This window comes from Oncorhynchus tshawytscha, linkage group LG01 (genome assembly GCF_018296145.1).
Source record: "Oncorhynchus tshawytscha isolate Ot180627B linkage group LG01, Otsh_v2.0, whole genome shotgun sequence".
Taxonomy (NCBI): Eukaryota; Metazoa; Chordata; class Actinopteri; order Salmoniformes; family Salmonidae; genus Oncorhynchus; species Oncorhynchus tshawytscha.
In genome coordinates this window covers 30,173,250-30,234,197 of record NC_056429.1, presented here as the reverse complement: position 1 = coordinate 30,234,197, position 60,948 = coordinate 30,173,250, and the positions used below count along the sequence as shown (strand labels likewise).

The 60,948-nt window shown below is 43.1% G+C and overlaps 1 protein-coding gene across 2 annotated transcripts; it reads right to left on the bottom strand.

The window, feature by feature from the left end:
- Positions 1 to 18,840: 18,840 nt before the first annotated feature.
- Positions 18,841 to 55,619, bottom strand: LOC112249117 (KIT proto-oncogene, receptor tyrosine kinase). 2 transcript variants are annotated; one of them, XM_024418778.2, is made up of 21 exons: positions 55,408 to 55,619; positions 45,246 to 45,500; positions 43,391 to 43,675; positions 43,165 to 43,304; positions 42,483 to 42,678; positions 42,081 to 42,267; positions 40,822 to 40,937; positions 39,999 to 40,113; positions 33,956 to 34,140; positions 30,417 to 30,523; positions 30,089 to 30,215; positions 29,412 to 29,516; positions 27,623 to 27,733; positions 27,117 to 27,264; positions 26,687 to 26,784; positions 26,380 to 26,510; positions 25,627 to 25,749; positions 23,080 to 23,191; positions 22,868 to 22,967; positions 22,338 to 22,443; positions 18,841 to 21,600 (listed from the first exon to the last, which is right to left on the bottom strand). In XM_024418778.2, exons 1-21 carry the CDS (start codon positions 55,460 to 55,462, stop codon positions 21,397 to 21,399), a joined length of 3,006 nt encoding a protein of 1,001 aa, XP_024274546.2. In that variant the 5' UTR covers positions 55,463 to 55,619; the 3' UTR covers positions 18,841 to 21,396. The 2 variants fall into 2 exon arrangements, with proteins under 2 accessions (XP_024274546.2, XP_024274554.2); XM_024418786.2 differs by having other exon boundaries at positions 42,483 to 42,651.
- Positions 55,620 to 60,948: the final 5,329 nt, after the last annotated feature.

The following is a 60,948-nucleotide window of genomic DNA, read 5'->3' as shown; positions in this document are numbered from 1 at the left end:
ACTGACAATGATGAGACAGCCTATAGGGGGGAGGTCAGTGACCTGGCCATGTGGTGCCAGGATATCAACCTCTCCCTCAATGTGATCAAGACAGAAAATATGATTGTGGACTACAGGAAAAGGAGGACCGAGCACGCCCCCATTCTCAATGACGGGGCTGTAGTGGAGCAGGTTGAGAGCTTCAAGTACTTGGTGTCCACATCACCAATAAACTAACATGGTCCAAACACACCAAGACAGTCGTGAAGAGGGCACAACAAAACCTATTCCCCCTCAGGAGACTGAAAAGATTTGGCATGGGTCCTCAGATCCTCAAAAGGTTTTACAGCTACAACATCGAGAGCATCCTGACGGGTTGCATCACCTGGTAAGGCAACTGCTCAGCCTCCGACCGCAAGGCACTACAGAGGGTAGTGCGTACGGCCCAGTACATCACTGGGGCCAAGCTTCCTGCCATTCAGGACCTCTATACTAGGCAGAGCACGCATTTGAATATGAAGTACATGTACAAAAAGAAAGCATGTGATGAAAAAAACCTTTCCACCTTCACCCCAGTCTCAGTGTAATCCCCATCCATTTATTTATCTTTACTGATTTACTGTTGTTCTGGGTCATCCCAGACTGGGACTGTGTGTACCCTGTTCCCTCCCTATGTATGTGTGTGTACGCACAGGGGGCTGGGAGCAGGAGGGAGGTGTCTGGTGTACCACAGGAAAATTGCAGTGTACCTTAAATAAATCATGCTTACTGTACTCCCCCGCCCCCTGTCTCTTGGTGCCCACCTTGCCCATCTCTTTCCTTTAACCCCACTGCGGTTTTTATATCTTCGAGCTTCTGGCTGGCAGGCTGTGGTGTCACCCCCAGGTCACACCCAGCCTGCTGCCCGTAGCCACACAGTCCCCCCACACACAGAGGCACATGTTTCCTGAGCAGCTGGGTGAATGTGGGAAGTGGTGGTGACCCACAAACGCTCCCATATGCGACACTTACCTCCTCTCCACTACTCACCGTTAAACTGATCAAATTCAAGAATGATCAACAAAAATCTAAATTTAAAAAATATATATAGTAAAGAATCAGAATGTACAGTGCAGCAAATTCTCTTTACTTGTTGTCACCAGTCACCTGTTGATTTAAGTGGAGTACAGACATAGATTTTTCACATTGGAGAGCGCATGATGTACCTTGCCCCAGGCAATTAAAAGCTGGATAGGGAATAGGTCCCTATAGTGGGGATCTATAACTGGTCCCTATACCTGCCTGTTTAAGTATGGGAGTTTAAGATAATGAGCTATTGTCAAATCTGTCATTGTGATGCTAATCTTTTCCTATTGAATGTGATGTATTCAGATAAGCATCAGCATGGTGATGCTCATCTTTTCCCATTGACTGCAGTGTATTGACATAAGCATAATGTGTTGTCATGCCTAACTTTTTGCAAAATTGTCATAGGATGTTTCTCGATATCATGTTAGCAGTTGTCACAAAGTGCTTATACAGATACCAGTGTTGTAGTACTCGGTCTACAGTCGGCTTTTGAGACGACATATTGAGTGTCTCGGTCTTGTCTCGGTGTCTGATTCATTTGTACTAGGTCTTGAATCGGACAGCAAGGATTCAATTTCTTCCTGAGACCAACGGAGTAAAACTCTCATAATTATCAGCTTCCATTCAGTCAGCGCATAAAACCGTTTCGCCAGGCCAAATATATACACTCCACTCCTTTCTTGAAACAATATCTTAACAGCCTTATCTATTATAGGCATTTGCGCAGTGGCGAACCTATAGGCCTTCAATGTGTGACAGGTTCATGATTCTGAAAGGAAATAAAATGTAATACCAGCTCACTAATGTAGGAGTGCACTTTTTGTAAAACACTAAGGGCCAATGGTGTATTGGAGGGTATACGCAGTTATAACCCATATACTGATTTTTTGCCCTGTGGGCATTACTTATCCTCACTTCTTAATCCCTACTAATGCGTATCAAAGTAGTGTAGTTGAGGTACACGACTTATCAATTATGTAGTACAATAGAGAAATCATGCTCAAAGTAGCCTAGAAAATCGCAAAGCACGTGTAATATATTCTCATGCGTACTGTATACATAGTGTAGTTTCAGCTGAATATCATCTGCAGGCAGGCAGCAAGAGTGTGCAGCTCTCAACTGGCTTTGGCATGAAGCAGCTCACAGAAGAAAGACATCGGTAGCCGTTAGGGTAGGAAAGACGTTTCAACTTATGATATCTACCAGTAAATGCTAACTACTAAGGAAACAATGGGTATGCAAACCAGGTAATGATAAAGTTTAGCCTGAAGTGTTGGTTAGTAGGCTATTTGTGATGTGCAATTGTCATCGTGTGCTGTTTGCATCAGTGGCGTAGACATGGATGGGCCTGGGTGGACAGAGGCCCACCCACTGAGGAGCCAGGCCCTGACAGGCCCACCCAATAAGATTGATGTGGTTTAAACATTGTTGTGGACTCAGACCATCAAAATCTTTAAATTTTTATAACAAAATATTTTTAAAAGGTGTGAATTTGAGAGTGAACATCTGAAAAATCTGTAGGAAAACGGATAAAAAACAGGATTTTTTTCACACAGGGTGTCTTTCCTTCGCTAGGTGGGCCGTTTGGGAGCTTTCTGGCAAAATTTGAGAATTTACACTTTTCCAGGCACCACTACACAGGGCCGATGGAAAGACACGAGTCACACAAAGCACGATGTTGAAGGATAAGCAGTCCATAAACTAGGTCCCAATCATAACAATACAAAAACACAACCATCAAGAATTTCCCAATTGAAATGTACAACTATTACTTCCCATTGCAAAAAAACATTTCACCTTTAGCACAAAAAGTAACCGGCGACCTAAAGTCTAAAGTGGAACTGAGTGTTTTAACTCATTTGCATATATGAAACAGACAATCATAATATCAGTAAAAAATATCAAATTCCCAGTTTATGCTACATAACCAACTTTATTTGGTTATAAAAAATAGGTTTGATTTGATTCAACGTTTCATGACGTACACTAAGGCATTGTTGGCAGAATAGATGAATGCAGTTCAATGCATGATTAATATAATTCACCAAATACATTTCTTGGTAGTCCCAAAAATATTGCTACTGTATAAGGTTGTAAATCACAGTTGGTCTGGTACTTTGTTTGCTGCCTCCATTAGGGATGCACCATTTCAGTTTCAATGACTCAATATTCGGGACAAAAACAGACGAATGTAACTAAGGCTGGGAATGTCAATACAATCAAACTAGCAAAGGCAATGACCACAAGTCAGTCATGTGGCTAATAGGCTAATAAGCTAAAAACACAGAGCCTAACTTTAGCTAGATAGCTAGCTGCTAGGAGGATGTCATGTCATGCCATTGGAGGAGTGACTGACTGACTGACTCTTTCCATCATATTGTTTTTCAGTGGCTATACACAGCTAGAGATTCAGGTGTCATTTTTTTTAGCTAGCATGAACTTGAACGACTGTTATACAGTTAGCATATCTCTTGCAATCGCAAATTCACTCTGGCTATCTACTCTGATATCAGAGCACTCTGAGTATGCCAGTGCGCAGAACAGCTGATGGATTTACGGATGTGCAAACGTAGGCAAAAAAAGTAATTGTTAGTCAAGAACGCTCTAAATGACATGTAAACAGCTTAACCAGCTCTGGTTCGGCAAGTGAAATGGTCAGAGTGAGGTGTTCTCTCATTTGTGTCTGGAAGTAGCTAGCTAGCAAGCTAGCCAACTTTAGCCAGTTAGCTTGAGTGCTTGGTTGGGACAAGAATGCATTGGCAAGCAAGCTGCAGAAGGACGAGGAGGCTACAATTCCCAATCTTTATCAGTGCAATTTTGACAGCCAACTAGCTGAAAAGGTTTGACTTTAGCTAATTTTGTTCTGGCTAGCATTAGTTATTGATCTTGTTGTTGTTGATGTGCATAAGTGAGGGAGTGAGGGAATCTTTTCATGGTTGCTTGATCAATAGGACTGTAATGTTCCCAACTGGTGTTTACTTATTTGTAGAAATCCATTCAGATGTATTTTGTGGCATGTGGCAAATGCGTTCTAATGATCTAAAGTCGCGCTGTTGCAACTGCCTGTAAACACACAGTCCAGTTCAAAGTGAATGATGGCAGGCCCGTGTGGCAAATGGCTTGTTTGTCTAAAGATCTACTGTAGCTCTGATTGGCTATAACACACCGGTCTGCAGTGGTGTAAAGTACTTAAGTAAAAATACGTAAGTAATTTTTGGGGGTATCTTTACTTTACTATTCATATTTTTGACAACTTTTACTCCACTACATTCCTAAAGAAAATAATGTACTTTTTACTCCATACATTTTCCCTAGTCCAATTCACCCACATCAAGAGAACGTCCCTGGTCATCCCTACTGCCATATCTGTCACTAAACACAAAATGCTTCCTTTGTAAATTATGTCTGAGTGTTGGAGTTTGCCCCTGGCTATCTGTAACTTTAAAAAAACAAGAAAATTGTCCCGTGAAATGATTTATTCTTTTACTTTTGATACTTAAGTATATTTTAGCAATTACATTTACTTTTGCATATTTAAAACCAAATACTTTTAGAGTTTTACTCAAGTAGAATTTTACTGGCTGACTTTCACTTTTACTTGAGTAATTTTCTATTAGGTATCTTTACTTTTCCTCAAGTATGACAATTGGGTACTTTTTTCACCACTGGCGGTCTGTGTAGACTCCGGTCCTGAAGAAGACAGGTGTTTTTTTTCTGTTTTATTTACTGCGATGTCTATTAATTGTCCAAACACACCGCCTCATTCCCACTCTACATTGCTATAGAATTTTCACATATGCCTTAGTATACGTAATTCCCAAACATTCTAAGAATTGATGAAAACATGAAAATGACCATATCTAAATTCTGTTGCTTGTCAGATTGTTGTTGTAAGTATCATATCAAAGTATCAAAGCAAAGCTTTCTTAGTGTCCAACAAGCTTTCTCTGCCGTTAACCTTGTTCTGAACACCTCCAAAACAGAGGTCATGTGGTTTGCTAAGAAGAATGCCCCTCTCCCCACAAGGAGGGTTTAGAGCTTGAAGTAGTCACCTCATACAAGTACTTGGGAGTATGGCTAGACGGTACACTGTCCTTCTCTCAGTACATATCAAAGCTGCAGGCTAAAGTTAAATCTAGACTTGGTTTCCTTTATTGTAATCTCTCCTCTTTCACCGCAGCTGCCAAACTAACCCTGATTCAGATGACCATCCTACCCATGCTAGATGACGGAGACATAATTTATAGATCGGCAGATAATGGTGCTCTCTAGCGGCTAGATGCTCTTTATCATTTGTCCATCAGATTTGCCACCAATGTTCCTCATAGGACACATTACTGCACTCTATACTCCTCTGTAAACCGGTCATCTCTGTATACCTGTAGCAAGACGCACTGGTTGATGCTTATTCATAAAACCATCTTACGCCTCACTCCCCCCTATCTGAGATATCTACTGCAGCCCTCATTCTCCACATACAACACCCATTCTGCCAGTCACATCCCTGTGTCTCTCCTCTTTCCAGTTCGATGCAGCTAGCGACTGGAATGAGCAAACACTCAAACTGGACAGTTTTATCTCAATCTCTTCATTCAAAGACTCAATCATGGACACTCTTACTGACAGATGTGGCTGCTTTGCGTGATGTATTGTTGGCTCTACCTTCTTGCCCTTTGTGCTGTTGTCTGTGCCCAATACCGCTTGTACCATGTTTTGTGCTGCTACCATGTTGTGTTGCTACCATGCTGTGATGTCATGTGTTGCTGGCTTGCTATGTTGTTGTCTCAGGTCTTATGTTATTTTTAATCCCCCGTCCCCGCAGAAGGCCTTTTGGTAGGCCGTCATCGTAAATAAGAATTTGTTCTTAGCTGACTTGCATCGTTAAATAAAGGTTAAATAAAAAAACATTAAAAAAGTATTCTTCCTGGGGTATAATATATATGAACAGATTTTAATAAGATTTCATGTTGCTAAAATGCTGTCAGTTCCTCTTGAAATGCAAGAAAATGTATTTTCAAATAGATAACAAAAGCAAGCGCGCAGCAATAACAACCACAGTTCCACTCACCAGATGATCATTTGAAACTTCACTTCTTGTTGAAAGTTATTCTTGAAAAGGGATAACCTAACAAATTAGCAACAAAATCCTCTTTGATAACACTTGCTGCAGCCGCTGCAAACTAGCCGACAACAATAACTATTGCTCGCTATTGCGCAGTGACCTGTTGGCCTTCAAGAAGGCAGAAGTTTCCATAGTATTTGTAAAAAACGGTCCCGCTCACTAAGTCAACAGGTTGATTCCACTGTCACTCCAAAATGTTGCCCTAATACAGTTGAATGGCAGATGCCTTTAGCGTCTGATGGCCTACTCAATGACTGACTTAGCTAGCCATATTTATCTCCACAGAGACCAGCAAAGAAGAATCCTGATTGGATCTTTTTTTCTCTTCAGTGTTAACCCTCCCTTTCCAACAAAAACTGAAGAGATTAAATCAGAACATAATTGAAAATAATAATGAAATCCTCTGAAGGCATAGAAGGCCCAGTGTTCAGCACTGTATTTGGGTTAGTAATAATTTGTAGAGTGGCTCTATTTTCCATCAGCATGTGTTTTCTCACCATTCTAAATGTCTAAAGAATCCATATGTTGTTCTGAAATATGACCACAGATATACTGGATATTTTGAATTCTTATTATTTGACAAAATTACAACCATGGCCTTGAATTGGACTCACATTATTCTGGTCTCGGTCTTTACTCTGTCTTGGACCCCTTGCTTTCCCCCCTCCGTGCTTGGTTTTGACTCTGTCTTGGACCCCTTGCTTTCCCCCCTCCGTGCTTGGTTTTGACTCTGACTTGATTTGCCCCGATCTTTTGTTTTGAATCGGTCTCGCTTTAGGTGGTCTCTAACGCAACACTGACAGATACCAGCCTAAAACTCCAAAGAGCAAGCAAAGCATATGTAGAAGCATAGTGGCTAGGAACAACTCCCTAGAAAGGCAGGAACCTAAGAAGAAACCTAGAGAAAACTGCAGGTCCGGGACATGGTAGCACGTCTGATGAACAGGTCTAGGTTCCATAGCCGCAGGCAGAATAGCAAAAGCTGGATCAGCAGCACGACTGGTTGGACTGGGGACAGGGTTCCATAGCTACAGGCAGAGCAGCAGAAACTGGATCACACAGGACACCAGATAAGACAGGAGAATAACACAAGATAGGAGAGAGTGAGAGTGAGTGAGAGAGAGAGAGAGAGAGAGAGAGAGAGAGAGAGAGAGAGCGAGACATGTCTGTCTGTCTGTGAGTTTATGTCTGAGTTTATATGTCTGTGCGTTTATCCATCTGTGTGTTAGTCTTTCCCCAATTTATTCATTCCAGCTTTATCACCATCTTTTCCCATTGACAGCAATACTGCTGTGATGGTAATATTTTCCTATTGAATACAATGTATTGACATAAGCATCAATTTGGTGACGGTCATCTTTTCCCATTGAATGCAATGTATTGTCCTAAGATTCAATGCTGTGATGAGCATCTTTGTATTGACGTAAGTGTCAATTTGTTAATGCTCATCTTTTCCCATTTACTGCAATGTATTGACATCATGTGTTGTGAAGCCTCACTTTTTGCACAGGATAATATTTTCCTGCAGAGGTAGAAGCACAGGAGGAAGGAAACATGAGATGAGCGTCACAGCGGTTGGCGCATAAGAGAGACCATTGTGTCCAAGGGACGTCATAAATGCTTTTGGGTCGATTCACTTCAAATTGAATATGTTGGGTCATGATTGTCCCTGGTCACAATGCATGTATGTCAAATTTGGGAAGATTCAACCTTTTTAACCCTTTGAAACCGAAGTACGTCACTTCCTGCAATGGAAGGATGCTGAAATTCAATGTACGGCCTCCCGGGGACAGTCTTTAACAGTTGCCCTGTTTCTAGTTTTTTTGTTAAGAAATTACCATTCTACAGAGGATGGAAGACAGTCATTTTGTATAACTGCAAGGAGAGAATGAAGGACCATGTTGAGGATGAATTGTCACAGGAAGCTGAACCTCAAAACAGGGCTTCCCTATAAGGTCACAATGGGTTGTGTGAAGGACAGTTAGCTAGCGCATTCGCAGCCTACGGGGGTGTTATGTGAGGGCTGTAGGTAATGCTTTTCTAAAGAAAAAATGCCTTGTCCTCTGTGGGACCAAGTGTTCACGGTGAAGAGCTAATTTCACATGGTCAGGTGTAGGCTTGCGTTCATCTGGAGCATCTGTTGAATGATCCCATATCTGGGGGAGAAAGAGAGAGAGAGAGAGAGAAGAGGGTGTCATGTCCGTGAAGCCTTCTCTAGGCTTCCATTGTGTGACATGAGCGCCAACCCTGTGATGCACATTTTTTCACATTTGAATGCAATGTATTGACATAAGCGTCAACCACTATGACGCTCATCTTTTCACAGTGAATGCAGTGTACTGACATAAGCGTCAAGCATTGTGATGCTTATCTTTTCCCATTGAATGCAATGTATTGACATAAGCATACATTTGGTGACTGTCATCTGTTTCCCATTGACTGCAATGCATTGACATAAGAGCCAACCCTGTGATGCTCATGTTTTCACATTGAATGCAGTGTATTGACATAAGCATCAACCACTGTGATACAAATCTTTTCTCATTGAATGCAATGTATTGACATAAGCATCATATGTTGTAAAGCATAACTTTTTGCAAAATCATCACAGTATGATTTTTCATGCTGATATTAAGCTGCAACTGCTGATGTAAAAAGGGCTTTATAAAATAAATGTGATTGATTGATTGAAATTTGATTGTGCTCTCCTAGCACATTCCTGGACACGAGCGCAGAACCCTGGGAGTCTAACTATCGACTCTTGTGCTGTCATACAACCAAACAGAAACAGTTAATCAGTCCCTCCAGGATTCCACGATTCTGCGATGGCATAATTCAATGCAAAATAAACCAATCAGCGCATATTATGTGAGAACTCGCAATGTTGACCAATCCCCGCACTTTTAGCAAATAAAGGGGTCCAATCGAAAGCGAGTTTGTAATTTTGACCAATTACTGCACTGTTACTGTGGAAAATGGCCCAATCCAACCACACGTCAACAAAGTTTTTTCCCCCTGGCCTGTCAGCGTATTCACGTGTGAAGATGATGGGTGATTATTGATGGCTGACAGGCAGTTAAATGAATGGAAATTAATCTCATTTGCTAACAAAAACAACAGCTAAAGACCGTGTGAAACAATTTCCAAATGTTTTTGGAAACAAGAGAAAGTCGACAATAAACAGTAACTTCGAATCAGCAAAGCATATGAGAATGTCAGAACAGTTCCCACAGCAGTGGCAGATCACCATGACTGATGTGGTAGCAGGGAAGATTGGGGCAAGCGCTGAAAGAATCATGGTGAGTGGTGTTTTACTCCCCTAACCTTGGCTTTAGTAGGGTGGTCGGCACTCTGCTCTCCCCAGTCTAAACTTGGCTTTAGTAGGGTGGTCGGCACTCTGCTCTCCCCAGTCTAACCTTGGCTTTAGTAGGGTGGTCGGCACTCTGCTCTCCCCAGTCTAACCTTGGCTTTAGTAGGGTGGTCGGCACTCTGCTCTCCCCAGTCTAACCTTGGCTTTAGTAGGGTGGTCGGCACTCTGCTCTAACCCCAGTCTAACCTTGGCTTTAGTAGGGTGGTCGGCACTCTGCTCTCCCCAGTCTAACCTTGGCTTTAGTAGGGTGGTCGGCACTCTGCTCTCCCCAGTCTAACCTTGGCTTTAGTAGGGTGGTCGGCACTCTGCTCTCCCCAGTCTGTCTATGGAGAGTGCTGCTCAAAGCACTGAGTGTAATTGGTCAGCTTTGCCATTTTAAACTCTCTGTAAAACTTCATACGGATCACGAAAGCACAATATTTCTGGATTTAAAAAAAGGTAATACTGTTTCAAAAGTACATATCAACCACAATACACTTTAAAAAAAATGTTTTCTGTTCTTTATCTCCCTTTCGACCCTTTCAGAAAACAATCTCAAACTCAAGTATTTTGAAGACAATTTATGCAAAATAAATATTGATCCTCAAATGGAAAGCGATCGATCAGCTTTGAATCTATTTGGGTTTTTTTTAGAGAGAGAGTATGTGAGTGGGAATGGGAGGTGCATCTTGTCTTGATAGCATGCCCCAAGCCTGATGGAGAGGAGAGGTGTGTGTGAGTGAATGTGTGAGTGGATTATGACAGAGCTGTTTGGTCAGAAAAATAAACCAAATTGAAGTCTTTAGATGTTTCTAATTGTATTTGTATAACGTATTCTGCTTAAAATCGTCCTAAAACTGAGCACATATTACTTTTTATTGCTTTATATGAAATTAACGTGAAAAAAACACATTGCAATATGTATCGCAGAATTTCAGAACAGCTGCCGCAAAATCACAAAAGATTTTTGGAGAAAATCACGTTAAAAAAAGCGACATCCTGGAGGGACTGGTTAATGATAGACATAGGCGGCAGTTAGCCTAGTGGTTAAGAGTAACCAAAAGGTTGCTGGTTTGAATTCCAGAGCTGACTAGGTGAAATATCTGTTGATGTGCCCTTGAGCTAGGCACTTAACCCTAGTTGTTGTAGATAAGAGTGTCTGCTAAATGCCTGGAATGTAGACTCTGAAAAGACAAGGAGGCATCCAAACAACACAGGATACAGAGTGAACACACTCCACCTGTCATTCCCATGGGAAGGGGTGAGATTTAACCCCTTTGAAGGGAGCATGAAAAATCACTCACTGATTTATCTCAAGTTATTTTAGTTCTGACGTGTCATTTCCCCAGCTGTCTCTCGACATACCAAGAGCCTCAGCCTTCTCTTGCTGCCCAGCTGAATTATTTGATGGTTTCTCATCCATTAGAACCAACTCTTCCCTACATGTATCTATCTTTCTCCTGGGCTGTTTTTATCTCTCTCTCTCTCTCTCTCTCTCTCAACAACATCTCCCCGTCCCCATCCTCCTCCCCGTCTTTTGAGGCCAAACTGCCACAGTCACCACAATGCTACAGGACGGTGAAACACTCATTAAAATATAACCACAATATGTTACACAACGGGGTTTAGCAATAGCAGCTATCAAACTCTGTCAGACTAGCACTGGAGTTTTAACTAAAGGAGCATAATACAAAAACATATACTGTACAACATAAATAAATATAAAGCCCCACAGTTGCACATCAGAACTTAAAATCTGCACATCAGTCACTATATGCAGATACGTTTTTTGGAAAAGTACATACAAACACCCACCCCCAAATACAAACATGCAAGTATTAACACATGGCACCTGGGAAAAAGAATAAACTCCACTGCTGGCAATTTCAAAATGCTTTTATTTGAACCTTTATTTCACTAGGTAAGTCAGTTAAGAACAAATTATTATTTACAATGACAGCCTACACTGGCCAAACCCTAAAGATGCTGGGCCAATTGTGCGCCGCCCTTTAGGACTCCCGATCACGGCCGGTTGTCATACAGCCTGAGATCAAACCAGGGTCTGTAGTGATGCCTCTAGCACTGTGATACAGTGCCTTAGACTGCTGCGCCACTCGGAAGCCCTGCTTGGAGGTGTTGATGGTTTGAAATATCTGAGTTTGAGGATAGATTCTGAATGACCTTTTGGAAAGCATATTGATTATATTATAAAATAATTAACTATAAGCTTGGGTTTTACTGTATCCATTAGAAAGATCTTAGTAACCCAACTGCTGCTTCCTATCCTAGACTATGGTGATGTCATCTATCCAAACACAAGTAAGACCTTACTTTGTGAATCAGATGTCTTTGCAGATTAATTATTGGATGCAATCAAAAGACACATCATTGCACAATGTATGAATCACTAAATTGGTTGTCACTCCCCAACAGAAGACAACTGCAATGGTACCAATTTCCCTATATATTATGGAACACATAACTTTACAAGACTCACACTACTCCTTTCGACAACAGCAGCAGAAATTACACAATTCCAAGGATACATCATGAGGTTGAAGTAAGATCTTTCATATACAAAGGCCCAACTGACCTGAATAACAGTCTAACGGTTAAGAGTGTTGGGCCAATAACCACAAGGTTGCTGGTTTGAATCTCTGAGCCGGCAAGGTGGAATAATCTGCCGTTCTACCCTTAAATAAGGCTGTTAAACCCCCAACAATTGCTCCACAGGCACCAATGATCTGGATGTCAATTAAGGCAGACCACCGCACTTGCGTTAAATGTGAAAGATGCATTTTGGTTGAATGCGTTAATTTGTGCAAATGACTAAGTATCTCAATTTACCTATAGAAATCAGGGCATTAATTCACACAGGGAATTTAAGAAAGTTGTTTTTCAAATGTTAAGAACAAACTGTTTGTGTGGGGTTTTTTTGTTGGCCAAAAGCCAGGGAAAATGCAGAGCGCCAAATTCAAATAAATTACTATGAAATTAAATTTTCATTAAATCACACATGTAAGATACCAAATTAAAGCTACATGTGTTGTGAATCCAGCCAACATGTCAGATTTCAAAAAGGCTTTTCGGCGAAAGCAAAAGATGCTATTATCTGAGGATAGCACCTCCATAAACAAAAGAGAGAAAGCATATTTCAACCCTGCAGGCACGACACAAAACGCAGAAATAAAAATATAATTCATGCCTTACCTTTGACGAGCTTCTTTTGTTGGCACTCCAATATGTCCCATAAACATCACAAATGGTCCTTTTGTTCGATTAATTCCGTCGATATATATCGAAAATGTCCTTTTATTTGGCTCGTTTGACCCAGAAAAACACCGGTTCCAACTTGAGCAACGTGACTACAAAATATCTCAAATGTTACCTGTAAACTTTGCCAAAACATTTCAAACTACTTTTGTAATACAACTTTAGGTCTTTTTTTACGTAAATAATCGATAAAATTGAAGACAGGATGATCTGTGTTCAATACAGGAAGAAAACAAACTGAAGCATGCTTTCTGGTCATGCGCCTCTATCTAACAGTACACGTCAAGTGACCCTCGTTCAAGATGGCCGTACTTCTTCATTACACAAAGGAATAACCTCAACCAATTTCTAAAGACTGTTGACATCCAGTGGAAGCGATAGGAACTGCAAGAAGGTCCCTTAGAAATCTGGATTCCCAATGAAAACTCATTGAAAAGAGAGTGACCTAAAAAACAAATCTGAATGTTTTTTCCTCTGGGTTTTGCCTGCTAAGTAAGTTCTGTTATACTCACAGACATGATTCAAACAGTTTTAGAAATTTCAGAGTGTTTTCTATCCAAATCTACTAATATAATATGCATATCTTATCTTCTGGGGATGAGTAGCAGGCAGTTGAATATGGGCATGCATTTCATCCGGACGTGAAAATACTGCCCCCTGTCACCAAGAAGTTCATTGAAATGCATTCCAGGTGACTACCTCATGAAGCTGGTTGAGAGAATGCCAAGAGTGTGCAAAGCTGTCATCAAGGCAAAGGGTGGCTATTTGGAGAATCGCAAAGATAAAATATATTTAGATTTGTTTAACACTTTTTTGGTTATTACATGACTCCATATATTAGTTTTGATGTCTTCACTATAATTCTACAATGTCAAAAATAGAAAAAATAAAGAAAAACCCTTGAATGAGTAGGTGTTCTAAAACTTTCGACCAGTAGTGTATGTATATATTCTAGGTACTTTTATTAGTTGTATAAGGAGTTGTAGCAGTTGTTTTTATTAGTTTTAGGCCTATTAGGAGAAAATTGTTTTTAGGGATTTTAATGTAATTTTCTATAATATAATACAAATCATTATGTCATTGTTATTATTATTAGACAATAGTTGCCATATTATTATTATTTGTTTTTTTTATTTCACCTTTAATTAACCAGGTAGGCCAGTTGAGACAAGTTCTCATTTACAACTGCGACCTGGCCAAGAAAAAGCAAAGCAGTGCGACAAAAAACAACAACAAAGTTACACATGGGATAAACAAAAGTATAGTCAATAACAATAAAGAAAATCTATATACAGTGTGTGCAAATGGAATAAGGCGGTATTGGCAATAAATAGGCCATAGTAGCGAAGTAATTACAATTGAGCAAATTAACACTGGAGTGATAGATGTGCAGATGATGATGTGCAAGTAGAAATACTGGTGTGCAAAAGAGCAAAAAAAGTAAATGAAAACAATATGAGGATGAGGTAGGTAGTTGGGTGGGCTATTTACAGATGGGCTGTGTACAGCTGCAGTGATTGGTGAGCTGCTCAGTTACCTCCACCAGCCAAACTCCAACCAGTACCACAACCCTCTCCTTCATTGCCTGGTCCCAGTGGTATTCGACTCGCACCCCCGAGGGAGTACGATGGGACGGCGGCCGGGTGCCAGGGGTTCTTACTCCAGATGGAGTTATACCTGGCAACTGTTCACCCGGCTCCTTCGGGAGGTCGGAGCGTGAACGCCCTCGTCTCCTGCCTCTCAGGCAAAGGCCTGGAGTGGGCCAACGCGGTATGGAACGATCCAGACTCGGCGAGGGACCACTACCCAGAGTTCAGGTGAACGGGTGAACAGCTGTTCCATCTAAGGCAGGAGAAGAGGAGAGCACAGGACTTCGCCCTAGAGTTCCGGACCTTGGCCGCTAGCGCGGGATGGAAGGTCTAAATAGAGGTCTAAATTCCATCACGGTGGGGTACAGTTACCCGCTACTTCTCATTGCCACAGCAATTGAGTCATTTCACGGGGCACGCTTTTTCACATAACTGGATCTCAGGAGCACGTATAACTTGATGCGTATCCGGGAGGGAGATGAGTGGAGGACAGCGTTTAGTACCACATCCGGCCATTATGAGTGCCTCATCATGCCGTATGGGTTGAAGAATGCTCCAGCAGTCTTCCAATCTTTTGTAGATGAGATTCTCAGGTACCTGCACGGGCAGGGTGTGGTGGTTTATATCGATGACATTCTGGTCAATTCCGCTACCGAGCTTGTGTCTCTGGTGCGCAAGGTACTTAGGCGACTGTTGGAGCATGACCTGTACGTCAAGGCTGAGAAATGCTTGTTCTTCAAACATGCCGTCTCCTTCCTTGGGTATCGCATTTCCACATCAGGGTTGGTGATGGAGTGTGATCGCATTGCAGCCGTGCGTAATTGGCCGACTCCAACCACGGTAAAGGAGGTGCAGCGGTTTTTAGGGTCTGCCAACTACTACCGGAGGGATATCCAGGGTTTTCGGCAGGTGGCTGCTCCCATTACGTCACTGCTGAAGGGGGGGCCGGTGCGTCTGGGGTGGTCGGCTGAGGCGGACAGAGCTTTTGGTCGCCTGAAGGCTCTGTTTACCTCGGCTCCCGTGCTGGTGCATCCTGATCCCTCTTTGGCATTCATAGTGACGATCTGCCTTCGTCACAGGGCAACAACACGATCCTGGTCGTTGTGGTTCGGTTTTCTAAGTCCTGTTTGCCCGGTCTCCCTATGGCCCTACAGACTGCAGAGGCCCTGTTTACTCACGTCTTCCGGCACTACGGGGTGCCTGAGGACATCGGGGTCCCCAGATCGGGTTCCCCAGTTCACGTCCAGGGTGTGGAAGGCGTTCATGGAACGTTTGGGGATCTCAGTCAGCCTTACCTCAGGTTTTCACTCCGAGAGTAATGGGCAGGTGGAGAGAATGAACCAGGATGTGGGTAGGTTTCTGCGGTCGTATTGCCAGGACCGGCCAGGGGAGTGGGCGAAGTATATCCCATGGGCAGAGATGGCCCAAACCTGTTTCCCTTCCAGTGCGTGTTGGGTTATCAGCCGGTCCTGGTACCATGGTATCAGAGCCAGACCGAGGCTCCTGTGGTGGACGATTGGGTGAGGCGCTCGAGGGAGACCTGGGAGGCCGCCCATGGGTACCTTAAACGGGCCGAAGGGCGGCAGAAGGCAAGCGCTGACCGCCACCGCAGCGAGGCCCCGGTGTTCGGAACCGGGGGACCGGTATGGCTCTCGATCCGAAACCTGCCCCTCCACCTGCCCTACCGGAAGCTGGGTCCGCGGTTTGTGGGGCCGTTTAAAGTCCTGAGGAGAGTAAACGAGGTGTGTTATAGGTTACAGCCTCCCCCTTATAACCGTATTAACCCCTCGTTTCATGTGTCTCTCCTCAGGCCGGTGGTGGCCGGTCCGCTTCAAAAAGCTGAGGTGCAGGAGGTCCCTCCGCCCCCCCCCTGGACATTGAGGGGGCGCCAGCGTATGCAGTTCGGTCCATACTGGACTCGAGGCATCGGGTGAGGGACCTTCAGTACCTGGGAGGGGTACGGTCAGGAGGAGAGATGCTGGGTGCCGGTGGAGGACATATTGGACCCATCTATGCTGAGGGAGTTTCACCGCCTCCATCCGGATCGCCCTGCGCCTTGGCCTCCCCGTGTCGTCCTCGAGGCCGGCTCTGCGGGAGCCGCGCTTTGGGGGAGGGGGGTGGTACTGTCAGGGCTTCCACCAAAGGTAGTTCCTCTCCCCAATCGGGCGGTGCCGGCCTACTAGCCATCACCGATCCTTTTCTCCTTTTCTGCTTGCTTTGTCTTTGGTTCTTTCACACCTGGTTTCATTTGCCTTAATTTCTGTGTGTATATATTTACCCTGTTGCCTGCCTAGGTTTGTGAGGGATTGCTTTATTTTGTGATGTAGCTCGGTGAGGTTGTGCCTAATTTTTTTGGTTTCAACCATTCATAAGAGTGTGTTATTTAGGAGCTTTGTTTCTTCCTCCTTGCGTGAATAACGGGTGTCTCTGTTGTCGAGGGCGTTTGACTTTTGGATTGTGCCATACCTGTGTTTGGTGGACTTGCCTATTAAAAGTACGCATCTCAGACATCTCTGCTCTCCTGCACCTGACTCCTTCACATACCTCCTAACGCATTGTCACAGCAGCGGTCTAAGGCACTTCATCTCAGACATCTCTGCTCTCCTGCGCCTGACTCCTTCACCTACCTCCTAACGCAACATTGTCACAAATGTGCACCTAGATTAGGCTGATAGAGATCCTCATTATTTCTATATAGCCTACACTTTCTCATTCTGAAGTTCTAACGTGAGTGGGATGGGTGTGGTTTCTGCCAAAACAACAGCTATGCGGTGCCGTCTATCGCCGGTTAAGCCTTGATCTTATTGAATCTAGGCCTAAGTTTACATTTTTGGGGGGAGGCACACTTGAAATTAAGAGGTTGCACATCAAGAGATTTCATACTGCAAAATGTCAAATAAATAATCACTCACACGCACGCACACACACTTTGTGTATTATTGACATACTGTACACTGAGTATCCAAAACATGAAAAACACCTGCTCTTTCCATGACATAGACTCACCAGGTGAAAGCTATGATCCCTTATTGATGTCACTATGTTAAATCCACATTAATCAGTGTAGATGAAGGGGAGGTGACAGGTTAAATAAATACTTTTAAGCCTTGAGACAATTGAGTCATGGATTGTGTATATGTGCAGATTTAAGTGCCTTTGAACGGGGTATGGTAGTAGGTGCCAGGTGCGTCGGTTTGTGTCAAGAACTGCAACGCTGCTGGATTTTTCACACTCAACAGTTTCCCATGTGTTTCAATAATGGTCCACCACCCAAAGGACATCCAGCCAACTTGATACAACTGTGAGAAACATTGGAGTCAACATGGGCCAGCATGCCTGTGGAATGCTTTCAACACCTTGTAGAGTCCATGACCCGACGAATTGAGGATGTTCTGAGGGCAAAAAGGGGGGGAGGGGTGCAACTCAATATTTGGAAGCTTTTCCTAATGTTTGGTATACTCAGTGTAGTGTGTCACATATTGGCACTCTGCCCTTGTAATCCAATCATGCTAGAGAAAAAGCAATGGAACTGCCATGACACAATTGGATGTTTGTTTTTCCATCTTGGTCAGAAGTATCATTTACCAGAGGCTGTTAGAAAACACATGAGACTATTGTGCTGGAATGAGGGCCTGATCAGAATTCTACCCTCACTGAGAGAGAAGGATAGACGATGGACAGAGAAAAAAGAGTGGTGCAGCACACTGAGCCTAATTAGACTGTATTGTGACAGCAATACATATCAAAATCCCAACTGGGCCATGTAGAAATCCATACCAGACCCACAGTACAGTAGCTCAAGGGTGAGTAGCGTTTGCTGTCAAAGGCCAGTCTCTCAATGATCTACAAAACATGTGAGGAAATATTACAGAGAAGATTCTTCCCTCTCTCTCAGCTGTTTTTTAAAAACTTTAAGCGACCACTCAGTCTCACAAACGTGTTCATTCAACCACTCAGTTTCAATGGTGGGATTTCCTGTCCCTCTTATCAGATATATGCCAGAACAATGGACTCAGCCCACGCAGTGACACGCACAAAGCCCCTCCGTCTGTCCGTACACCGGCCTGGCCTGCTGGACAAACCAGTCCTCGCGGTGTTCCCCTAAAGCCAGATGTCCTCTGCTGGACTCAAGCCAAAGACCCTGACCATTCTGGAGCAGGAAACATGATTTTAAAAACAGATACAGTCCTAGAATGACTGTACACTAGCATGGGAAGGAGCTCGTCAGTGAGGTGCCCCGAGGCATCACCTGCTCATAGGCTCGACACAGATGGCTGACAATATGTCCCTCAGATCTATGAGGGACAATTCAATATGTGACATGTTAAATAAAATGACTCCACCACAATATCAAACTGGATCAAAAAAGAAGACAGCAATGCCACCCAAAACAACTAACCTGCACACATATAAAATAATGGCATGAAAAAAGAAAAATACAAATCTAATACAAATCACAATTAACAAAACAATTTTATGCATTTATTTTATTTATATTACAGTAACAAGAGACAGCAACCCATTGCAAATGTGCACAACAAACATTGCCTCTAGTAAAATAAATATACAACTAAATGCACAAAATAAACGTTGTATAGGGAAATATACAAATGTTCTAACATTTCTAAAACAACCGTCATATTGTATCAGCCGTCATATTGTATCAGCCGTTATAGAGTAACATTTTTAGGGATAATCAGACAATATTTTGATTGTGCTTTTTAACAGCGTGATGAATGACACAGATATAACCATGTAACCTCAGTGTTATTACTGTGTAATTACCTATTTTTATGTTTCCTATTCTACGTGGCATAAGGGAAAGAACAGAGTATTGATGTAAGTTATTGCCCCACAGTTCTACTTGTCCTTTCTTGTAATTAGCCAAATTAGACAATATTTGCCATTTCCATGAAAGTACAAGGCATTCCTGTTTTCGGGTTGAAAACCAACTTGATTTGTAAGGCAAAGCTGTCCATAAGCGTTTAAAAAGAAATAAATGTTTTGGCTTGCTTGTTGAAGACAGAATGCAATGGTTAGTGCCAAGCCAAAGGGAAAATGACACTACACAAGGAATAATACATTCTACAGCAAAGCCCAAACAAAGACTATGTACAGTACAGGAACAGTACGTTTACAGTAGTTACCACATCTACAGAAAAACAAGCAGCTTATCTCCAAAGAAGAAGATGTACAGTAAATATTATGTGGGTGTACGTATCTGTGTATCTATTTCTGGTAAGACATTTTTCATATTACAGCATATCAGAGTTGTGCATTAAATGTACCATATCAATAGAAAATAAAAATAAAACATGAAGACAGCATCCACATTACTTACATTGTATTCACACACATATTTACAAATATCCAGCTTTGGGAAGGACCGGGTTAAACAGTTTGTTGGGTAAATTTCATACATTTAATTCAGTGGCACCTACAAATAGCACACATGCAGACACACACAAACACACACACACACCCTTTCAGTCATTCAGACAGCATTTTCCAGGTGCTCTTCACAACAATATCTCAGTGTGGGAAGAGGGAAGTCCTAGTGATGGGAGTCTGGAGTGATACAGAGCCCTGGTTGAGAGATGTTGGAAGTAGCACTTCCGTCAGAGGAAGCAGCTGGACACAAAGAGTAGAGGGATGGCTGAGAAATCAGCTACTGACTGCTGGGACAGGAGCACTGACGCTACTATCCACAGGACTGTTGGGAGCTATAAGACATGTCACCACCTGGTCAGACTAAACACATCTAACATCTAACTTTCAAATGGGCTTTTTCTCAGAACAGTTAGCTTAATGGTTGTCGGTCTGTACTGCAAGCTCCACATTGGCATTTGAAACAAGCATCACTGGCTTTACCTCAAAACAGAAAGCCTTTTTTGACAATCTGTATGAGTAGAAAAGATCAAATGGCTAATACCTTGAAGAGTGATTGCCTGTTTCCTTGTACAGTATGCTCATTATAACCATGCACTGTTTCAGCCTCCCTCCGTCTTTGGAGACAGTACTAAGTAAACACCCCGGTGATACAGCAGTACCTGTCTGATGACAAATGTAAACAAGGGTCACACATACGCTACAGGACAGAAGAGGTGCCGACACCAGAAGCATATTTACATATTTACAAGGAATCTCCAGCAGGCAACCTCTCAGGCGGAATCTAAGCTGATGCTACCTCTCACATCATACACTTATTACTAGTCATACCCAAGGTCAATATGTACATATATACACAGGGACATCAACTAAAAGCGGGAGTCATAGTACCATACTTAAAACATCTCAATCTAATCAAGTGATAAGACTTAGCCCACTGAATGTCATTTAAACCATTGGCCCTAGAAATGTCTGACAAAATGTGGAATAATACTGACATTAATTCTTAAAGGGTGGAAGGTGGAGCAGACAAAAGGTGAAAGCTTCATTACATGATGTCTACATCTGGAATGGTGTTCAAATTTAAGTGCCTCCACCTCAAATAATAATTGTGCTCCAACCATTGAAAACGCTATATGATTTAGTTTGAGATAAAAACATAATTCAAAACAACAACAAAAACATAGTCATTCAGTTTAACATTGACAACAGAAATGTGAAGCAAACATAAACACTTTATGAAACATATTTAGAAACGGTGAAAGCAACATTGAGAAAAGTCCACAGAAAATAGCACTGCTCCGGAGCTATAAAATACACTGTCCATTTCTAACAGCACAAACGTGATACACAGTAGCTCAATGGCCTGGAGAGTAAAGACAGTGTGACTATATCCAAGCTTGTGAGAGACAGGACCAGATACTATGGAGACAGTGGGTGACAGGTCTCGTCCATGCACTAAAGGCGCCAGGAGCAGAGGTTTCGAGAGGACCTCGTCCTTCTTCAAGCCTCTGTCTGAAGGGGGAAGCTAATAGCTAGACACAGTATATGGTTGGGATAGGTGTCGTGGGGTGTTTGGGCTGCACTAAACAGGCACTTTATGGGGCAGCCATCGTGGGGGCGTGGCCTTACACCCGGTGGACCCTGAGCCTGGTGCCCATCTCCTCCAGGAAGACGTCGTCGCTGGCGCTGGCCAATAGAGGCTGAGTGGAGGCGTTGCCGCTGCCCACCGAGTTGAGACGCAGGACGTTGGCGTTCTGTGTCCCCTGGTCCACACTGGTACCCTGGGGCCCTATTGTAACCGGAAACTTGGAGCTGAAATTCAGATAGATCTACACAGAGAAGAGAAACAGAGCGAAAGAGTGTTGGAGAGGTGTTTTCATTGCAGTTCTACGTACTGCGTAAGCAACATGCAGCATGGTGAGGAAAGGAGATGACAGTGTAGCCCTCTGGTCTGAAGGTGTGAAGGGGAAGGCGTGAAAAGAGAAGACCTGCTCTGTGTTCAGAGCTCAATGGCATGTTTCAGAAGTGAGAGATGAGCCGAGTTCATGAGGAGACTGTTAGTTTGACCTCACACCCCTGTCACTCGCACCAGAGAGGACATGACACAGTGAAAGAGGTGATTATGGCATGAGTGATCGATCAATCATATTAATCTCCTCCTCTAGCCTTCGTGTCACGTTCAATGGGTACTGAGTGTGAGTGTGAGTGTGTGCGTGCATTAATGGAGGGTTGACACATTTCTGTGTGTCAACTGCTATACAGATGAAGGGCTGACTAGTCTGGTGGTATCCTTAACATGTGGCCCTTGGTGGTTGCAGTGGAAGAGTACACAGTCATGTTCTGTATGCTACTAAAACAAGAGGGCAGGTAATATTTTATTGAATTTGTATAGTAGTTCGCTACTATTAAATACAGCAAAATCTCAAGGTGCTTCTACGTCTAGTATGGTGACCTTTTGGTACTTAAAAAAAATAATCTCAGAATATAGAAATGACTGCTGGTGAATAACTTAAATCCATAGTCTATCAACATGTGTACACAAGCAGGTTAGATGAGAGTGACCTACGTGTTTGGTGGTGTCTGACAGCTGTTTTTCGATCCTCTCCACCACCTTGCTGAAGGAGGGTCTCTTAAAGGGGTCCGCTTCCCAGCACGACCTCATTATCTCATACCTGAAACCACAGCAGTCACATGTTCAGGGGCGGGAGGTAGCCTAGTGGTTAGAGCGTTGGGCCGGTAACCGAAAGGTTGCTAGATCGAATCCCCGATCTGACAAGGTAAAAACCTGTCTTTCTGCTCCTGAACAAGGAAACCACTGTTCCTAGGCCGTCATTGAAAATAAGAATTTGTTCTTAAATGACTTGCCTAGTTAAATAAAATAATACAAATATTTGCACACACTTTTCTTTCTCTAAGTGTTAATGTTTTTAGTTTTAATATGAACTTTTATGGTGAAGACAAATTCATAAAATCTGCCATCTGCTCAAATCCCACATATTCACACCCATGCATAGTACACCCACGCATACACTTCTCCTACTCCCTGATTCTTTCTCAAGATACTTAGACACGCACACCACACACACACACACTCACATTTCACTCGGTGCAAACTCTGGTGCATCCATTCTATATCCTTCCTTAATCATTTTGTAGAACTTTGAGTCCACAGGTATCCCAGGATATGGACTGCTTCCTATAGGCCAAATAGGAAATAAGACAATAAAAATCAATGAAAACACACACACACACACACACACACACACACACACACACACACACACAGAGAATAATGTGTATGTAAGTACCGAGTGAGAAGATTTCACAGAGCAAGATGCCATAGGACCACACGTCACTCTCAAATGTGTACACACACTCAAAGATGCTCTCCGGAGACATCCACTTGACTGGGAGACGAGCCTGCGTGGAACACAAACCATCACAACCAGTCAAATATGTCAGATGCAATCCATCTATTCAGCAAATTCATCAAAGCAAATCTATTGAAGTAGTCCATCATCTCCATCACTTCAGCTGTGGAGGCTTGAGAACCGGCGAGGGGAAATGGTTAATGCAGATTCTGCTGATCTGGAATTTCAAACCAATGTTCAGCATTGCTTGTTTTTGTGTTAGTATGAGAGGAGATGTATTTCCTAGGTTAAAACTCCCATAAGGTGTTGAATGTTTGAGACATTTGTATCTGGTGACCCCATACCAGTGACAGAGTGCGCATTAAAATGTCACATTCACCAAATATACAGATGGGACCAACATTGACATCCTTGATAAGTTGAGCAAGAATGCCTGTATAAAATACATTCAAATACTGAGCTAAATTGTATGCACCATTTTGGGGGGAAATTATATTATGTTATACAATTAACAAGTCATATTTTAATTTTTCAATACCTCACCTTGCGAGGGTAACGTCACCGAGCCTTTTTCTAAAATGTTTCATGAGATTGGAGAACACATTGGGAGGGATCTTAGACCATTCCTCAATACAGAATCTTTCCAGATCCTTGATATCCTTCGTCTGCTCGTATGGACTAAACTCTTCAATTCAAAACACAGGTTTTTATTGTGTTTCAAATCCAGAAACTGAGATGACCATTGTAAAAATATTAATTTTGTGGCCAATTAACAATTTCTTTATGGATTGTGCTGTATGCTTGGGGTTATTGTCTTCCTGGAAGATCCACTTGCAGCCAAGTTTCAGCCTCCTGGCAGAGGTAACGAGGTTTTGGCTAAAATGTTCATGATGCCATTGACCTTAAGCTAAGCCTTTTTTTTTATAGGCTCAGTGATGTTAGGCTCAGTGAAGGTGAGGTATTGAAAGGGTGTCAATCATTTTTACTCTTACCTTTTGAGAAATACAAATATTACTTGTTAAATGTATTAGTATATCATAATATATTTTCCACATTTTTTGGCATACAATATAGCTCAGTATTTGAATGATTTATTTTATACAGTAATTCTCGGTACCCCACACATACAGATAATTGTAAGGTCCCTCAGTCGAGCAGTGAATCTGAAACACAGATTCAACCATAAAGACCAGAGAGGTTTTCCCAATGCCTCGCAAAGAAGAGCACCTATTGGTAGATGGGTAAAACAAACAGATATTCCCTTTGAGCATGGGATATTATTACACTTTGGATGGTATATCAATACACCCAGTCACTATAAAGATACAGGTGTCCGCATCCTTCCTAACTCAGTTGCCGGAGAGGAAGGAAGTTTTCAGGATAAAAAAGAAATGGAATGGCTAGTTGAGAGCTCCATGAACACGGTTATGCTAACATTTTTAGAAGCATTAGACCAGAACCTTGATACTGTTTGACGTCTACATTTGAACATTAGTCATGAAGATTAGGCTATTTTCAGGCAAAATTCTAAAGGAAAACCTTGTTCAGTCTGCTTTCCACCAGAAACAGATGAATACACCTTTCAGCAGGACAATAACCTAAGACACAAGGCCAAATCTACACTATAGTTGCTTACCAAGAAGACAGTGAATGTTCCCGAGTGGCAGATTTACAGTTATGAAGTTATGTCCGCCAACTGAGTTAGGAAGGATGCGGACACCTGTATCTTTATAGTGACTGGGTGTATTGATATACCATCCAAAGTGTAATAATATCCCATGCTCAAAGGGATATTGAATATCTGTTTGTTTTACCCATCTACCAATAGGTGCACTTCTTGAAAATCAATGGCAAGACTTGAAAATGGTTGTCTAGCAATGATTAACCACCAATATGACAGAACTTGAAGAATGTAGAAGATAATAATGGGCAAATATTGTACAATCCAGGTGCGCAAAGCTCTTAGAGACATACCCAGAAAGACTAAGGTGATTTTAACATGTATTGCAGGGTTTTCCAAACACGGTGCTGGGAACCCCACCCCCTGGGTGCACATTTAGTTTTTTTGCCCTAGCACTACACAGCTGATTCAAATAACCAGTCATCATCAAATGTTGATCATTTGAATCAGCTGCGTAGTGCTAGGGCAAAAACCAAAATGTGCACCCAGGGCCGGATTTGGGAAACCATGATGTATTGACAGGGGTGTGAATACTTATGTAAATTAGATATTTATGTATTTCATTTGCTAACATTTCTAAAAACACGTTTTTACTTTGTCATTATGGGGTATTGTGTAGATGGGTGACATTTGTATTTTTATGTAACACAACAAAATGTGGAATATTTTCTGAGGGCACTGTAGCTGACAAACACACTTTATATCAATACAGTGCCTGTGCTTGACGGCTTTCACTGCAAAATGTCCAAAGCAGTATCTATAACTCATATTGAGATCTACAGCGAGTGATGGGGCAGACTTACATTGCCTTTGACTACATAATTGGAGTCAGTGGTGATGTCACGAGCAAGGCCGAAGTCACAGATCTTTGCCACTCGTCCCTGGGTCAGGAGAATGTTCCTGGCTGCCAAGTCTCTGTGGATGCACTACACACACACACACACACACACACACACACACACACACACACACACACACACACATACACACACACACACACACACACACACACACACACACACACACACACACACACACACACACACACACACACACACACACACACACACACACACACAAATAATGAAACATAATGCAATAAGACAGCACAAGGTAACATAACATACTGTAGAACACTCAATACTACTAATACATTGTGACAGAGAATTTTCTTTCCCAAAAGTTGTTCCATACACACCCAGATACTAATACAGGGCCTGGCTGTAGTCTGGTGTCCGCTTGCCTTAATGCCTTATACATTTTTCAGTAGCATGCTCAAACATGCATCCTGGACCTGTTGACCAGCCATGGAAATGTGATCCTGTGTATCTTAGTGTGTGTCTAAATGTAATCTCATACAATGAACCAATAATACCAGTGGAAAGGGTGCTTTCCAGAGAATGGTTGGACATTAATATGGTCCACCATCATGGATTTAACTAGCTGGACTGAATTGCAGAGTACAATATAGACCTGTTGTTCTAGATAGCTGGTGGTGAGGGGTTTCAGGAGCTTATTAGGACAGGAGATCTTCGGTGAGGACATGAAGGGCTTACATTTTTGGAAGCCAGGAAGTCCATGCCTTTGGCCACTTGATAGGAGAAGCTGAGCAGATCCTCTGTGTCCAGAGAGAGACCGTCCTCATGGAGCATCTCACTCACAACATCTGGCTCACTACTGGAACCACCTGAGAGAAAGAGAGAGGATGGAGCAAAAATAATTAGAGAGGTGTATAGAGAGAACAGCATTGTGTAGAAAGGTAGCTTCATTGTTTATAGAGGGAGATACAATGCAGGTTGTATAAATTCACTCTGAAATTATAAATGTGACAATTATCAATGACTATTAGAGTGGATGTCTTGCCTGCTTTGCGCATCGAGCGCCTCTTCTCTGAGGAGAAGCCATTTGGCAGGACGCCAGTGACAGAAGGCCTCATATCCACATAGCCATTCCTGCTGTCTCTGTGAGGAGGAAAGGAGCAGTCAGATCTCAGTTCAGCTGCCATGCCAATACTACATATTACTCCTACACACTGGGTAGGAAATCCTCCCTTACATAAATTGTGACTCTCCAGATACATTTACTCTAAGTATGTTTTCTCAATAACAACAAAGAGTGCTTCATGCTTAGTTCGAATTGGGGAATTTTCAACAACGGCAGTGGTATTTACTTCCGTGAGCAGGTGAGATGACATAAAGCAACAGCACATACATACCTTACATACTGTGCTGTGATAATTATACACCACTCAACTACCACCCTCTCCTTGTAATTGTAAAAGGTCCACACTGACCCAGCTGTGGCTGTTCCCCTCTGCAGCATGACATTCCTGTAGTAGCAATCGTCCCCTAGCTTGGAGCAAAAGAACGTCTCTCTCTTCCTTCTCAGAAAGTTCAGGAGGTCACCAAAGCAGCAGTACTCTGTGATCACCAGGGTTGGGCCTGAAGACAAGGAGCAAAATTGCCATGTCACATGACAGTAGAAATAGAACACAAAGAAGCAACACACAAAAGACAAACAAAGATAAACAAAATACTCTGACGTATAGACACACCAATGTAATCACAGTAAGTTTCAGGATCACCACTCCTACATCATAAAGCATGATCCAATGCTTAACAAGCCATAAAATCATTGGTGATAAAAAGAGGGAGTGTTCAGGTTATTACTGTTTCTCAAAAACCTCTGACAAACCAGTTACCCACACCATTCAGATTGATGATACCATAGACTTCTAGTCTTGCATAAACTCTTCTTCTTCTATGGTTGGTACAGTCCTCCAAACATTCTGCCCCTTACCTCCAACAGTACAGGCTCCAAGAAGGTTGACGATGTTCATGTGGTTTCCGAGGTAACTGAGAACTTTCAGCTCTGACATCAGCGCCTCCTTCTCAGTGGCATGGGCACTGGCTGTGGAAAAACCATCGGAACGTGATCATTTTAAAGTGCTTCAAAGTCATCATCAAAGAAAACATCAAAGGAAATCTGCTTGTGCTAGTTTCACCTCGTGCTAGCACAAACACCTCTGGCCGCTGTCGGTGTCACAAGCATACATACATCAATGCAAACACGCACACACACACATACTCAATAGCTACTGAAATATATTTAGTCAAATATCTGTTGAGGGTGTTCACCAATCATCATTCGGGCCAGGGGTCTTCTGACTGTGACTTGACCAGGTCTGATTAGTCAGACACCATAAAATAAACCGATTTGTCACCAAAACTTGCCATTAAACTTGTCTGAGGCTGCGCGACCAAAGGTAACCCACCCGGTACCGCCACCCTGGAAGCCTCTTCCCCAGAGCTAAAGAACCGAATCCCACTGTGTGCATGTGTTCACTTTACTCACCCTCTTCTGAACCCTTATCATCAAGCCATTTGATCGACATGATGATGTAGCCTATGTCTCTATTTCTGAACAGCTGATATAAAACCTAGCTGCGGTTTGAACAAACATTCCACAAATATATATATACACTGAGCGAACTGAGTGAACAAAACAACAACCTGGCGACCTGCTCTTTCAATAACATAGACTGACCAGGGGAAAGCTTTGATCCCTTATTGATGTCACTTGTTAAATCCACTTTGATCAGCGTAGATGAAGGGGAGGAGAACGGTTAAAGTAGGATTTTTAAAAATTTAAATTTGTCCCCATTTTTCAAGGTATCCAATTGGTAGTTACAGTCTTGTCTCATCGCTGCAACTCCCGTACGGACTCGGGAGAGGCGAAGGTCAAGAGCCATGCGTCCTCCGAAACACAACCCAACCAAGTCACACTGCTTCTTGACACAATGCCCACTTAACCCGGAGCCAGCCGCACCAATGTGTCGAAAGAAACACTGTACACCTGGCAACCGTGTCAGTGTGCACTGTGCCCGGCCTGCCACAGGAGTCGCTAGTGCGCGATGGGACAGGGTCATCCCTGCTGGCCAAACCCTCCCCTAACCCGGGCGACACTGGGCCAATTGTGCGCTGCCCCATGGGGTCTTCCGGTCACGGACGGCTGCGACAGAGCCTGGACTCGAACCCAGAATCTCTAGTGGCACAGCTAGCACTGCAATGCAGTGCCTTAGATCACTGCACCACTCGGGAGGCCAAAGAAGGATTTTTAAGCCTTAAGACAACTCTACTCAATATTAGGAAGGTGTCCTTAATGTTTTATACACTCAGTGTATTTTGTAGGCTAATTTAGGATGTAGGTTACAACTTTCTCTGTGTGATGTTACTCAGGACATTTCAGGAGCACAAGCAGGACACAGTCTACACGTTGCATTGGGGCAAAAACAATCAGCGTTTTAACCACAACTAACATAGAACCGTTAAAAGCTGACTGCCTCTGCCTCCTGTTTAACCAATCAAGGTTTGCAATGATGATGAAAAAACAACATTAAATCACTATTTAGACTGCCTGTCTGTGTCCTGCGTGTCTTTGATATGTTGCTGCAGGGGAGGGGGAGAGAATACCGCTCATACGCAGAAGCTTCGGTTGTTTAACTATCCGGAAGAAGATTCCAGAGAATTCGTCAACGCAGCTCCTCTGAAATGTTTTATTATCACTTGTGTCATCACTTCGGTCTTACGTTTGAGCATTTTGACCGCCACTGTCATCACTGTATCAGCTTTGGACATTCCATAAGCAGTAGCCTCCACCACCTTCCCGAAGGCTCCGGAGCCCAGAGTTTTCCCTGCAGACAGACATGGAACACAGACAGGCTAATGTTATTCCATCGTGTTCCCCTCCCACATCCTAGCTCTGCTTCCTGCACCAACGATCACCAGGTTTACCCTGCAAGGGCGGGGAAAGCAGACACCAGGACACGCAGAATCCTGTTTGGGGTGGTTTCAAAATTTCCAAAAACAACAGAACATTTGCTTAAAGGGAGGGGTTGAGGTTGTTTATAAAAGAAAACAGCTACATTAAATACATCATGCAGTTTGTGTGTGCTCACAGCCATTGCAAAAGTGTAAAACTGTAACCAATTGGTCTGCAAATAGGGTGTGCATCCATCATTATGAGCCCGCAAAGATACATTGGCTTGCTCCAAATACCAAAACAAAACAGACTTTCAACAGCTGCTGCTATGACTTGATACTACACATCTTAAATAGACCTGGGTAATACTAAAAACAAACTAAACATCATACAGTCCTGTATTAGAGATGACGGATATACTGTAAAAGATGTCTGGGGCAACCTCCCCGCTTGGTGATGATTAAATGTGCTATTCCTGAGTGTGATGAAAGCCAAGGAACTCACCGAAACGCAGTTTGTCCCGGGGGAACTCCCACTGGTGGTCGTATGGGAGCTGGGTAGGGTCAATATACACATAGTTGTTTCCGTGGATACCTTCAATGACTTTCCACTGGATCTGGTATTTGGGTTTCTGTGAGGCAAGCAGGGAGTTTATATTAGGAGAAGCACAGAGGATGCCATAAAACTCACATCAGTCATGGTACTTCAGCACAGTTTATGCTGAGATACTGTACCTTATCGTTGGCTGTGAGTTACTGTGTGTCATTTTTATACTCAGGTGTGTAACCTGCAGTAGAAGTGGGTGTGACATGCATGAGAAGAGGTGAGTTACCTGCAGGTACTTGTAGAAGAGCACTATGAGGATGACACAGAGGAGGGCCGCTGCCGACACAAAGCCAATCAGCAGAGGGGTGAAGAGCTCATGGGGCACTGTTCTCTCTGTAGGGACAAACACACAACACAGAGAGATACAGAGATATCAGTGAAGGACGTTAGAGAGAGGAGAGAAGCACTATGAGAGAATGACAGAAACACAGGAAGAGATCAGATCTTATGTTTGGCTTTATATTAGGCTTCTTATGTGGAGAGTGCTATGTGGTAATCACTCTAAAGTAATCCTATTATTTGAGTCAAACTTTATTTTCTGTATTTTGTTAATGTCTTTGTATATTATTACATACATAATTCCTGTTATAGTCACAGTGCCTTTGGAAAGTATTCAGACCCATGAACTTTTTCCACATTTTGTTATGGTTACAGCCTTATTCTAAAATGGATTAAATAAATACAAATCTTCATAACGACAAAGCGAAAACAGGTCTTTAGAAATGTTAGCTCATTTATTAAAAATTAAAAACAGAAATACCTTATTTACATAAGTATTCAGACCCTTTACTATGAAACTTAAAATTGAGCTCTCTTTCTACAACTTGATTGGAGTCCACCTGCGGTAAATTAAATTGATTGGACACTTCTGTCTATTTAAGGTCCACAGTTGACAGTGCATGTCACAGCAAAACCAAGCCATGAGGTCGAATGAATTATCTGTAGAGCTCAGAGACAGGACTGTGTCGAGGCACAGATCTGGGGAAGGGTACAAAAAATGTCTGCAGCATTGAAGGTCACCAAGAACACAATGGCCTCCGTCATTCTAAAATGTAGGAAGTCTGGAACCACCAAAACTCTTCCTGGAGCTAATGTTTGTATCTAGGAAGAGCAATCGGGGAGAAGGGAGGTGACCAAGAACCAGATGGTCACTCTGACAGAGCTCTAGAGTTCCTCTGTGGAGATGGGAGAACCTTTCAGAAGGACAACCATCTCTGCAGCACTCCACCAATCAGGCCTTCATGGTAGAGTGGCCAGATTGTCACGCCCTGACCTTAGAGATCCTTATTATTCTCTATGTTTGGTTAGGTCAGGGTGTGACTCGGGTAGGAAAATCTATGTTTTCTATTCCTTTGTGTTTTTGGGTGGGAAAATCTATGTTTTCTATTCCTTTGTGTTTTTGGCTGAGTATGGTTCCCAATCAGAGGCAGCTGTCTATCTTTGTCTTTGATTGGGGATCAGAAGGCTCATGAAAGCCCACTTGGAGTTTGCCAAAAGCCATCTAAAGAGTCTCAGACCATGAGAAAGAATATTCTCTGGTCTGATGAAACCAAGATTAAACTTTTTGGCCTGAATGCCAAGTGTCACACCTGGAGGAAACCTGGCATCATCCCTACAGTAAAGCATGGTGGAGATAGCATCATGTTGTGGGGATGTTTTTCAGTGGCAGGGACTGGGAGACTAGTCAGGATCGAGGGAAATATGAATGGAGCAAAGTAAAGCGAGACGAAAACCTCCTCCAGAGTGCTCAGGACCTCAGACTGGGGTGAAGGTTCACCTTCCAACAGGACAACGACCCTAAGCCCACAGCCAAGACAACGTAGGAGTGGCTTCGGGACAAGTCTCTGAATGTCCTTGAGTGTCCCAGCCAGAGCCCAGACTTGAACCCGATCGAACAACTCTGGAGAGACCTGAAAATAGCTGTGCAGCAATGCTCCCCATCCAACCAGAAAGAGCTTGAGAGGATCTGCAGTGAAGAATGAGAGAAACTCCCCAAATACAGGTGTGCCAAGATTGTAGCGTCAAAAAAAAGAAGACTTGAGCCTGTAATCGCTGCCAAAGGTGCTTCAACAAAGTACTGAGTAAAGGGTCTGAATGCTTATTTAAATGTGATATCAGTTTTTTATTTTTAATAAATTAGCAAAAATGTTTTTAAAAGTTTTTGCTTTGTCATTATTGGGTATTGTGTGTAGATTGGGGATGTAAAAAAAATATTTAATACATTTTAGAATAAGGCTGTAACCAAACAAAATGTGGAAAAAGTCAAGGGGTCTGAATACTTTCCGAAGGCACTGCACAGTATGTTACATGCTGTGGTGTTGTGCAGCATGACGCAGTACTGCTGCTGTTGTTGTGTAAAACTGCTGTATAATAAGTCGTCTGTTCCTTTGTGTACTGTAGCGGTTTGTGGTGTTATTGTTTTCCTAGCTCTGTACACTAGGTGTAATAAGCTCTTTAGCCATAAGAGGATTTCTCTCCATTTCAAATCATCTCAGAATGCAGAGTCTGCAGGAACTAATCTTCTGTAAACCTGTCAGTGGCTTTTAAAGCTCTCCCTCCATCCCTTTATTCTTTCCCTACAGCTTCCTGCCTCCTTGGCTGGCCACGTCCAAAATTCCCACAGTGTTTAAACATTCAGGGTGGCAAGGGCTCCAACTGTTGTCCAGACTTCCCTGCATGTCTCCGCGTGTCTGCCTTGCTCCAATAAGCACTAAGGCCTGGGCACAAGCTCCCACAAGCCTGTCCTGCCTGGCTACACACTCCTCGTCCATAATGCCACCCACATGCCCGATGTGTCCAGGCAACTTCCCCTCCTCCTCTACACCATCGCAATCACATTCTCCATACCCACGCTAAGACAACTCTCTTCTCACTCTGGTTTCAATTGCCGTCATATTAGAGTAGCGCATCAGACAGTATATAAACAGAATGTTCTAGAAAGTTGGATTCGCGTTCCAAAACTACACTATGCCCCTACCACTGATGATCATTTCTGCTAGTAAGTGATGAGACATTATCACACATCACACAGGTTTGTGTTATATCTCCCCACCTATGTTTATATAAACAGACTCCGGCCCTATAATCCATGCTTAATATTGCACCTCTGTTTATGGGTAAGATCTATGTCAAAAACCCAAGTCTTTCGTAAACAATCAGTGGATTATAATTGCGAAATCCTTCGAGTTGAGCTGAAGAGTGTTGATGGTGCGGATCACTTACATGACCTTGAGCCACATAAAGAGAAACAGCTGTAACGCTGCACCTCAGCTCAGACATAATGGGAGCAGTCTGACCTGAATGGACCTTGACTGTAATGAGTGCGCTGAGAGTCACGAAGCAAGTACAGGGAGTCAGTGTATTAATAAATAAACAAAACAATAAACACGAAACACAAACCACGCAGCGACATGAAACAGAGTCAATGACGACTGGGGAAGAAACCAAAGGGGAGTGACATATAAAGGGCAGGTAATCAACGAGGTGATGGAGTCCAGGTGAGTGTCATTATGCGAATAACGCTGGTGACAGGTGTGCGCCATATCGAGCAGCCTGGTGACCTAGAGGTCTGCGAGGAGGCACACGTGACAGTGACCTGAATGTAACACAGCCGAGACTTTAGTTAGTACTGCATTACTGACATTAATTCCGTTTTTTTCGTATTGAGTATTATCTATTAAAAAAATAAAAAATAAATCTACAACAACTCCCCACTCATTTGTATATTGCTATGTGTGTGTGTGTGCGCATGTCACCACAACTCACCACTGATAGAGAACAGTGTGTAGGCCTGCTCTCCCTCCACGGTGGCCACACACTCCAATGTGTGGAATCTTCCCGTGGTGATGTTCAGCCTGCTCTCCACCTCCGTCTTCCCAAAGGAGGGACTCAACAATGTCACTGTGACAATGTCCTGCTCCTCCTGAGTGGCATTCATCTGGTGGGAGCACCTGAGGGATGGGACAAACTGTCAACCAAACTAATGTGACTGCATTTGGATGTCGTTTTTAGTAGATTTAATGTAATGTTGCTTGTTTCACGTGGCTCTATGAACACAGCAGTTGTAAATGTAAAATGGTTGAATGAGCTGTTATGAGTAAACAAACAGGAGACTAAGGAATTGTTGACCATGTGTTCACCATGTGTGCCCTCAAAACAACAGCCAGGTACAGAGAGTCTTTGGACAAAACTGGGGCATGACGCATACAAGCATACATTGGTCTTAAATGTCTAAATAAAACCTCACTGTGCCAGGCTAAATCAGTCCATCCCCATAAAATGCCAGTCTTCCACACCAAACTAAAGGATATACTGTATGTTCCTCCATGTCAGAATCTACTAAAACAACAATACCTTAGAGGTACAGGAAGTGAAAACAATCTCAATAAAACAAATATATGGGGGGGGGCACATTCCATACCATCACCTTGTGCCTTATGTAAACAAACATTTCAAAGGTAACTGTACGCATGTTTGTTTGAGTTGGACAGCTCTCTAAGTCGTTTTGATCATAATTGAAAGCGATAGGATAATGACTAGCCAATCGCCTCTGACTCATTGCCAGAGTTTGCTTGGATTGGTGTTGCCATGCTTATTATAAATAGAGTGAAGTTATGAATATTACTACTGTTTCCTGAATGAGGTATAACATACTATGGGGAGTCAACGACCCATCCTATTCACCTGCAGCAAACTGAAAGCACGCCCAATGGGCCAATAGATGCCGAGCCAGACTCGGAAGCTCCTCCTTCCTGGCTATAATACCGGGGCTCACATCCATTTCCTCAATTCAATACCGCTCTTCAGCGAACCCAAACCCCCTGAAGGCACAGGCTAAAATATGTTATACTTCGTTCCCTCCTTCAGGGAACAGTAGTTACATTCATAACTGTCCGTTCCCTTTCAGTTGGTCACTGGGTATAATTTACTATGGGGACATGAGAACTTGCTGCAACATGGCTATGTGTACTGACACACTGTCACTGCAACCCAAATCCATAGACCCCATGGTTCCAAGAACAATTACAAGAACATTACGAGCCTGAAATGTCAGGACTCGTACCTGTAATCGGAGGTCTAAAACGAGAACACCTGTTGTGACTTGGTAAAGCGCTCGCACGTGAGCTGCATAACATTGACCAGAGTTGATGCAAAAGCTGTTCACAACACGGACATCCTTGTTCAAATCTATATACGCGTGTAAACTGTGCACCGGACACAGGCCATGCTACAAAGCAAACAGAGAAGGTGAGAAAGGGTAGAACTGTAAGACATAGGCATAACCTAGGGAGAAACTGCATTAGGATTGTGGCGGATGAATCAGAAATAGTTGGGTAACATAGATAATTAAGATGTTTTATTTGCATAATATGCTTATGTGAGATACTTGTCATTAGAATGTATCCTTTTGGACTATAGTGTTGGCAGTTGCACTTTTCCCTCAGCTGGGGCTCAGTCACCTGGGACCCAGAGAGGGGAGAGGTCAGGCTTGTCTTCAACATGTCCCTGGTGCTATGCAGAATATCAGAAAGGGAACAGGACAGAATGGAACATTGTCTTCATATGTGAATGTGTCTTTACCTATTCTTAAACCATATGAAGGGATGGCGTGATTAATGGGAAACCAATTACTTGTCTCCACAATGTCTGTGCGCCAGTTACTCTCTCCTCTTCCCATTGGGGGAAGGTGTATGGCAGTGTCTGGAAACATTGTATGTCCTCTCTGATCTTACATTTATCCTGGGATAGTGTATGACCTAGAGGCTCACTCCCCTCAGTGAGCTTGTCCAGGAGTGGGGTCAAGAGGGGGTTTACTTGAGATGGGGGTATCTAGAGTTGATAATTGATATATGCCATTGGATGAGTTGGTGTTTTGTACTATGAAGGACCAGGAACGAGATTAGAACCTCGTCTGAGGGACCAAACTGAACGATAATTTATAGTGAATGTTATCTGGATTAGGGATACTCCTTTCTAAAGAAAAAGTATTTATTTGTGAACAGTTCCTAAGATCTGTGGTTCGTCATGTAAGTTGAGAGGGGTGTATCTTGGCTATAAAAGATCTTTGTACTTTTCTGGTGGTACTTTTCAATGGTTCATTAGAGATAGCGCATCATTGAAAGTCAAAAAGGCTATTGCAAAGCTCTTATTAAAAAAATATGTAGTTTAAGTATAACTCTGACTGGTGTGTGAAGTTTGTAACTCTCCTCATTTGGTAAAGCAGAAATATGCCACCACAGGATGTAATCTCACTTTGGAGTCAACAGGCGAAACTCCAAATAGGAAAGGTGTACTGATAGCATATGGAGATCCCCCCCAACAGGCTTGGCTGACACCAAGGCCATAAATAGCAGGGCAGTCTTGAAGGAAAGGACTTTCAGGTCCACACACTCTAATGATTCAAACAGAGGCTCACACAGAGCGTCCAGGACCAACACCAGGTCAGTGCCATAGGCTTTGACCCTGCTCCGAGCGCTCACACGCCTTCCAGGACCCGCACCACCAGAGGATGAGACCCTGGGGCAGAGCCGTTCATCCCTACATGACACGCCGAAATGGCTGCCATATAAATGTTCAATGTGGAAAAAGAAGGGCCCTGCTCAAAAAGTTATTGCAAGAACATCAAAATGTCCACCGAAGAGCTCTGAAAAGGAGCAACTCCCTCAATCTGACACCAAGCCTGTAATGCATGTCACTTATAGATATAATTCTCTCGTAGAGGCACACAGGCCGACTGTAATCACGTTTGCAGGTAAGCCCCTAGCCATCGAATTCAACCGTTCAGTCATGGGTGCCAAATCCTCCCCTGCGCCTGGGACAATAGTTCCCAACGACATGGAACCCCCTGCGTGTCCCCGCCCAACAGGCAAATGATCTCCGTGGAACCAGGGTTGTCTGGGCCAACGGGGAGCCACCGGAATCAATAACAGACCCTCCTGACAGACCCTCTGCACGGTGGTCTGAATCAGGTCCCCTAGAGGAATGCATAGAGCAGAGGCCGAGGCCACTGATACGCCAACGCATCCGTTCCTAATGGAACACTCAGATCTCTCATTGAGAAGAACAGACGACAATGCGCGTTTACTCGCGATGCGTAAGATCTACATCGGCCATGCAGAACCGGTCCCAAATCTGTGCCACCACCGAGGAGTGCAGTCCCCACTCCGGACGTTCCCTTAAAAGTAGATCTGCACTCAAATTGAGAAAACTTGGAATATATGTTGGATGCTCACTGCTCTATACGAGCAGATAATGGGCCAGGTTGGGAGACTGAGAGACAGCGTCCGTCCCTGCCTGTTGATGTACGCCACCACCGTCCTGTTGTCGGACCTTACCAACACATGCTGGCCCTCCAACATCAAAAGGAAATGCCTCAGCACTAGCAAAACAGTCAGTAGCTCTAGGTAGTTGTTTTGCAGTGGCCTTTGCGCTGTTGACCAAATCCGAGTAGCTGAGTAACACACAGCGCTCCCCATACCAGTAAGGATACGTCTGTCGTGACCACCCCTGCGGGACACTACCCGGCCCATTTGAATCCCCTGACACAGCAATTGCGGACGACTCCAAGGAGTCAACACCCTTAGGCATGACAGAATACCTTGAGCAACCGATGGCAGTGGCGAGATGCGCCCAGTGCTGAAACAGATGCATCAACAGAAATCCCAGAGGCCCCACAGCTATCATAGAGGCCATCAGACCCAATAATCACAGGCACAAGCAAGAAAACCACCAAGTGCCCCAGCTGAAACTGTGCCAGACAGAGCCTGAATGCGACCCTTCTTTGTTGGGACAAAAACACAATTCAGAATTGATTCCATTATGAGATCCAGAAACTGAATGCGCCAAGCCGGAGTCAAACAACTTTTCTGGGGATTCACTATGAACCCCAAAGACTGAATATGCAAAACCAGGGTGGCAGTGTGGAGCTCCACCTGTTCACTTGACCAGCCAACCGCCCAGATAATACTCTGACCCCTGGCACCGAGGCGGTGCCAAAGCCACCTCCACAGCCATAGAAAGGTGTGGGGTGATAGGTGGGGAGGATGTATAGCGCATGAAAATATGCATCCTTCAGATCTATGATGTGAATCAATCGCTGGGATGTACCGACTGCAATAGCAAGCATAGTGTGAGCATTTTGAACTTTGATGTGCTTGTTTAAAACACGTAAATCCAGGATTAGGATGCAATATTCCAATTTTCTAGGCAACTACGAAGTACCGGCTGCACTAACCGCTCTGTACTTCTGACATGGGAACCACCCAAATAACGTGCTTTTGAAGGAGAGAGGAAATCTCCTCTCTCAAGACAGGCGCTAGGACCTTGAGGACCAATGACGTAATGACTCCACGAAAAGGAGGAGGATGCACAGCGAACTGCAGACCGTAGCCCCTCACCACTGTCCTCATCAACCATGGTGAAACTGCGCCTGCCCACCACTTGATAGAACACGCTGCCAGTCTCGCATACATTATATCCTGAAGGGGCAGAATGCCACCCTGAGTACTGGGATAAAAAAAAATGTTTTTAAATATCCACCACTCTTGACAACCGAGTGTCCGAATGTGGGGAAGGAACTAGGTGTTCTGATACCCGGCCCACACCGGGTTCAGGGACCTCTGAGCTAGGAATAGACCCATTGTTAGCCTCTGGAGCTAAGTAACTCGCCACTCATCGGCAGAATCTTTACACAGGGGTAAGCAACGACTCACTGCTGCAGGGACAGGAGGTAAACACCTTACCCCAAACCTGGAGGAACTCCACTAAGGGAGAGAAAAACACCAAAGGTGCGTTCACCACCAATGGTTCACTCTCCCCGCCGAATCCACAGCCGTGGCTTCTGGCTGCCCCGGACTGAGGTCATCCAATTCATACTCTGAAAACCCTCCAGAGTCAATCAGGGATAGTCCGGAATCCGGACTCTGAACACTGCCAGAGAAACCGGAATGAGCCTAACTCGGCTTAGATCACCCCTATCAACGCTGACCACCAACCTTCCTCACGAAGTCAGCGTGACTCCCAAAGGACGTTGAACCCAGCTGGAGACAATAGTCACACGAACTGATCCGAACTAAAGCCTGCTGAGTGTGTTTCCACCACAGGAAAAAGGACAGCACTCGTGAGTATCTTTCATTTTCATTGTGAAACCACATGCCCCGGTCAGATTTTCAAACTCAGCTGCTTAGCCGTTTTGAACTTATTCTTACCACTGGCCATTTTACTCAAGCAAGGAAGAACTGTCAGAGTAGAAAGTAGTGGGTTTTCAGCTCACAGATCCTACACAGACAAGGAAGTATTAGCTACACAAGCAGAGCAGAAAGTAGTTAGCTTTCAGGAAATCCAAAAATCTAAACATTTTGGAAATGGATGCAAGCCCCGGGAATATAGCCAGTTTGCTTTAGCTGAATAGGATTGGTCATTGACTCCCCATAGTATGTTATACTGACTGACTGAAAGGGAACTTCCTAGAACACACTGTCCAATCCCCTAATCATAACACAGTCCTCTCGTGCCAAGCCAACAAACCAATCACAAATCATCTCTGCCCAATCCTTAATCACATAAGGGTAATCTCCCTTCAGTCCACCATCAAGTCATGCTTGTCCAATCCCACATCTGCTTCTACTGTTGGAAGGTCAAGATAATTAGACCATGTTGAAACCCTCTTACTGAGGGTTGAAACAAATATCTTCTTAGAGTAACATTAAGTAAATACAGTTACATTTCAAAATTCCCTTGATCTATCAACGAAGTCCAATCATAGCATGCCATTGTGAGTATGTGTGTGTGTGTGTGTGTGTGTTGTCACCTCATATAGGGCTGTTCACAGTAGTACCAGGTGATCTGTGGGGCGGGGTATCCCTTAGCTACACATCGCACCTGTCCGTCCACCGGGCCCTCGTGAGATACAATCTCTGGTTTACCTGACAGAGGCACAGAGATGTTAGTGACGATACCAGGTGGGGATTCACATTCACACATACTTACACGCCAACACGTACACACACACACACACAGGCACACACACTTACACACTCATCACACACGCTGCTGCTGCTGTCTATTATCTATCCTGTTGCCAAGTCACTTTACCCCTACCTATTTCCTCATACCCCTGCACATCGACTTGGTACTGGTACCCCATGTATAAAACCAAGCTATCACTGCTCATTGTGTAATTATTCCTTGTGTTAATATTTTTTCTATTACTATAATAATTTATTTAAATTATTGTATTCTGCATTGTTGGGAAGGGCCCGTAAGTAAGCATTTCACTGTTAGTGTACACCTGTTGTTTACAAAGCATGTGATTATAAAAAATGTATTAGAAGTAAATTGGCAAACTAATATCTTCAACTATTTTCCCTAGTTATGGGCCTGTACATGAATTAACTGTAATGCTCTGATTTACTGTTTTGATGGTTGGGGGGAGGAGGGGAATAAGTGGTTGGGCTTTAACATGGTGAATAATCTGTGAAAATCTAGTCATAAATGTCACACCATGTTAATGATTAATTACATCATATTGATAGCATGTAGAAATTAAGTCTCTAACTACCCATTTCCTTACATAATGTATGTGTGGCTCCAGGGCACAGAAAACATTTAGAGAATATAATGTTACGACTTACTGATTACGTAGACCGAAAATGACTGATTGACTGATGCGTCACCATTGGAGGCATAAAAGGTGTAGACTCCACTCTCCGACATTTTCAAACGCACCAGCCTAAGCACAATGTTGTACCTGGTGATTGAATCAACAACAACATTTAAAAAAACAACTCACATTATAGAAGCTGATTTTTAAAAATAAGCCACCAGTGCTCTGCCTAGGTTAGAAACTGCCTCATGGTTATTTACCACCAGTAATAAGCCACCAGTGCTCTGCCTAGGTCAGAAACTGCCTCATGGTTATTTACCACCAGTAATAAGCCACCAGTGCTCTGCCTAGGTCAGAAACTGCCTCATGGTTATTTACCACCAGTAATAAGCCACCAGTGCTCTGCCTAGGTCAGAAACTGCCTCATGGTTATTTACCACCAGTAATAAGCCACCAGTGCTCTGCCTAGGTCAGAAACTGCCTCATGGTTATTTACCACCAGTAATAAGCCACCAGTGCTCTGCCTAGGTCAGAAACTGCCTCATGGTTATTTACCACCAGTAATAAGCCACCAGTGCTCTCCCTAGGTCAGAAACTGCCTCATGGTTATTTACCACCAGTAATAAGCCACCAGTGTTCTGCCTAGGTCAGAAACTGCCTCATGGTTATTTACCACCAGTAATAAGCCACCAGTGCTCTGCCTAGGTCAGAAACTGCCTCATGGTTATTTACCACCAGTAATAAGCCACCAGTGCTCTGCCTAGGTCAGAAACTGCCTCATAGTTATTTACCACCAGAAAGACAGTTATTTTCCCACAGTTTAACTGCACAATACTTCCACTCACTAAAAGCCCTGAGGCACTAATTTGTTTCTAGTGTGTGTGTGTGTGTGTTTAACTATACTTGTGGGGAACAGAAGTCCCTACAAGAATAGTACACAAACAAACTTTTTAACCAACTGGGGACATTTTGGTCAAATGCTATTTCTAGGGATTAGAATTAGGTTTAGGGTTGGGGTTAGGGTTAGGAGGTAGGGTTAGCAGCTAGTGTTAGGTTTAGGGTTAAGGTTACATTTTGGTGATAAGGGTTAGGGTTAAGGGGTTAAGGAAAATTGGATTTTGAATTGTATGTCCCCACAAGGTTAGCTGCACAAGACTGTGTGTGTGTGTGTGTGTGTGTGTGTGTGTGTGTGTGTGTGTGTGTGTGTGTGTGTGTGTGTGTGTGTGTGTGTGTGTGTGTGTGTGTGTGTGTGTGTGTGTGTGTGTGTGTGTGTGTGTGTGTGTGTACCTATGTTGGTGGTTCTGTGTGGTGATGACATGGTCGGAGGTGTTCCTGAGCTGCTGGCCTGAGAAGCTCCAGGTGAAGGTGTGTGGTTTGGGGTAGGCTTCCATGTCCACATGCAGGGACAGACTCTCACCAGCACGAACACGCACTGTGCCATTGTCTGATGGAGTCAGATGAATGAATCCTCTATCTGGAAGACAAACCCACCCGTCAGACACAATGACATCACAATGCCCTTGATGTATTCTAAAGAAAACCACTTAATTTCCACTTAGGTTTTCAAATTAGTGTCGCGATAGCTTCATGTCATGGAAATACAAAATACCACCCATTCAAATTGAGAATTTCAATATTGATCAGCAGTAGTTTTACATAATTGACCATACACTGTAATTCCTTACTCACCATAGACGTCCAGCCAGATTGACTCAGAGTTGATCCCCTTCTCATTCTGACCCTCACATCGATATCTCCCAGAATCCCGTGCCCTGACAGAGTTGATGTAGAGCCTAGCGCTACGGACGTGTTTGATGGGATCAGTCAGGATGCGTGAGGCATTCTCCACCGCCGGTTGCTGTGGATACGAAGCCCACACGGCATCCTGTCAATCAACACCCAGAGATGTCTAGAGATGAACCATGTTAATCCTGGCACTCTGCATTCCTTCCCTCTCCGGCCAGGGGGACAGGAGGGCTAACTTCTCACACACACACGCACACACACACACACAGACGTAAACACACACCTCACTGTGATGAACCTGAGACTCAGTAAATATACACACAAACTTAGTCCTGCAACCTCCCATCACACTGGTTTCTCAAGATACTGAAGTTTCAGTCTTGGAGCGTTTTGGACTCTCTTGTAAACCCTTCATAACTCCTATAGTCCCTTCTAAATCTTACAAACATTGTTCTGAGAGCTTTTGTTATAACTTCATATCCCCGAATTTGACATATATCTTTTCAGCTTTTCCAATAAAATTCCAATCTCAATCTCTCTTTCAGTCAATTTGTTGGAGATCTGTCCATGGTATCCCTCCAGCTTCCCTGGCCAACCCCGCAGAGAGAGGGCAAAGGGTTCTCACCGTGCCGGGCGGTGCGGCCCACTTCAGCTTGATGTCTCCGTTGACGTTGGTGGTGCTGCAGGTCAGGGTAAGAGTCTGGCCCCGTGTCAGGATCACCCTTTTGGGTTCCCGCATCTCAATCACAGGGGCCGCGTCTGGGACTGAGATAAAAAATGTTGAATATCAAATAAAAGATCTGAATACTGTACTTCACATCCTAGAACACACACAAATAATGTTATTTTACCTGGGCGCACATTCAGATCATACTGATGTGATTTAACGTGGGCGCTGCCAAGTCTGCCAGTGCAGATATAACAGCCCTCGAAGGCCTTCTGAGTGTCGAAGATAACCATGCCCCGCTCCAGGCTGGCAACATAGTGGAGGCCAGTAGGGAGGGCACCGCCATGACACGGCTCCAGGCTCAGGTTGACCACGCCCGGGTCAGTTGCTAGGCAGGGGATGGAGGCGCTGTCTCCCGCACGAGTTAGGATACTGAACACCATAGTCTTTCTAAAGGCATTATCAGGATCTGCCAAAACAACAACTTACAATCAACATTGTGGTATGAAAACAACCACAGGTAGACTGTACAAAAATTTACTTTTGAGCAACTTTTTTAAAAATCACTTAGGTTCTCAATTGATAAATACTACATTTGCTGAAAACAAATATATTATTTAATGGCAACTGTTTTATTGGATTATTATCAAACCTATATTTCAAGTTGCAACTTATTTCTTTCTTTCAACACTTCCCCTTTGGTTCAACCTACAAAATAACACATACAAACTAAGATTTCATGTAAATACATCAAATTCTGTCCAAAATCTCATTACATTTTTTAGTTGGAATTAAGTATTTCTTCAATTGTGTTACAAGCAATTAACTAAACTTCCTGTAAATTTAGAACGTTTCTTCAATAATGTTAAACAAACATATTTTTTACAAAATACTTTTATATTTAGTAGCCACAATATTGTAACCAAACACTCTTCAGTATCACGTGCAGTTATGCCAGTATCATTACAAAACCTGGCAGTGTAGAAGATTAAGTTTGAATGTCGATTACAATAGAGCACATAAACTGGAATGACATTCACTCTCATGAGTAGCCAAAATGAACAACCTGAAAGCCATGTCCCCAATAAACCACGCCTCCAAATCTTCTGCTAGGCTGCCGCCGTTACATTGCCCCCACCACAAGTGTTGGAAGCAATTCAGAAGCTTTCTTTCAATTAAATTCCAAAAATCACATTGATCAGTCAAATTTGTTATTTGATTTCAATCATTCCAATCAGCGTTGTCCCACTTTTACTTTTACAGTGTATATGGAAAGATGTACAGAGTGCATGTACTGTATGTATAATACTGAATGAAGAGATTAGGAGAAAATATGTATACTCCTGAGAGAGGAGATTAGGAGATAGTGTGTATAATACTGAGAGAATATATTAAGAGATAGTATGTATAATACGGAGAGAGGAGATTAGGAGAGGAGATAGTATGTATAATACTGAGAGACGAAATTAGGAGATAGTATGTATAATACTGAGATAACAGATTAGGAGATGGTGCTAATTGTGTTAGCCAAACATTGATACAGATCCAGTTTACTCTTTAGGCAATAATCAATCAATCACTGACACACACACACACACACACACACACACACACACACACACACACACACACACACACACACACACACACTTTCCAAGAAATAAGCAGTTCTATCTAGATGTACTGCCCTATAGTCATGGCACTTGTCTAAGTAGTGTTGAAGACTGATCCAAATACCGATCGATCCAGGAGACACTTGTAAAGACCTTCATGCACAAACTCAACCTCAAACAATGCCCTTCTAAGAAAAGGTTTTATCACTTGTTCTGCCTCAAAAAATGTTTTACAAGATCAGAGAAAAACAGGTTTCTTTCTCATGTGTATTCTTTCTCCCACCCCTCTTTCTCTCTCTAGCTTGCTGGCTCACTCACTCCCTCATACCCAGATACACATAAAAACTCAATCATATCACATACACATCTCACATACATGCCCACACAGGCACACAGGGCCATGAATGTTGAGTCAGAAACACACACCTTTGACAAAGACGTAGACAGAGCTCTGCTCTCCGCTGCTCTCCTCCAGGCAGATGTATCGGCCCATGTGGACAGGCTGAGCTTTGGGGATGTCCAGGTCGGACGCCCCATTACTCCGCACCTCGCCCCTCAGCTTTGGACGGTCCTCCCTCTGCCACCGCATCACCTGGTCACCCTGGCAACGCAGACTGAAGGGGGCATTGAGTGGAATGACCAGGTAGGGGTTGCTGGGGGTGATGGTGGGCCTGGAGCTGCCTGTAGTAACATGGTCGGGATCTTCATTACAGTACAGTATAGATAAAACAGCCTCTGGATCAGTGGAGGCTGCTGAGGGGAGGACTGCTCATAACAATGGCTGGAACGGAGCAAATGGAATAGCATCAAACACATAGAAACCATGTGTTTGATGTATTTGATACCATTCTACTTATTCTGCTCCAGCCATTACCATGAGCCCGCCCTCCCCAATTACGGTGCCACCAACCTCCTGTGCTCTGGATATCATACACAGAATCACTGAAAATCAGTGATGTAGTGGAGGGTATATCCCGGTATACACCGTATACCCACTTATTTTTCAGTGGGCATTGTGTACACTCACTTCTTAATCCCCACGGATAAGTATCAAAGTAGTGATAGTGGAGGTATCCACCTTATCAATGAATAGGGCTGATGGAACCGATCAGAATATTTAGCTTAACATGTTGATAAACTATTATTTCTTCACATTGTAGGCGCAGCAATGTACACACGACAGTAGCCCTACGCGTGATGGTTCCAAAATGCAATTTGATAGTATGTAAGGCCTAACAGTCTTCCGGTAGATGGAAGGGCTTGCCCAAAAACCTTCTCAGTTAAACTAGCTACAAAGTAGAATGATATCATTATTCGCATCAATCCAGTGTGCATTTATTTTCAAACCTTTTCATGTGCTACCAAAACACTGCAAACCAAACTACAGTTCTAGGTGCCTGCACACTTGAATTAAAGGGTAACTACATAAAAAAAAATCCCAGACCTTAAAAGTGGTCTCCAGATGTGGTTTAAGCATTGTTATGGACTTTCCATTTTGTTGTTTTTCTGTTAAAAAAAGTGTAACTTTGAGAACAAAAACCTGAAAACCTGTAAAGCCTGAAAATGGTGAATTTCTGACTCAGTTGACAACCTCATTTATCTGTTTCAATAGTAGGCCTACTATAAGTCTACTTGCACAGTACAGCTTGGATTGGCCTGACTGTGAAAGACCAACATGGGATTTATAATTTTAGGTAATTCAGTTTGTCACCCTTTCTCATAGAAGTTTTCCCACAGGGCACCTTTCCTTCGCTGGAAATTTTTGGGCAAAATTAGAGTATACCCACTTCTCCAGGCAGCACTACACCACTGCTGAACATTTTATTATAACACACACAGTCCTCACGACTGACAGCAGTTAGTTTCCAAAGGACCTTAATCAGTATCTATAGGCTAATGGTAATTCAGTTTTACTGTACATGTGAGGCTTTCACTCTCATTTGTGTTTAGATGGGTAAATGTTATTAGTACAGGTATGTTTCACAGAACGGAGTAAATAAGTAACTGCCAAAATAAAGGAAACACCAACATAAAGTGTGTTAATAGGGTTTTGGGCCACCATGAGTCGCTAGCACAGCTTTAAAGCGCCTTGGCATAGATTCTACAAGGGCCTGGAACTTTATTGGAGGGATCTGACACCATTCTTCCACGAGATATTCCATCATTTGGTGTTTTGTTGGTGGTGGTAGAAAAACGTGTTCAATTAGGTTGAGATCTGGTGACTGAGACACACACACATACTCTAACACACGCACGCACACACACACACACACGCACACACAAACACCCTTTAAACCACTATGCTCCTTTGAGACCTCTTCTTCTAGCCATTGTAGCCCAAATTGTATACATGACCCGAAGCATGATGGAATGTTATTTGCTTAATTAACTCAGGAACCACAGCTGTGTGGAAGCAACTGCTTTCAATATATTTTGTATCCCTTTTTCTCAAGTATTTCCTTTATTGTAGCAGTTACCTGTATCTTTAACAGCAAAGAGTGCACAGCAGTAATAGTCAGTTAGAAATGTATGTCAATACAGAGGATGGGTAGATGAGAGACTCATAGCTTGTTTTGCATGCATTTTGATAGTAATACAAATCATTATCATAGCCCTCCCATCAATATATTGACACCACTTCATGACTGAAAAATGACAGGTGAGTTATCGCTTTGGCAAAGATGTAAAACTATGCACCATGTACAATTCTTAGCACAACTTGAAATCCACCTGCAGCAATATCAGCACTGGCAGAGAGTCATATTGATTTTGCTTTGAAGGCCAACAGAGTTCTCTCCCGTTCCATTCCCTAGGCACCCTTTGGCTCTCAAGCCGACTGAAATGTTTTTCTTTTTTAATAAAATAGTAAAAACCAGATCACTTAATATTAATATAGCAATGGAGGCTCCTCAGGGGAGGAAGGATGAGGACCATATTACTCAATGAATTTCATAAAAATAGTGAAACATTAAAAAAGTTATCCTTTTTAGATAAAACTATATAAATATATTCACGTCACAAAATAACTGATTCATTTAAAACAGTTTTGCAATGGTCTGCAGTAGCTCAACAGCACCCTCTAGGGTAGCACCCCGGTGTAGCCGGAGGACAGCTATTTTCCATCCTCCTCCTCATTGTTCTCACTAGGGATTCATATTTCCCCGAAAATCTACCAAGTTTCAATGCCGGGAATAATTCATATTTATCCAGAGAAATACAGCAAAAACGTAAGTGCCCATTTATACCGTTTAAACCGAGATATGGTTACTATGGCAGCGCTTGTGCCTTTGTGTCGGCTTGGCTGCACCACTATGTAAAGATTACAGAGCAAATGAAACTGATATTTACTAATGATAGAGTACTGAAGAGTCATAGGATGCCACATTTCCAACAAGTCAGTTCGTCAAATTTCTGCCCTGCTAGAGCTGCCCTGGTCAACTGTAAGTGCTGTTATTGTGAAGTGGAAATGTCTAGGAGCAACAACGGCTCAGCTGCGAAGTAGAAGGCCACACAAGTTCACAGAACAGGACCGCCAAGTGCCTCAGTTGCAACACTCACTGCCGAGTTCCAAACTGCCTCTGGAAGCAACGTCAGCACAAGAACTGTTAGTCTGGAGCTTCATGAAATGGGTTTTCATGGCCGAGCAGCTGCACACAAGCCTAAGATCACCATGCGCAATGCCAAATGTTGGCTGGAGCGGTGTAAAGCTTGCCGCCATTGGATTCTGGAGAAGTGGGAATGCGTTCTCAGGAGTAATGAATCACGCTTCACCATCTGGCAGTCCGACTGAATAATCTGGGTTTGGCGGATGCCAGGAGAACACTACCTGCCCAAATGCATAGTGCCAACTGTAAAGTTTGGTGGAGGAGGAATAATGGTCTGGGGCTGTTTTTCATGGTTCGGGCTAGGCCCCTTAGTTCCAGTGAAGGGAAATGTTAATGCTACAGCCTACAATGCCATTCTAGACAATTCTGTGGTAACAGTTTGGGGAAGGCCCTTTTCCGCTTCAGCGTGACAATGCCCTCGTGCACAAAGCGAGGTCCATACAGAAATGGTTTGTCGAGATTGGTGTGGAAGAACTTGACTGGCCTGCACAGAGCCCTTACCTCAACCCCATCAAACACCTTTGGGATGAATTGGAACACCAACTGCGAGCCAGGCCTAATCACCCAACATCAGTGCCCGACCTCACTAATGATCTTGTGGCTGAATGGAACCAAGTCTCCGCAGCAATGGTTCAACATCTAGTGGAAAGCCTTCCCAGAAGAGTGGAGGCTGTTACAGCAGCAAAGGGGAGGCCAACTCTATATTAATGCCCATGATTTTGGAGAGATGAGATGTTCGACGAGAAGATGTCCACATACCTTGACAGACAACATGGCCAAAAGTATCTTAACGGGGACCAACTGTGTTTAAGATAAATATCCATATCTACTATTATACTGTTTGTTGATCACACATTCTCTACCGAAGCTCTATCATGGGCAGAAAGTATGAGACATGTTATAGCGGTATTTTAACATGCATAGGTGAGAGACGTGCTTTGAAAATATAACCAATGGATTACAGAATAAAGTTAGGAATGTTCATGCAATACAGGAGTCAGGATTTTGGGTTTTCAGTTGGATTGGGACTGGATAGGGAAATAGGCTCTAGGACAGGAGACAGAATTTTCCCTCATGCCTCTGAATTGTTAACAGGCTTCATGTCTGTTACATAGATCCTATTTAGTGAATTGTGCATAGGCTAGGGCGATATATAAAATACATTTGATTAATTCGAATGTATGTTTTTGCACAATATATTTCAAATGCCTGTATCGCAAGAATCATTTTTTTTAGTGGGTGACATTTTTTTACGAGCGTTTATGTCCGTTTCTTCTCATGTATTTTTGGTCTCGTCTCCTTTGCTCCTTTCTGTGCCTTCCCTACACCAGAGATCTGTATATAATGTTGAGATGCTCATGTCTCCGCCCCCAACAATGGGAGTCATTGTCCCAAAGGAGGGAAGGCAGGCGACAGTGGGCTTATTTTGGACAGTTTTGGTGAGAGTGAAACCTCTCGCTTTGCATCTTCCTTCCTGTTTACAGACACACACAAACAAACACACACACACACACACACACACCAAGATCCTCCCCCTGCCACTCACAACAACAGAGATGAGAGGTCACCTCTTCCTCTCTGACCTCTGACAAGAGGTTTCAACTGGCTATTTGCATTTGAGTTTTGGTCCAACAGAATCGCTCATATGGACACAAACACATTGAGAAGTTAACCTTTCTACCGATACCCTTTTTATGTTGCAACATCTTAAATTGCATACAGAGCAGACACTACTAAAACAGGAGTATCAATTAACAAAGATTCTGGATAATTATTGCTCAGTTTGTCACCCGTGGCATTGTGGTACCATGTAACACAGCAGCATTTCAGACAAAGACCGTTATGCTAGCTGTCTAGTCTGTGTTTTATAAATGTGCAATAAGCATAAAGCATAGGTATACAAAGAATTGGCAACTCGTTCTCATTCTGAAAAATAAGGTAGGCCACTTGATTTCATCATCTGAACAAAGTGGACAGGCTAGCACGCTGTTCAAACAGTTGGAGATGGACAGAAGGGTGTGTTCATAACAATTCAACTGTTCTACCTTGTTAGCTAGCAAGTAGATCCAAGTTGGCTAAACTTGAAAAATAAAGATTACCTGCCTACTTCCTCACTAGCTCGTGGACTTGTGCTTAAGATATTGTTTATGAGACCGGTGTTAAGTTTCTATAAAGACAGCTACAAGAAGTTAGTCATTATTAGTGAATGTACATTATGCATGGTTCTGATAAAAATGTTTACAAACAAGGCATTTTAATAGACTTCAATGCCAGATCAGTGATTATTGCAAAAAAGCAGGTTAAACTATTTTGATCAAATAATTTAGTTATTAGGGCAGCAGGTAGCCTCGTGGTTAGAGCGTTGGGCAATTAACCGAAAGGTTGCTAGATTGAATCCCCGAGCTGACAAGGTAAACATCTGTCGTTCTGCCTCTGAACAAGACAGTTAACCCACTGTTCCTAGGCCGTCATTGTAAATAGTAATTTGTTCTTAACTGACTTGCCTAGTTAAATTTAAAAAATTGTGGGTCTTAAGGTTGTGGAAGGCTCATACTTAGCCTAGGTATAATTTCACATGCCCTGTATTCATTAGATTATTGCTCACTGTTTGGAATGCAGTGTATTTGACCGTTAACTGTACAACAAAGCTTGTGTAGGGAAAACATTTTTTTTTTTAAATATACTGTATATAGTTGAAGTCAGAAGTTTACATACATTTAGGTTGGAGTCATAAAAACTTGTTTTTCAACCACTCCACAAATTTCTTGTTACAAACTATAGTTTTGGCAAGTCGGTTAGGACATCTACTGTGTGCATGACAAGTCATTTTTCCAACAATTGTTTAAAGACAGATTATTTCACTGCATCACAATTCCTGTGGGTCAGAAGTTAACATACTCTAAATTGACTGTGTGTCACGTTCTGACCATCGTTCGTGTGTGTTTTCCTTGTTTTAGTGTTGGTCAGGACGTGAGCTGGGTGGGCATTCTATGTTGTGTGTCTGGTTTGTCTATTTCTATGTTTGGCCTGATATGGTTCTCAATCAGAGGCAGGTGTTAGTCATTGTCTCTGATTGGGAACCAAATTTAGGTAGCCTGTTTTGTGTTGGGTTTTGTGGGTGATTGTTCCTGTCTTTGTGTTTGTGGCACCAGATAGGACTGTTTTGGTTTTTCCACATTTCTTGTTTTGTAGATTGTTGTACTTTCATCTTTATTAAAGATGTACAAAACTAACCACGCTGCATTTTGGTCCGCCTCTCATTCCCCAGAAGAAAACCATTACACTGTGCCTTTAAACAGCTTGGAAAATTCCAGAAAATTATGTCATGGCTTTAGAAGCTTCTGATAGGCTAATTGAAATCATGTGAGTCAATTGGAGGTGTACCTGTGGATGTATTTCAAGGCCTACCTTCAAACTCAGTGCCTCTTCGCTTGACATCATGGGAAAATGAAAAGAAATCAGCCGAGACCTCAGAAAAAAAATTGTAGGCCTCCACAAGTCTGGTTCATCCTTGGGTGCAAACACCTGAAGGTAACACGTTCATCTGTACAAACAATAGTACGCAAGTATAAACACCATGGGACCACGCAGCCATCATACCACACAGGAAGGAGAAGAGTTCTGTCTCCTAGACATGAATGTACTTTTGATGTACTTTTGTGCGAAAAGAGCAAATCAATCCCAGAATAACAGCAAAGGACCTATTGACGATGCTGTAGGAAACGGGCACAAAAGTATCTATATCCACAGTAAAAAGAGTCCTATATCGACATAACCTGAAAGGCCGCTCAGCAAGGGAGAAGCCACTGCTCCATTAAAAAAAGCCAGACTACGGTTCGCAACTGCACATGTGGACAAGGATCGTACTTTTTTTTTTGAGAGAGAGAAAGACAATAGTTGAACAGTTTTGAACAAATTAATTGCTTCAAAAATGAAGGAGAAGCAGCAGAGAGAGATTTAGTTGGATTTATTTTCTTCTTAGTTTACCTTTCACATACTTAGATAATGCCGTTAATTTAGCAGAGCGCCAAGACTAGGTCCGAAAGGCTTCTTAACAGCTTCTACCCCCAAGCCATAAAACTGCTGAATAGCCAATCAAATGGCTACCCGGGCTATTTGCATTGACCCCACCCCCCCCCCACCCCTTTTAATGCTGCTGCTACTCGTTGTTTATCATCTATGCATAGTCACTTTTCCCCTACCTACATGTACATATAACCTCAATTACTTCGACCAACCTGTACCCCTGCACATTGACTCGGCATCAGTACCTGTATATAGCCTCGTTATTGCTATTTTATTGTTACTCATTATTTTTTTTACTTTAGGTTATTTAGTAAATATTTTCTTAACTCTTATTTATCTTCTTAAAACTGCATTGTTGGTTAAGGGCTTGTAAGTAAGCTTTTCACATTAAGGTCTACCTACACCTGTTGTATTCGGTGCATGTGACAAATAACATTTGATTTGATTTACTCAACCTGACTCAAACAGAGAGGAATGTTATTTATGATAGCTAGCTGGCTAAGGCTATCCAACACAGCAACCCTTCCAAGCCAAGATAAGCTTTCGATTTTATTAATTTATTGCCACCGCGACCAGCTGGTGTAACTGCTAAACTCCTTACCGTACACTGCACTGCATGATTTTACACATGGATTGGATTGTGGGTTTACTGACGCGTTATCGCTAGTTTGTTGACTATAACGTTAATATGGTGACAACAGTGTAAACTGTGTAGCTGTTAGCAGTTAGGGTATGAAGGTTTGTCTTGGATAGGCTTTTGCGCCTTGTCACAGACAGCTGTTGTGTTGTGCACTGAAGTCCACAAGCTAAGGTGAAAGGAAGAGAGCACGTAGATTTGAGAAGGAATTAGACATCGAGCAAAGCGATGATGCCGTATGTGACTGCTATATGCGGGTGATCAGGGGTGTATTCATTCCCCTGATTCTGTTGCAAAAACAAATTCTAAAACGGAAAGAAATGGGGAGGGACCTAACTGAATTTGGCACATTGTTTGGACTAATGATTACACTCTAGATAAACTAGATGGGAAACTCCAGTTCTCCGGGGCCGGAGTGGTGTCACAGATTTCCCCATCCCTAGCAAACACACATGATTTAACTAATTGTATTCTAAACTGAAGAACACAATTAGTTGATTATTGGACTCGTGTGTTAGCTGGAACTGCGGCAAAAGTGTGACACCAATCAGGCCCCTCAGGACTGGAGTTGCCCAGCCCTGGGCTAGATAGATGCAGGCAAGATTGTGCAAGGTGGTATTGAATGTGTCTCTGTTACCTTGAGTACTCCAATTTGTCTCTCAACCGTTAGAAACTTTAATTTGTAGGATAGGTTGTAGCAACCTCATGATGGGTATAGGGCTAATTGAATTATAGTATCATGTAGTAGTCTAAACCTATTGATGTTACATTGAGCTGGGTGAATGGAATATGAATGACGGTCATCCAATATGCTGTAATGGAAATAAGGGCACACTCATAAAAATTCAAATAAATCCTCCCTGACCACCACTGGAATGAAGCATAAATTGAATTTAGCAGAATGGATGTAGAAAATGAAAATCACCTGCGCTCAGAACAAAATAAACGCCACCTGCAGAATACAACTGGTGAAAATAACCCCTGCACAGGCGAGAAGCAGAGCTTGCCTGAGCTGTACATCCAGGACAAAGACGTACCAGGCACAACGCACTTCGCGCCACTCTTTGTAACAGACCACAAACCAACCCCCACCCACCCTGTAGACAAACTCCCCCATCCCTTCACAGGATCACTGACATTTTTTAATCGGTTTTTGCCTGTTGTGTTTTCAAGTGGGTGTTTGGATTGATTCTTTAACGATGTAAGCAATTACAAGCATAGGAGATAGGCCTACCACTCAGAGCTCAATACTGCTCATTGACAGGTGAGGCATGTTGTAAATCATGTCAAATATTTTTTTCATGGCACCTAAAGTCCCAACATCAAAACACTATTCCAAGGCTTACAAAACTGAGTTTGAGAGGGAATGTTGACATAAACATTGTTGATATAAAAAATTATGACAAAAGCCTCTGTATAATTTTTTATAAAAAATCTATAAACATTCACAGGCCAACAGTAGGTCTATGCAAAACCAATTTGTCGACAATTTCACTGCCAGTGTTAATTTTCATACTTCCAAGGAATTCGTATACATTTCCATAATTACAGTCTTCCCTGAGATGACAATACTTGACAACAGCAACTGATCAGCGCAGCGCTTTCTACGCCAATGACTAAATGCTCTTGGAAAATAGCAATTTAGCGAGCATATACATATACGCCTAATACTTGGCTGTTGAACTAATGTTGTGCATTATAACTTGGTTACCTGTCATATTCCCAAATCATATAGTTGATCAAAACAACAAGTTTCATTCTTTCAAGAAGAACGATTCCTAACTGTAATGTCTAAATCTTTACTTTACCCTACAACGAGGTCAATTACAAATCTCTCCATAAATAAATCGCTGTTTATTTACTTTTTGCCAATGTCTCCGTACTGTGCACGGCCTGCTAGATTAATAATTGAGAGGAACACAAACTGATGCTCAGCGCACAAATATCCAATTTCCTCATTAGGTTTCAGTGACTAACTGAAAATGTCAAGGTAATGTTACAAGGTAACCAACAGGTAGGAAGGCTACCTCTACATCCTGAACGACCTGTGTTGACAAAATTATAGACTATACAAAGTTATAACCTGCTGAAAATGTGTGTAGTGTAGGCTACAATACAATCCTTAACTGAATAGAAATTATTCATAGTCCACATGAAAAACTAACAAAATTACGATGAACCAAACAGTGGCAAAAATGCAATTTAGTGTAGTGACCAAAGTGATCATATTCGTGAAGTGTGATCAATAAACTTCTGTAAAACAACAACTAGAACCACAACAGTTGGCAGAGAGACAATGTTGACCAATATTATGCCTTACCTGTTTGGAAGGTTAACTGCAACAAGACAGAAAACAGTACCCAGTGGTATTCCATTATTACAATTCCATCTATATTGCGGTGCTTTATCAGTGTCTACTCTCTGAAGTGCTCGCGCTTGTAAATGGCTGAGTGAAGGCTTGCTATACATGCAGTTGAATGTCTTAAAGACACAGTGCAGCAGCGGGGTATTGCGTTGAAGTACTAGGATCAACTGGTGTTGTCGTTATGTTGGACTGAATCCAGAGGTCTGTAGCAGACAGCTATAACAACACCAACAAGCATTTCAATTAGATGCCTTGCATGCCCTGAACAGCCATAATTTGCATTGGCAGCCGTGGGGATAAAGTCTACCAATAGTTGATCTGACAGATAGTTGTAATGTGTATGCAATAGACTGGTTCAGTAGACATTGGCATGTAGTCCTGACTGCCAAGGGAATCCAGGCTTCCCCCAAAATGGACAACAAATATATATATATAAATATATATATATATATACATATAATTTATATTTTGTCTCTCTGTGTTTCAGAATGTTCCTTCAATTCGCAAGAGGCTGAAAGTATCTCACAGGATAAAGCGTTCAACCGAGCGAAACAGCGCCCCCCTGTCTCTCTATGTGTAGCCCATCTATCTGATGCTGTCTGGTCAAAAAGAGTATGACATTGTTGCCACCCATAGCATTGAGTGCAAGGGAAACCAGCGAGCATTTGTCCTCCCTTGATAAAAAAGTATGAAATAATAGCCTGTCAGCATTGAGCTAAATTGAGTGAGCTCAACTGTGAAAGGTCCTGGCATACCAAAAAAAAAGTGTCCAGGGGATTTGGCTTCACACCAATCACGTCACGTCAAAAGCTAAACGTCATTGTCAGAAAAAACTTGAATTGTTGCATCTCGTTGTGTTGTCCTCTTGTGCCTAGCTAGCTAGTTAAAATCGTCCCATTCCTAAATTAGCCATGGATGGCGATAGGGATTTGGACTTGTGGTTTTACTTAAATCTCCATACTGGCCAATGATGATAATGGTGATTATGATCCAACCATAAATTAATACATTGTGCCCCTGGCCTGAGAGGATGGAAGTTTATTATGTTGCTAGATGTAGTAGGCTAATGTTAACTAGATGACTCATCGTTGCCCATGATAGGATGTTAGGCTGGGGAGTAAGCATTTTAGCCAGGTAGCCTAGGACAGCAACTAAAAGCATGTGCTGTTTCGTCAAGATAAAAGAAAGGAGGATGGCAATGGCATTTCTACTAGTAGGGTGAGTCAACATGTTTTTACTACTTGCAGGAAAGCACACGTGCACACACACAGAGAGAGACTGAAATCAGAACCACATCATATGTAGCTTACATTGATTGGATAAAATTGTTTTTGGTATCTTTTAGTTGTCACTGTATTAGACTAAGCATAGGTTATTTGATGATGCTGAAATGTTGAAGATGAAATGGTACTGGAATAGTAGAGGCAGCTCCTGTTTTCTTTGCGACTTGCTATAATTCTCTGTGGTTCTAAACCCATAGTTGTTCAGTAGTTCAAAAATGTTGGAAACATTAACATGTAACATGTAACTATTTGTTATATGTCATATGCTTTGTGGACTTCACCTGAAAGTTGCTCTGCGGTTTTGTGATGAAACAAAGGTGTGGTTGAATTTATTCTGCCACTCTGTCTTCTTATTGTCTTGGCCTTAGGCCGATATAACATGGTGGCAAGGCATATGAACTAACAGGTTATAGAGCAAACAACGAAAATCATAGAGTACGAGGGTTTGGTATAGCTTACTAGGCATGTTCTAATTTTGAAATCTAGAAACACCTTATGCAAACCTGGAGGATGTCCAAAATGCTGTTTTATCCTAGTATACCTTGTATACTCTCGAGACAGTCTGTCACGTTCGTCGTAATGATGAGACCAAGGCGCAGCGTGAGTAGAGTTCCACATAATTTTAATAAACCGAAACTCGCTGAACAAAAACAACAACCAACCGAAACGTGAAGCTACTGTTGTGCACTCAGGCAACTAAATGTAGACAAGATCCCACACCAGAAAGTGGGAAAAAGGGCTGCCTAAATATGATCCCCAATCAGAGACAACAATAAACAGCTGTCTCTGATTGGGAACCATATCAGGCTAACATAGAAATACACAACATAGAATGCCCACCCCAAAATCACACCCTGACCTAACCAAATAGAGAAATAAAACGTCTCTCTAAGGTCATGGCGTCACAGTACCCCCTCAAAGGTGCGGACTCCCGGCCGCAAAACTGAACCTATTCAGGGCGTAGTCCCCGCTCCCTACACTGATCCCTCCGCTTCTGTGGAACCGGACCGTGGATCGTTGCCGGAGGAACCGGACCGTGGATCATCGTCGGAGGCTCAGAACTGGGACCCCCGCTGGAGGCTCTGGACTGCAGCTCGTCGCCGAAGACTCTGGACTGCAGCTCATCGCCAGAGGCCCTGGACTGGGGACCGTTGCCAGAGGCCCCAGACTGGGGACCGTTGCCAGAGGCCCCAGACTGGGGACCGTTGCCGGAGGCCCCGGACTGGGGACCGTCGCCAGAGGCTCCGGACTGTGGACCGTCTTCGTAGGTTCAGGACTGTCGACCGTCTTCGTAGGTTCCGGACTGTGGACCGCCTTCGGAGGTTCCGGACTGTGAAACGTCGCCGGAAGCTCCGGACTGTGAAACGTCACCGGAAGCTCCAGACTGTGAAACGTCACCGGAAGCTCTGGACTGTGAAATGTCGCCGGAAGCTCTGGACTGGGAACTGTCGCCGGAAGCTCTGGACTGGGGAGGCGTACTGGAGGCCTGATGTGTGGTGCCGGCACTGGTGGTACCGGGCTGATGACACGCACCTCAGGGCGAGTGTGGAGAGGAGGCACAGGACGTACTGGACTGTGGAAGCGCACTGGAGGCCTGATGCGTGGGACCGGTACAGGTGGCTCCGGGCTGATGACATGCACCTCAGGCGAGTGCAGAGAGGAGGCACAGGACGTACAGGACTGTGGAAGCGCACTGGACGTCTGGAGCGTAGAGCTGGCACAATGCGTCCTGGCTGGATGCTCAATTTAGCTCGATAAGTGCGGGGCGCTGGCACAGGACGCCCTGGGCTCTGAAGACACACCGGGGATACAGCGCGTAAAGTCGGCACAGGATATCCTGGTCCGAAGAGGTGTACTGGAGACCAGGAGCGCTGAGCCGGCAGAGCACGTCCTGGCTGCCCACTCTAGCGCGGCAAATGCGGGGAGCTGGAACAGAGCGCACCAGGCTATGAATGCGCACTGGAGACACCGTGCACATCACTGCATAACACGGTGCCTGACCAGTCACACGCTCCCCATGGTAAGCACGGGGAGTTGGCTCAGGTCTAAACCCTGACTCTGCCAATCTCCCAGTGTCCCACCCCCTTTTTTGGGGCTGCATCTCGTGCTTGCCTCATTGGTATAGCTCCTCGTAACGTCGCCGTTCCGCTTTCGCTGCCTCTATCTCCTCCTTAGGACAGCAAAACTCCCCGGCCTGCGTCCAGGGTCCTTTTCCATCCAGGATCTCCTCCCAAGTCCACTCCTCCTGTACACGCTGCTTGGTCCATTTTTGGTGGGATCTTCTGTCACGTTCTTCATAATGATGAGACCAAGGCACAGCGTGAGTAGAGTTCCACATAATTTTAATAAACTGAAACTCACTGAACAAAAACAACAAACAACCAACCAAACGAAACGTGAAGCTACTGTTGTGCACTCAGGCAACTAAATGTAGACAAGATCCCACACCAGAAAGTGGGAAAAAGGGCTGCCTAAATATGATCCCCAATCAGAGACAACGATAAACAGCTGTCTCTGATTGGGAACCATATCAGGCCAACATAGAAATACACAACATAGAATGCCCACCCCAAAATCACACCCTGACCTAACCAAATAGAGAAATAAAACGGCTCTCTAAGGTCAGGGCGTGACACAGTCATATTAAAGTGATTTTCCAGAGCTTTTGTATAATTTTAGCCAGTATTTTTGATGTAGTGCTCATGAGCCAAAACGGGTCCCCGAACATCGTGCACAATTTAGTACCTCACATCATCCATTTTGTTTGATACAGTATGTTACGTCTTGCAAAGAAACAAAATATATAGAGATTTTTGTTTTCGCAATTCGTATGGTATGTTACTAATTCCAAATCTTACTCTATGTTATGAATTTATAAGTGCCTAAGCTCCTGGACTGCATCTTTAATCATGTACTTTATTATTTTTGTTATAGGTTCAGTTACACACATGGCCCAGATGCACTAAACTTTTGCACAATGTGATTTTTTCAGTAAGGGATTTAACATCTTAAACAAAGCTAGTCTAGAAAAGATTAGTGACTGTAGACCAATTTTGTGGCTTTAATGTTGTTGCCGCAGAGTTTTAGTTACAGGTCACGTGTTTTGCACAGTTTTCTCTGCTTACGCTTTCAAGGAAAAGCATTTCAAGTTTCACTTTTGGTTATGAGAGGAGTGATCAAATCAAAAATACATTTATTGGTCATATACACAGATTTGTCAGCTAAATGCTTATGTTACTAATAAACAGCGCAGTAGAATGTCTCGCAAATACAATACAAATACACAAATAATAAAAAGAAAGAAATAACAATCCAAAGTAGATTCGAGTGAGTGAGCATGTGTATTAGAGTGAGCATGTGTGAGAATCCAGAATTTGTGGTGACGGTTGGTCACCAACCGTTTCTGAGTCAAGATCACTTTCGCAGTCAAAAAGCAAGCCGAGATCTACCGCTCAGCATTTTTTAAAAACATGACTTTAAAAATGTAACCTGAACCTAATAAAAACAGTTCTGTCAGAATAAAGTTTGTGCTTTAGACCTAACACATTATCACAGCACATTGGCAATATGTCTGTTCTGCCAATATTGTTCTTCTGAGAACAGATCATTTTCCAAAACTTGAGCTTCGATTAGAAAATAGATCAGTTGTTGTAGCACTTGAGGCACAGCTGACTGATGGTACCTGCATCTGATGGTCATGGTGCTTTCAAGACAACTGGGAACTTTTAAAAAAAACATCAGCGATCTTTAGGTCGGAATGAGTTTCAGACTTCGAAATCCGAGTTGGATAACCATTCAAAATTACTTTTCACAGTCGGATCTCGTTTTTTTCCGAGTTCCCGAATGTCTTGAACGCACTGAGGTCGGAAATCGGAGATTTCTGAATTCTGAGAATCCAGTTGTTTGCAACACTGCATTATGGATGGCTCAAAATGTACAGAATGGGGACCTGGAGGAAAATGGAGGAGGGTCATGCTTTTTCAATTTCAGTCAAGGGGAGGGTTTAGTATTTTTGTTATTTAATCCAGGGGAGGGTCATATCATTTGTAATTTATGTAATTTCAATACTTCTCAGTGTTTAAGAATACGTTTCTTATTAGGCTAGGCTATATATCGATGTGTATCTCTGATTCTCCGCTGGGCACGCCATATCACGTGCGCCTATAGGCTATTTAGTGTAGTCTCTATCAAATAATCCATAGCCTAGACAATA

Coding starts and splice junctions, on each gene's coding strand:
- LOC112249117 (XM_024418778.2), bottom strand. CDS start 55,462: ATGGAATACCACTGGGTACTGTTTTCTGTCTTGTTGCAGTTAACCTTC. Junction 42,268..42,482: donor AATCTGGCTGGACGTCTATG/GTGAGTAAGGAA, acceptor TTTGTCTTCCAG/ATAGAGGATTCATTCATCTG. Junction 27,734..29,411: donor GGCGGTCAAAATGCTCAAAC/GTAAGACCGAAG, acceptor GTTTTTCCACAG/CCAGTGCCCATGCCACTGAG.